Source organism: Boleophthalmus pectinirostris, unplaced genomic scaffold (genome assembly GCF_026225935.1).
Source record: "Boleophthalmus pectinirostris isolate CB_2022bp ecotype Guang Dong unplaced genomic scaffold, ASM2622593v1 HiC_scaffold_14, whole genome shotgun sequence".
NCBI classification, from domain to species: Eukaryota; Metazoa; Chordata; class Actinopteri; order Gobiiformes; family Gobiidae; genus Boleophthalmus; species Boleophthalmus pectinirostris.
In genome coordinates, this window is record NW_026571047.1 from 31285833 (window position 1) to 31357584 (window position 71752).

The following is a 71752-nucleotide window of genomic DNA, read 5'->3' on the forward strand; positions in this document are numbered from 1 at the left end:
CTAGTTTAGACCTAGTTTAGACCTAGTTTTAGCCTGGTTTAGACCTAGTTTTAGACCTGGTTTTAGTCCTGGTTTTAGTCCTGGTTTAGTCCTAGTTTAGTCCTAGTTTAGACCTAGTTTAGACCTGGTTTAGACCTAGTTTTAGACCTAGTTTTAGACCTGGTTTAGACCTGGTTTTAGACCTGGTTTTAGTCCTGGTTTAGTCCTGGTTTTAGTCCTAGTTTAGACCTAGTTTAGACCTAGTTTAGACCTGGTTTAGACCTGGTTTGGACCTGATTTTAGACCAGGTTTTAGATCTGGTTTAGACCTAGTTTAGACCTGGTTTAGACCTAGTTTTAGACCTAGTTTTAGACCTGGTTTTAGTCCTGGTTTTAGACCTGGTTTTAGTCCTGGTTTAGTCCTGGTTTTAGTCCTAGTTTAGACCTAGTTTAGACCTAGTTTAGACCTGGTTTAGACCTGGTTTGGACCTGGTTTTAGACCAGGTTTTAGATCTGGTTTAGACCTAGTTTAGACCTGGTTTAGACCTAGTTTTAGACCTGGTTTTAGTCCTGGTTTTAGACCTGGTTTTAGTCCTGGTTTTAGTCCTAGTTTAGACCTGGTTTAGACCTGGTTTTAGACCGGGTTTTAGATCTGGTTTAGACCTGGTTTGGACCTGCGCTTAGTCCTGCTTTAGTCCTGGTTTAGCCCAAAATGTGAAAACAGGAAAATACCGCCGTGTAATCCATTAATTTCAACAAAGTAACTGTAATCCAATTCCCACTCACTGAAACTGTAACTGTAACTGAATACAGTTACTCATAATTTGTACTCTGATTACATAACTCTGGTACATGTAATCTGTTACTCCCCAACACTGCCTATGGAGGTGTTATTTTTTCCCTTTAATGTTCCACAGTATGCCTTTATACGTGTGTGTTTCCATGGAGACCACCGCGTGACACCACTGGGCTCACGTTTCTCCAATTTAGCTCGAGTTTACAATAAATTAGGGTTGTCTCGATCCGATCACGCCATCGGAAATTGGCGGCGATCACGTGACCGCGAACTCAATCAGGTGTCGGATAAATAATGTACGTATATAACACACAGGACACAACAGTTTTTCTGAGGCGCGGGATTTGCTCAGGGACGTCCAATTAGCTCGACTGTCTGTTCCAGCTCCCGTTGTGCTGGAGACACACTTGTGCTGGGACTTTTGGGCAGCGTCGTGTTTGGGAGCTGTTACCTGTGGTTCTGTGGCCCGTGTTCACACCTGCGCGGCCTGATGGTGTCGTCGCACGGTGCTGTGTGTTTGCATGTTGCCCAGTGGAGTTGGCACTTTTGGCGGGGAGGGTGGGAAAAGCAGCATGAAGCGTCTATTGAGCGGTGGGACCGATGTTGCGGTGTTGCTCCGCTGTGGGTTTGTGGATGTGGTGGCGGCGCGGGGGAGTGGGGACGGCGGGGGAGAGAGGCTGTGGGGCTTCTGTCATCTCGTTTTAATTTGGTAAGATTTTGTATTGGGCGGCAGTAGCTCAGTTGGTAGAGCATTCGCCCACTTATCTAAAGGTTGGCAGGTAGGAAGACAGCGCCAAAACCTGTTTAAATCAGCTGACCAGACACGTTACAGCAACATCACGTGACCACACTGAGGAAGACACTAGTGAGCAGTTGAAACTGTCAGGTATGAAATAACACTCTAGGTCTGAAAAAAAAATAACCTAATAACATAGAATATCGGAAGACCAATTGAATCTCATTGGACTAAAGGTTGGCAGTTCGATTCCAGCTGTCAACGTCAGATCCACTGACCCACAGGTTGGCTGGTGTGATTCCAGCTCCCACAGATGAATGCTGTCGTTGTGTCCTTGGGCAAGACACTTAACCCACCCTGCCCACAGTGTCTGCGTACACTGGTGCGTGAATGGGTGAGTGGTTCCTTGTTGTAAAGCGCTTTGAGTGCCTTGAAGGTGGAAAAGCGCCATAGAAAAATCTGACCATTTATTATTTGGATTTCATAGACGAGCCTAAATATTTCAAATGTAAAACACAGGCTTCCAAATAATAACAAATATACAAACTGTAGATTGTGCAGAGTCTCAGGTCTGATCTGATTCTGGTCTGGTTCCTGTTTTTGTCCAGTTCATTAAGTTTACTAAGTTACACATTCAAAGACCAAACTGTGAAAAATCAAGATTTTCAACAATGATGGTTCATGGTTAGAAAAGTTAAGTTTTGGACATTTGATTTTTCACACTAAGTTCAGTCCGAATACTACACATTGAAATCAGCACAATCTGATCCTCCAAAAATCCTGGATTTCATTCTTTCTTAGTTCATTTCAAAAAAGTCTCCAAAAAGTATATGCTCTGCCGGGAATGTTCCACAGTATGACTTTAAACAGCTCTACTTTACATTTATTAAGTTACAGGTGGTTTTACAGCTCAAAAATACCAAGAAAAACAAACATTCTGACTGTGAGCGGGGTCGCCTCTCCACAGATCTGACCTGTTACTTGGTCTGGTTTGGTCTCCATGACGACAGAGAGGTTTAATGCCACACTGTGAAACACTCCAGACAAAGCAGCAACATCTCCATGAGGAAAAGCGTTTGACGGACCTTTGAGTAAGAGTTTAAGGTAGAGCTGTGGAACATTCCAGGCAGAGCAATGACGTATCCATAGAAACAAGCAGGTGACGGACTCCCCAACCAAAAAGTTCCACAATGTAGCTTTAACTATAACAAGTGCATGGACTAAACTAATTATATTGTGTTTATTTATAGCTCTGTCACTAGTTTTTAAACACATTTTTAACCCCCTGCGGTTTTTCTCACTACACTCGCCTCTTTCTGTTTTGTTTTACTAATATTTCGAGAATAAAAAACAAGATAAAACTCTCCAAAAATCGTCCCCCGAAGCCCGAATATATTCACCGCTCTGTCTCTTTCTTCTCTAATTAGTTGCTTACTTTCCTGATTCTGCCCACTGTCCTCGGAACAAACCAAGCTGCAGTGTTTGATGTTTCACAGTTTCAGAGATGTGAGACTACAACTACAGAGGCCCAAGAGGGACAAAAACAACCAAGATTTACTGATGCAACTTACTGAAACGTGTCCTGTTATTTCTGGAGGCGTGAGACACAGAGGAGACTGTCTTCCTAGACGTGAAAACTCGAGTAAACAGTTGAAAATGTGGAATTTAAAGGTCGTATATTTCACAGATTCGATTCTTTTGAGCTTTAAGTCGTGTCATAATGTTCTGTTACAATTTGTGATGTCATGAAGTGGTAGTTTTCACGTTAACAGCTCCTTTTAGCGTTTGTTCAGTTGAGAAAATTGGTAATTCTAGGGATGAAATGATCCAAATGATTCTAGAGAAGGTGTGCGGAGTTTAAAAACACAGTGGAGCTCTTACTGGATTACCACTTAATGACATCACAAAGTGGGACAGAGTGTTTTCTGTTTGAGAGAAGAGCTCAGCCTAAATATGCAGGGGAACTAAACCTGGACTAAACCAGTTCTAAAACAAGGGCTAAACCAGGACTAAGCCAGGACTAAACCAGGACTAAACCAGGTCTATACCAGGTCTAAATCTGGACTAAACCAGTTCTAAACCAGTTCTAAACAAGGGCTAAACCAGGACTAAGCCACGACTAAAAAAGGACTAAACCAGGACTAAGACAGGTTTAAACCAGGACTAAACCAGGACTAAACCAGGTCTAAACCAGGTCTAAACCTGAACTAAACTAGGACTAAGACAGGTTTAAACCAGGACTAAACCAGGTTTAAACCAGGACTAAACCAGGTCTATACCAGGTCTAAACCTGGACTAAACCAGGTCTAAACAAGATCTAAACCTAGACTAAACCAGGACTAAACCAGGACTAAGCCAGGTTTAAACCAGGACTAAACCTGAACTAAACCAGGACTAAACCAGTTCTAAACAAGGGCTAAACCAGGACTAAACCAGGTCTAAACCAGGTCTATACCAGGATTAAACCATGTCTGAAACAATTTCTAAACCAGGACTAAACCAGAACTTCATCTAAACTGGGACTAAACCAGGACTAAAATGATCCTGTGAGTCAGAGGAGAGAGCTATTAACCCGTGAACCTGAGACTCAATGGATTTGTAGTGTTTGTAGAGTTTGTAGTGTTTGTAGTGTTTGTAGAGTTTGTAGAGTTTGTAGAGTTTGTAGAGTTTGTAGTTTGTAGATGTTTGTAGAGTTTGTAGAGTTTGTAGTGTTTGTAGAGTTTGTAGATTTTGTAGAGTTTGTAGAGTTTGTAGTTTGTAGTGTTTGTAGAGTTTGTAGAGTTTGTAGAGTTTGTAGTTTGTAGTTTGTAGAGTTTGTAGAGTTTGTAGAGTTTGTAGTGTTTGTAGTAGAGTTTGTAGAGTTTGTAGAGTTTGTAGAGTTTGTAGAGTTTGTAGAGTTTGTAGTAGTTTGTAGTGTTTGTAGAGTTTGTAGTGTTTGTAGAGTTTTCGCTTTAACATGAGGCTCTGTGGGGATTTAGCATTAACATGATTCAGGTCGCTCCAAAGTGACTTTGACTTGACTGTTACAGACCGACCTCTCATTTACAACACATTTTACTTTTATTTTATCCTGGTATTTTCAGTAAAGGACTGCAGACTGTATTGTTGGGCTGTGAAAAATATGAAAAGTTATAAGACAGTATCTCATTATATTCATTTCATACTTAATAGTTGATAAAGTGAAAATGGACAATACAAAACCTTTGGTCAGACTTTCAAAAACCTCGGCTAGATTCTTATAGACTGATGTTTTTGCCTCTGTGTCACCCTGATACTGTAAATCCAGACTGTAACATCTGCGCCTGTCCTATATACACTTTTTTTTTCGACCTGAAGTAGTAGGGTTGAGCTTTAATACGGTATTACAATATCCTGAGGTATCAAAAAGTAGCAGTGGTATCAGTTTCATTACCACCATTAAAAAATCTGCAGCGCGTAAGGACCTAATATAATATTATAATTTATTGATACCTACATTTGTTTGTTCAGCACAAATGAATGTGTGGTTGTATTTTCAATTTAATGCATCACGATTTAAAACTAATAGTGTCTGTAATGTTTCTTTTAACTGTGTGGGGAGACGACGTTCGATTAGTTTCGTTCCGCTGTCACATGACGCTCATAAGGGAGAAGAAGACAAGACAACAAGTCCGAGCACAAGCGAGTTGGTCCCAAAAAAAATTCTAGTACTTCTGCAAGTTGCAGCATTTTGGCTTCAGGTGCACATTTGTTTATGTTTTACAGAAACGAAACTTAAAACCACATGGCTCATTTGCATAAACCATAAAAACACTCGCTCCTTGTGCTGCTGATGTGGTTCATCTTCTGTCGGACTACAGGACACGACTCAGTGGAATATGAGTGTTCTTTCTGTGACAGAGGATGTGCTGCTGATGGTGAGTCTGTTCTGTGCTTCTATCACGTTGGAGATAGTTCATGTAAATCTTTTCAGAGATTATAAGTCTGCAGGTCGTACACACAGACAGTACAGCAGTGTGGCTTTGTCGTTTACCAAAGTCGTACATTTTGGTAATACAGTAATACCGAGTACACCAGTAAAATCCTGAGAAGGTTTAACATCTAAGGATAAACGTCACTTCCAGTTAATGGTTTTCTGTGGCAAAATATCTGTGTAAATGTCTTGTGTATTTTCCAGCAGCTTCATAAATCTGCCCCATCACCAAATCTTCAACCAACAAGATTGACAAGGTGAATTACTTATTACTTATGTTTTATTCATGAACATAATGTTAGTTTTGCTCAGTTTCATTCACACATGTTTGAGTAACTCTTTATTATTTGTCTGTCTACATCTCCAAACCTCAAAATGCTCTGTTCCACCTTGTGATGTCATGAAGTGGTAGTTTTCACGTAAACAGCTCCTTTTACCTTTAGTTCAGGAGAGAAAATTGGCAATTCCAGAAATTCCTGAAATGATCCAAATGATTCTAGTGAAGGTGTGTGGAGTTTAAAAACACCATGGAGCACTTCCTGTATTACCACATGACATCACAAGGTGGAACAGAGTGTTTTCCATTTGAGAGAAGAACTTCTAAAGCCTAAATCTGCAGGGTTTGTGTTAAATGTGTGAATGAAACAAAAAAAACACAACTGCAGGTCTGTTTGTGACGAGGAAACAACATTAGAACGTAAAAATCAGTGTTGCGTTTTGAGTCTGTTTTTTGAAATTGTAGTTTTGGTGATAACATCGGTTTATTGACGGAGCTTTGTCGGCCATCTTGTGTTCGATCAATAAAATGTTGAGGACACGAGCTGATAAGACGAGTATAGATCAGCTCCTCGCAGCTCCGGGTCTGTTCAAATGATACGAGTCGCATCTGTGGAACATCTGTGAGGGATGTGCTGATCAATACTCGATCAATGCTCAATATGACAACCAACACTGATTAAACAAGAAAAACAGGCGTAAATAAAGCTAAAGGACAAATTAAGGTATGAACCAGGACTAAAGCAGGACTAAAGCAGGACTAAACCAGGACTAAAGCAGGACTAAACCAGGACTAAACCAGGAGTAAAGCAGGTTGAAACCAAATCCAAACCAGGACAAAACCAATAAGTCTAAATGAGGACGGTTCCAGGACTAAACCAGGACTGAAGCAGCTCCAAACCAGGACTAAGTTAGGATGAAACTAGGACTAAACCAGGTCTAAACCAGGACAAAAGCAGTTCCAAACAAGGACTAAGCCAGGACCAAATTAGGACTAAATCAAGTCTAAACCAGGACTCTTCCAGGTCTAAACAAGGACTAAACTAGGTCTAACCCAAGTCTAAACCAGGTGAACCAGGTCTGAACCAGGTCTAAACCAGGTCTAAACCAAGACTAAACTAGGTCTAACCCAAATCTAAACCAGGTTTAAACCAGGACTAAACCATCAGGTCTAAATCAGATCTAAACTAGGTCCAAATCAGGACCAAGCCAGGACTAGACGAGGTCTAAACCATGACTAAACCAAATCTAAACAAGGACTAAACCTGGTCTAAACCAGGATTAAACCAGGTCTAAAGAAAGGCACCAGGTCTAAACCATCAGGATTAGCACAGGTCCAAACCAGGCCTAAACCAGGACTAAACTATCATGTCTAAACCAGGTCTAAATTAGGACTAAACCAGGACTAAACCAGGTCTAAACAAGGTCTGAACCAGGTCTAAACCAGGACTAAACCAGGTCTAAACCAGGTCTAAATCAGGACTAAACCAGGTCTAAATCAGCTCTAAACAAGGTCTGAACCAGGTCTAAACCAGGACTAAACCAGTATTAAACCAGGTCTAAATCAGGACTAAACCAGGTCTAAATCAGCTCTAAACAAGGTCTGAACCAGGTCTAAACCAGGACTAAACCACGTCTAAACCATCATGTCTAAACCAGGTCTAAACAAGGTCCAAACCAGGACTAAAGCAGGTCTAAAGCAGGTCTAAACCAGGACTAAATAAGGTCTAAATCAGATCTAAACCAGGACTTAACCAGGACTAAAAAAGGACTAAACCAGGACTAAACCAGGTCCAAACCAGAACTAAACCAGGTCTTAACAGGTGCTGTTGGTTCCATTCATCATTTTTGACCTTTATTGTTTATTGTTCTCTGGAGCATCTGTGTGTGCACTTCACCTGCTCTACTAACTCTCTCTCCCTCTCTCTCTCTCTCTCTCCTCTCATCTCTCTCTCTCCTCTCTCTCTCTCTCTCTCTCTCACTCTCACTCTCCTCATCCTCTCATCATCCCTCTCTCCCTCTCTCTCTCCTTTTTCTCATCTCTCCCTCTGTCTCTCTCCTCCTTTTTTTCTACCTTCTTCTTTCTCTCTCTCCTTTCCATCTATTCTTCTTTTTATCTTTCTCTCCCTCTTCTGTTATTTCTTTACTTAAACCCCTCTGTCCACCCCTCTCTTTCTCTCCTCCATCTATCCTTCTTTCTCTCCCCTCACTCTCTTCTCCCTCATTGATCCATCTATTCTACTTTGCCCGCCCTCTCTCTCCCCAATCTATCCTTCTCACTCTTTCTCTCCTCTCTACCCCCTCTCTTTCTCCTCCATCTATCCTTTTCTCTCTTCCCCCCTCTCTCTTCCCTCTCTCCTCTTTTCTCTCTATCCCCCCTCTCCTCTCATTCTCATTCACACTCCCCCTCTCTTTCCTTTTGTCTCTTTTTTCTCTTCCTCTCTCCCCCTCTCCTTTCTCTCCACCCCCTACCCCCTCTCCCCTCCTCTCCTCTCTTCCTCTCTACTCTCTCTCTCTCTCTTCCTTCCTCTCCTCCCTCTCCTCTCCCTCTCTCCTCTCCTCTCTCTCTCTCTTTCCTCCTTCTCACTCTCTCTCTCTCTCCTCTCTCTCTCTCCTCTCTCTCCTCTCCTCCCTCTCTCCTCTCCTCTCCTCCTCTCTCTCCCTCTCTCCTCTTCCTCTCCTCTCCTCCCTCTCTCCTCTTTCCTCTCCTCCCTCTCTTTCCCTCTCTCCTCTCTTCTCTTCCTTCTCTCTCTCCTCTCCTCTCTCTCCTCCTCTCCTTCTCCCTCTCTCCTCTTTCCTCTCCTCTCCTCTCCTCTCCTCTTTCTCTCTCTCCCTCTCTCCTCTTCCTCTCCCTCTCTCCTCTCCTCTCCTCTCTCCTCTCTCTCTCTTCTCCTCTTTCTCCCTCTCTCCTCTTTCCTCTCCTCTCTCCCTCTCTCTCCTCTCTCTCCTCTCCTCTCTCTCTCTCCTCTTCCTCTCTCTCTCTCTCTCTCTCTCTCTCTCTCTCCCTCTCTCCTCTCTCCTCCCTCTCTCCTCTCCCTCTCTTCTCTTCTCCTCTCCTCTCCTCTCCTCTCTCTCCTCTCTCCTCTCCTCTCCTCTCTCCTCTCCTCTCTCCTCTCTCTCCTCTTCCTCTCTCCCTCTCTCCCTCTCTCCTCTCTCTCTCCTCTTCTCTCTCTCCTCTCTCCTCTTTCCTCTCCTCCTCCTCTCTCTCTCTCTCCTCTCCTCTCCTCTCTCCTCGTTCCTCTCCCTCTCTCTCCTCTCCCCTCTCCTCTTTCCTCGCCTATTTCCTCTCCCCTCCTTCTCTCATCTTTCCTTCCTTCTTCCATCCCCCACTCACCTCTTTCTTCTCCCTCTTCTCTCCTCCTTCTCTCTCTTCTCTCTCTCTCTCTTCTCTCTCTTCTTCCCTCCTGAGTCTTGTTCTTTGTTCAGTTCAGTCAGACTTGTGCATATATTTACTCAGAGACAAACACATTTACTTTGGGCGTCAGAACTTCAGAAAAAGATTGATTTTAAAAAGTCTAAACGCAAAATTCAAGCTTAAGAATTAACATTTAATTTAAAATAAACACGGAGACGTCTGGAATGTTCCGCAGTATGGCATTAAACCATCATGGCACAGATGGTTTTACTGCTCAAGAAATACAAACCAGGGTCGCCTCTCCACAGATCTGACCTGTAACTTGGCCTGATGGCGTCACCTGTTTGTCTCCATGGTGATATAAAAGTTAAACGCCACGGAGACGAGCAGGTGGTGGACCCTTTATCAAAATCCAAAATCTGCACAATTCATAATGAGAATAAAACCAGGACTAAACCAGGACTAAAACAGATCTAAACCAGGACTAAACTTGACCAGGACTAAAGCAGGACTAAATTAGGCCAAACCAGGTCTTCACCTGGACTATTTCAGGACTAAACCAAGACTAAAATAGATCTAAACCAGGACTAAACTAGACCAGGACTAAAGCAGGAGCAAACTAAACCAAACTAAGTTGAAACCAGGACTACACCAGGCCAAAACCAGGTCTAAACCAGGACTAACCAGAACTAAATCAGGACTAAACTGGACCAGGACTAAAGCAGGACTAAATTAGACCAAACCAGGTCTTCACCTGGACTAAACCAGGTCTAAACAAAGTCTAAACCACTTCTAAATCAAGTCTAAACCAGGTCGAAATCAGTCTAAATCAGGACTAAACTAGAACTTAACCAGGTCTAAACCAGGTCTAAACCAGGTCTAAACCAGGTCTAAACCAAGTCTAAACCAAGTCTAAACCAGGTCTAAATCAGGACTAAACTAGAACTTAAACCAGGTCTAAACCAGGTCTAAACCAGGACTAAACCAGGACTAAAACCAGGTCTAAACCAGGACTACACCAGGACTAAACACCAGGTCTAAACCAGGTCTAAACCAGGTCTAAACCAGGACTACACCAGGTCTAAACCAGGTCTAAACCAGGACTAAACCAGGACTAAACCAGGTCTAAACCAAGTCTAAACCAGGTCTAAACCAGGTCTAAATCAGGACTAAACTAGAACTTAACCAGGTCTAAACCAGGTCTAAACCAGGTCTAAACCAGGTCTAAACCAGGACTAAACCAGGACTAAACCAGGTCTAAACCAGTCTAAACCAGATCTAAACCAGATCTAAACCAGGTCTAAACCAGGTCTAAACCAGGTCTAAACCAGATCTAAACCAGGTGCAGTCATCTGTATAATTCCTTTTTCCTTTCCCTGATATTTTGATCTAATCACTCTCCACAGGAAGTTTGTTTTTTGGCTCATCTGCAGCTTCGTTTCGTCTCGGCTCAGGCTTCACGTCGTTAGTAACTTTTAATTGGGATCATCTCATTTGCATGTTCCTACAACTGTTTACCCGCCTGATTTTAATTTCACATCATTTTTCAAAACAGTAATTACGGCTGAGGTTTGTGAGGCGCAGACTTGATCAGACCCAGAGTTATAATGATTTAAAACAACAACAAGAGGAGAAAATTAAGTACTGCAGATTTTTTAATTTTGTTTTTAAAATGTCACGAAAATCAATGAAAAGTTCTGATTTGCATTTTGTTTTATTCTTCACTTCCCAGACAGAATCAAAACAAAAACCGCTCTGACGAAACTTTAAAAAGACTGAGTGGGTTTGGAGAGACAAATGCTGGTTTAGTCCTGGTTTAGTCCTGGTCTAGCTTAGTCCTGGTTTAGACTTGGTTTAGTCCTGGTCTAGTTTAGACCTGGTTTAGTCCTGGTTTAGACCTGGTTTAGATATGCATTAGTCTGGTTTTAGTCTGGTTTAGTCCTGGTTTAGATCTGGTTTAGACCTGGTTTAGACCTGGTTTAGATCTGCGTTAGTCCTGCTTTAGACCTGGTTTAGATCTGGTTTAGACCTGGTTTAGATCTGGTTTAGATCTGGTTTAAAAACTGGTTAGGTCCTAGTTTAGACCTGGTTAAGTTCTAGTTTAGTCCTGGTTTAGTCCTGGTTTAGACTTGGTGTAGTTCTGGTTTAGTTCTGGTTAGACCTGGTTTAGTCCTGGTTTAGACCTGGTTTAGTCCTGGTTTAGATCTGGTTTAGTCCTGATTTAGTCCTGGTTTAGTTTTGTTAGACCTGGTTTAGTCCTGGTTTAGTCCTGGATTTAGTCCTGGTTTAGTCCAGGTTTAGACCTAGTTCAGTCCTGGTTTAGTCCTGGTCAAGTTTAGACCTGGTTTAATCCTGGTTTAGTCCTGCTTTAGTCCTGGTCAGGTTTAGACCTGGTTTAGTCCTGGTTTAGTTCTGGTTAGATCTGGTTTAGTCCTGGTTTAGCCCTAGTTTAGACCTTGCTTAAACCTGGTTTAGTCCTGGTCAAGTTAAGTCCTGGTTTAGACCTGGTTTAGTCCTGGTTTAGACCTGGTTTGGTTTCCTGGTTTAGTCCTGGTTTAGTCCTGGTTTAGACCTGGTTTAGTCCTGGTTTAGACCTGGTTTAGTCCTGGTTTAGTCCTGGTTTAGTCCTGGTTTAGACCTGGTTTAGTGTCCTGGTTTTAGACCTGGTTTAGTCCTGGTTTAGACCTGGTTTAGTCCTCGTTTAGTAAAGTTTATTTATTTTTCTTTTATTACTCACTCGATTCATAATTTTACTATTACCAACCACCACAAACCGAGAGAGTCCCAGGTTTTATTTATTTATTTAAGTCTGGTCCTGGTGATCTTCAGAGTTGTTTACGTTTGTTTTCCTCTCGCTCTTGTTACTTTAGATGAGATTAAAAAACACTTGAGCACGTCTTGATCTGCTTCGTAACAGTGGGATAATAAAACCACATTATAAATTATGGAGGAGCATTAATATTCATCGGGGGCAGGACCTCGTTAAAACGCCTCGACGATGTTTCATTATTAAACTTTAAGTGATAAAGTGATCTGTTAGCATGCTACGGCTAATTAGCTTTAATGCTAAAGTCGAGACAAAAGCATTTTAATAATAAAAGTGATTTAGACACATTTATCTGGACTAAACCAGGACTAAACCAGGACTAAACCAGGACTAAACCAGGACTAAACCAGGACTAAACCAGGACTAAACCAGACTAAACCAGGACTAAACCAGGGCTAAACCCAGGACTAAACCAGGACTAAACCTAAAGGACTAAACCAGGACTAAACCAGGACTAAACCAGGACTAAACCAGGACTAAACCAGGACTAAACCAGGACTAAACCAGGACTAAACCAGGACTAAACCAGGACTAGACCAGAACTAAACTAGACCAGGACTAAAGCAGGATGTGTCTCTCAGGACACAGATTGTTTTGCACTCGGCTCATTCATGATGAACATGTGAGTCAGTACAGTCACATTTTCTTTTTGTTTTGGTCATTTTTTAGCAGATTTTCTGTGTTTTACCAAAAACAAATGACAATTTATGCCTCTATTTACTATTGGCAGGGATAAAATTAAAATAGGGACACCTGGCACTTCTTTTTTTGTATAAAAGTGGGACAAATCACTGGTTTTGGATAAATCTGCGGAGAGGAATCAGCTGGAAAGTCCCCTATCAAAGTTATTTAATCTATAGACATTAGGCTGCAATGTCAGAAATTCAACTTGTACCCAATTTTAAAATGTGACAATACCAATTAAAAGAAAATCTGTGGAATATTTGCTCAGTTGAATAAAATCTACTGGGTCCATCAAGTCTCTTAATTTCCATCCATTTCTGCTCTGGCAGAAAAATAAGATTTTCTCAAATAACTTTAAAAATAATAAATTTAGGGCCATGGTGTTGATTAAAGTTGAATAGAAATGTTGCTATTGTGCATCTTTTGGTACCAATTTTATATCTCTATCTTTATAACTTTCTACGATATGACAATTTTGTCAAGATTGTGTGTTTTTTCATAATTATCCAGAATCCACAAAGGCCAAAGATGAAATGAGAGACATAAAGTTTGAGTTTGTTCTTTCTGTAGTGATCATACACTGTGTATAAAAAGAGGAGTAAGTGAGTGTGACGTGACCAGAGCGTCTCAGTGACAGGCACGACTCAGGGTTTGGTAAACTCAAGTTTCCATAAAGGATAAGGATGTTATTAAAGAAAAACTGATTTTTCAGATCAGATTTAAGGCTTCTGCAGGAGCTGAACTTCAGAGGCTCGGTGGAGCCAGTAAACATCAAGAGAATTTCATGAAATTTCTCATGGAACTTTACTTTGGCAAGTGTAAAAAACTGACACAGGTACAGACTGATTTGAAATGTTGAGCAAATGATGCTCCCTAATATACATATAAATAAAAAATGTATTAATTACACACACAAGCTACAATAAATATCAACACATTTTGTTCATAAAAACAAAACATGTAAAAATGATGTGGTCTCAAACCACAAGTGTCCACATCCACACTGCCTCAAAAACTCCTGTGTTCTCAATAAATGTGCCACAACTGTTTCTGACTGTGAGCGGGGTCGCCTCTCCACAGATCTGGCCTGTAACTTGGTCTGGTTTGGTCTCCATGAAGATAGAAAGGTTTAATGACACACTGTGGAACAATACCCACCAGAAAAGTTACACAGTGCAGCTTTAAATTAATATTGTGAATGAGTTTTATGTTCCTGGTCTGGCCGATCGATCGTATTGATCAGTGACATAAAAACAGGCTTTTAAACTAATTGCCTTGTTTTAAATGATTAATATAGAAGAGACTAAATCAGGTCTAAACTGGGACTAAACCAGGTCTAAACTGGGACTAAACCAGGTCTAAACTGGGACTAAACCAGGTCTAAAACTGGGACTAAACCAGGTGGGACTAAACCAAAACTGGGACTAAACCAGGTCTAAACCAGGTCTAAACTGGGACTAAACCAGGTCTAAACTGGGACTAAACCAGGTCTAAACCAGGTCTAAAATGGGACAAAAACAGGTCTAAACTGGGACACAACTGGACTAAGCCAGGTCTGAATCAGGTTTAAACCAAGACTAAACCAGAACTAAACCTTAATTGTCTGGAACTAAACCAGGTCTAAACTGGAACTAAATCAGGCCTAAACTAGGACCCAACCTGATCTAAACCAGAACTAAACCAGGAGAACAAAAACACAGACCTAAACCAGGTTTAAACTGGGACTAAACCAGGCAAACACTGGACTAAATCAGGTCTAAATCAGGTTGACAAAACCTTTGCAAATAAAGTAAAATCCACGACTAAACCATGTCTAAACCATGTCTAAACCAGGTCTAAACCAGGTCTAAACCAGGACTCAACCAGGACTCAACCAGGACTCAACCAGGACTCAACCAGGACTCAAACCAGGAGGTTGTAAAAAACTGAAATAAACCAGGTCTAAACTGACTCTATAATCCGGTTAACAAGAAAAGGATAAACAAGACAAAACCATGGACTGTACCAGGTCTAAACCAGGACTAAACCAGGTCTAAACTTGGTATAAACTAAGACTAAACCAAGACCAAACCAGGAGGATGAAAAAAACTGAAATAAACCAGGTCTAAACTGGGTCTAATCTAGGTCTATAATCAGGTTTACAAGAAAAAGATGAGCAAGATCTAAACTTGGACTAAACCTGGACTAAACCAGTTCTAAACTCGGTCTAAACTAGGACTAAACCTGGACTAAACCAGTTCTAAACTCGGTCTAAACTAGGACTAAACCTGGACTAAACCAGTTCTAAACTCGGTCTAAACTAGGACTAAATCAGGACTAAACCAGGAGGATGAAAAAAAAACTGAAATAGGGTCTAAACTGGGTCTAATCTAGGTCTATAATCAGATTTACAAGAAAAAGATAAGAAAGATCTAAACTTGGACTAAACCAGGACCAAAAACGAGAACTAAACCAGGTCTGGGCTTTATCAAACTGCGGATTTAGACCAGATTTTGTGCCCTGGCATATTGATCAATTAGTCGATTCCGGTTTTAATATCGTATTTCTTCAACACACACACACAGCGGCACGAGCGGCACACGAGCGGAAAAAACACACGAAATCTCAATGGTACCGCGCGGTAAAGGCACGGCGTAATGACACACTTACGTCTCTGAAGCGGTCCCACTGCTTCGGCTTCTTCCCCGCAGACATCCACCGGCCATCCTCCGCGAAATTACCACTTTTGGTTTCGATTTGCAGGGAAAAACCGGCGAGGAGGCAGAAGAGGCAGAGGAGAGAGAAGGTCCGGGCCAGCGCCATGTTTGGACGCGGACTTAGCGAGACTTTTGCGGAATTTTTTCTGGAGAGATTTGCGGAGGGAGATAGCGGCGGTGGTCGTGGTCCTACGTGGATGTTGCAGCGTCTCCGGAGTGAATGAAAAAGAGGAGGATGCAGAGGGAGGAGGGAGGAGGGAGGGAGGATGGAGAGAGAGAGAGAGAGAAGGAGGAGGAGGAGGAGAGGTGGATATAGAGATAACAGCGGTGAATGGAGCTGATGAATGGGAGGAGAAAGCTTTTGGAGAAAAAAAAAATGGTGTACGAGCCTTTCTACGATTAATCAATACGTTGTCTGGGTTACAAGGGACTAAACCAGGTCTAAATCAGGTCTAAAGCAGGACTAAACCAGGTCTAAACCAGGTCTAAACCAGGATTGAACAAGAATGAAACCAGGATGAAAAGGATCAATAAACTGATAAATCAGGTCAACAAAACCTTTGCAAATAAAGTAAAATCCAAGACTAAACCCAAGACTAAACCAGGTCTAAACTTAGTCTGAATTAGTACTAACCCGGGACTAAACCAGGACCTTAAACAAGAACTAAACCAGGTCTAAACTGGGTCTGTAACCAAGGTCTACAAGGTTATCGAGAGAAGATTAAGCAAGACTAAACCAACTTTGAATTAGACCTGGTTTAGTCCCGGTTTAGTTCAAGTCTGGTCTAAACAAGGACTAAACCGGGACTAAACCAGGACTAAACTAGGACTAAACTAGGAAGTCTAAACTGGGTCTAAACAAGGTCTATAATCAGGTTTACAAGAAAAGGATAAACAAGACTAAACCATGGGCTAAACCAGGTCTACACTTGGTCTAAATTAGGACTAAACTAAGACTAAACCAGGACCAAAAACGAGAACTAAACCAGGTCTAAACTAGGTCTCTAACCAAGGTCTATCAGGTTAATGAGAAAAGACTAAACAAGACTAAACCAAGTTTGAATTAAAGGTCTAAACTTGGACTAAACCAAGACAAAACCAGGTCTAAATGAGGACTAAACCAGGACCAAAAATGAGAACTAAACCAGGTCTAAACTGGGTCTCTAACCAAGGTCTGTCAGGTTAATGAGAAAAGGCTAAGCAAGACTAAACCAAGATTGAATTAAATCAAGTCTAAACCAGTACTAAACCAGGGCTAAACCTGGTCTAAACTAGGACTAAACCAGAACTAAAAACGAGATCTAAACCACGTCTAAATTAGATCTCTAACCAGGGTCTATCAGGTTAACGAGAAAAGACTAAACAAGACTAAACCAAGTTTAAATTAAACCTGGTTTAAACTTGGACTAAACCAAGACATAACCAGGTCTAAGTCTGTGGTGAAAAAGGACTAAACGACGACTAAACTGGGACAAACCAGGACTAAACTAGAACTAAACTAGGACTAAACCTGGGACTAAACCAGAGCTAAACCAAGACTAAACCAAGATAAAACAAGGACTAAACTAGAATTAATCCAGGACAAGGAATAAACCATGACTGAACAAAGATTAAACCAAGACTAAAACAGACCAGGACTAAACCAGGACTAGACCAGGTCTAAACCAGGACTAAACCAGGACTAAACTGAACCAAGACTAAACAAGGTAGTCTATGTGCTACATCTGTATCTATAATTACAGATCTACAACCGAACTAAAGCAGCATGAAACCAGGATTAAACCAGGACTAAACTATTAGATCTGTGGCGAGGTAACCTACTACTACTACTACTACTACTACTACTACTACTACTATTACTACTACTACAGGTAATAATTTGTGATGAGAAGAAATAACAAAGGCATAAAAGTAAGTATTAATTTCTGATAATATATATTTGCAGGAGAGAAAGAGGAAATTTACTTGGTGTCGTTAAATATTTTTACAGGTTCAGTTTGGATTTACAACACAGTAAATACAACTCTGCTGCCATCTGGTGGACAAACGAGGCAAGACGAGTTCAGCCTTAATCTTGTATTTACACTCACTGGTTCTACATTTGGAACTAAACCAGGATTAGAACAGATGTAAACAAACTAAGGATTACTCAAACCTTTAATTATATTTAAATAAAAGACTAAAGTTGTGAGTTTCATGAAAAGTTGATTTGTCCGGCTGTGGAGTAGTATCCTGTACAGTCTGAAGAAAATCTCTGGGACAAAAGCACTGAGTTCAGCTCCAGATCTCCAAAATGGTAAGATCCAAAAGTCTGAAACGAAAACAAAAAACAAAATACACATGATTAAAGCTTCAGTATGTAACATTCTGTCTGGTTTGTCGCTGCTCGTCTTCACAGTACGGGACAATAGAGAACGAAACTGACCAAGTATCTCCATGGAAACAAGCAAAATTACAGGTCAGGTCTGTGGAGAGGCGACCTCACTTGAGTACATAATAAAGTAAAACAATTGGCCTAAAAAATATGACCTTTTAATTACTTTTATTATTATTATCTGTGTATTATTTATTATGTATTGTGTATTATTTATTTGTATTTACATTTAATGTTTTTGTTCATGTTATAATTTACAACATTACAGATTTTGAATTTTTTACAGGTCTATTTTAATTTTATTTATTTTTTTGGAAATTGAAAATTACAGGTCAAGTCTGTGAAGAGGAAGATGACATTTTTTTTCAAGGGTGAAGCATGGCAAAAAATGACAAAATAAATGCGAGATACATACGTTTAAAGCCATATTGTGGGACATTCAAAGCAAAGCAATAGCGTCTCCACGGAGACAAGAAAGTGGCAGACTCACATTCAGAATGTGTGTAGTGAAAATTTGCATAATCCAAAAAGTAAAAAAACCAAAAAAAACAAAACAAACAAAAACATTACAATTAATCACATTCGTACAGAAAAGCAACTAGTCTGGAAAATCTAGCCATTGATTTATTTATATTTATATTTATATTTTAGTTTTTTTTTTTTACATTTATATTTTTGTTTTATTTATATTTTTATTTGTATTATTTATTTTATTTATTAAGTTGTTGTTGTTGTCATGGTTGCATTTTGTATTATTTATTTTTATTTAATGTTTTTGTTCACATTACAATTTACAATATCACAGATTTAGAATTTTGTACAGATCTATTTTATCTATTATTGTATCATCAAATTAAAACGATACGATATATTGATATTTTGATATTTTTGAACACCTCTAGTGAATAGTTTGACTGTGTTCAGGACCAGGATGTGTGTGGGTGACAGTGTGAAAGGAAATGGAAATACAGATGTGGGAGTTGCTTTTTTTTAGACACAACTATTTGCATTTTGATTTTATTTCTCACTAGACGTCGACAAAATTTAAAAAAAAATTATAGATTTTTGACTTTTGTTCAGTATTTGCATTATAATTTCATTTGAAGAGACGGTTTTAGAAAGAAATCTCCAGAAATGTTGAACCTGATCAATATTTGTTTGGGATTGTTTTGAATATAAATAAAAATTAAGGTACTTTTTTTTTTACATTGTGTGTCAAAAAAGCTCCAAATGTTTACAACTTTTAACAATACGACTAACTTACAATTTTATGCAGATTGATTTTGCGCTGCAGCTGCTGTAATCAAGGCCATTCACTGACAATTGTGCTCAACAGTCCTTTTATTTTATTCACTACTTTATTTTATTTCTTTTTTTTTTTTTTATAAATTGCAGGTGTTGGAAGAAAAGCGACAACAAAACTATAATTTTCATCAAGACAAAATCAGTTTGAGAAAAGTGTTCGGAAAATCAGGCTCCAATCTCAATCGTGTATGAACTGTAATTACCACATATAGGGATAAAATGGGACATACGTTAGTTTAAAAGGTGCACTGCGTAACTTTTCGGTTCACACGTGCTCGTTTCTATGGATCTATGTCGCTGCTCTGTCTGGAATGTTCCACAGTGTGACTTTAAACAGCTCAACTTTACATTTATTCGATTACAAGTGGTTTTACAGCTCAAAAATACCAAGAAAAACAACATTTTGACTGTGAGTGGCATCGCCTCTCCACAGATCTGACCTGTAACTTGGTCTACATGAAGATAGAAAGCTTTAAAGCCATACTGTGGGACATTCCGGACAAAGTAAGGTCCTGTGTTTGACTCTTGTGAGCTTTAAGTCGTGTTATAATGTTGTTTCCTCGTGTTTTTTGTTTCATTCACACATGTTTAATGCACAAATCCTGCTTTTTTTAGTTCTTCTCTCAAACCGAAAACACTCTGTTCCACCTTGTGATGTCATGTGGTGATACAGGAAGAGCTCCACTGTGTTTTTAAACTCCACGCACCTTCACTAGAATCATTTTGTTCGACTCATTTCAGGCCTGGAACTGCCAATTTTCTCCACTGAACTAAAGTTAAAAGTAGCTGTTAACTTGAAAACTCCCACTTGGAAAAGCATTTTGAGCTTTTTTTTGTTATGACATGAATTACAATCATTGAATGAACTCCCACTCCCCAGCACGAACACAAATCATGCAAAAATTCATCACCTCACACATCTAAGAAACAATTATTATTATTAAGAAACTTTGTGGAAGTAGACTGACCAGAGCATTTACAACTTGGAGATGTAGACAGACTAATAATAAAGAGTTACTCAAACGTGTGTGAATGAAACAAAACACAACTCCAGGTCTGTTTTTGAGGAGGAAACAACATTATAACACGACTTAAAGCCCACAAGAGTCAGAGTTTTCCATTTTGCATCATATAGAGCTTTAAAACTACTTGGACGATTTAAACTTTAAAGTAAACAACTACTATTTCTTCGCCCATGTGTATTTTATAATAAGTTTAATGCCGTACTGTGGAACATTCAAGGCAAAGCACAAACAAGCAGGAAGACTCACAAATTTTCACTGAAAATTTGTATAATCTAATAAGTAAAAATGATAAAATGCACTACTTTGTATTTTATATGGCAAACTGGAAGATTTGTGTTTTTGCATAATGTAAAAAAAAAAGAAATACCGACCTTTAATATATTTCTGGCATCAAAAGCTTCTCTCGCGTTCACGGGTTTTCCTCCTGAAGAGCCTGAACCTTCAGCTGAAAAAGAAAAAAAACACAAAAAAAACATGTATTTCAATATTAAAGGGTGCAGGTGATTTTTTATTTTATTTTTTCCATCAAAAGATAATTTCACATTCCAGCCGAGATTCGTTAAAATGTCTGAGATAAACGTGAAAGGTGAAAAGTAATAATAACAATAATCAGGAAGTGTGTGTTTAGCATGCTAGTTGTTGTTGTTATCATCCAATAATCAGGAAGTTTGTGTTAGCGTGCTAGTTGTATTATTGTCCCATAATCAGGAGGTGTGTGGTCAGCGTGCTAGTTGTTGTTACTGGCCAATAATCAGGAAGTGTGTTATCTTGCTAGTTGTTCTTATTGTCCCGTAATCAGGAAGTGTGTGGTTAGCGTGCTAGTTGTTCTTAAAAATAATCAGGAAGTGTGTGTTAGCCTGCTAGTTGTTGTTATTGTCCAATAATCAGGAAGTGTGCAGTTAGCAAGCTAGTTGTTGTTACTGGCCAATAATCAGGAAGTGTGTAGTTAGCGTGCTAGTTGTTCTTACTGTCCAATAATCAGGAAGTGTGTTATCCTGCTAGCTGTTCTTATTGTCCCGTAATCAGGACGTGTGTGGTTAGCGTGCTAGTTGTTGTTACTGTCCAATAATCAGGAAGTGTGCAGTTAGCAAGCTAGTTGTTGTTACTGGCCAATAATCAGGAAGTGTGTAGTTAGCGTGCTAGTTGTTCTTACTGTCCAATAATCAGGAAGTGTGTGTTAGCTTGCTAGTTGTTGTTGCTGTCCAATAATCAGGAAGTGTGTGTTAGCCTGCTAGTTGTGCTATTGTCCAAAAATCAGGAAGCGTGTGTTAGCCTGCTAGTTGCTGTTATTGTCCCATAATCAGGAAGTGTGTGGTTAGCATGATAGTTGCTGTTACAGTTCCTGATTATGGGACAATATGTTAGCATGCTAGTTGCTGTTACTGTCCCATAATCAGGAGGTGTGTGTTAGCCTGCTGGTTGTGTTATTGTCCAATAATCAGGAAGCGTGTGTTAGCCTGCTACTTGCTGTTATTGTCCCATAATCAGGAACTGTATGTTAGCATTCTAGTTGCTGTTATTGTCCAATAATCAGGAAGTGTGTGTTAGCGTGCTAGTTGCTGTTATTGTCCAATAATCAGGAAGTGTGTGGTTAGTGTGCTAGTTGTTGTTACTTAAAAAGAACTGGCTCCGTTTTTCACCTTTAAGGGCCTGTTTACATGAAAAAAACAACAATATACATATTTTATCGGAAGTGCCTTTCGTTTAGACGGTGACGGCGTTTTTGGGGCTTAAAAACGCAAAAATCTGAAACCACCCTCCAGAGTGTAAAAATTGAATACTCCCCGCAGTAGCATTTCTGTTTACACGGACCAAGACGCAAAACTCTGGTCAGATCTGCTCACGTCGCGTACACGTTTACGTCACATACAAACAGTACACACAAACCTGGCATGCAAACCCAATCGAATTCCACACACTTTCTGCGTCACCGTGTGCACGCAGATTTTCCTCCCGAAAACACTCGTCTAAACGCGGAATAAAAAGTGAAGACGCGACGCCACTTAGCCGCCGTCACATAAACGTAGACTTAAAATGATCCACATGATTCTAGCGAAGGTGTGTGGAGTTTAAAAACACACTGGAGCACTTCCTGCGTTACATCACAAGGTGGAGCGGGGTGTTTTCTGTTTGAGAGAAGAAGTAAATAAGCGTAAATGTGCAGGGTTTGTGTGTTAAACATGCGCGAGTGAAACAAAAACACAGCTCCAGGTCTGTTTGTGACGAGGAAACCGCATTATAACAGAGACGAGCTGAATCTGGGCCTTTAAATCCTCTGGACGCGGTTGATAACAGTGATTGTGTTTTGGCTCTGGAGTCAGCAGTGTCCTGTTCTCTCCTGTTTATTTAAACCACAGACAAAATGAATGGAGCCTTTTGTGACGGAGAGAAAACATGAGAGAGAGAGAGAGAAAGAGAGAGGGAGGAGAGAGGAGAGAGGGGAGAGGAGGTCAACTGAACAGAGAGGAGAGGGGGAGGGAGGAGAGGAGAGGAAGAGAGAGCGAGAAGAGTGCGAGGGAGAGAGCAGAAAGAGAAGAAGAGAGAAGAGGAGAGGTGGCGGGAGTGAGGAGAGAGAGGAGTGAGAGAGAAGAAGAGAGGGAGAGGAGGAGAGAGCGAGAGAGAGAAGAGAGGGGAGAGAGGAGAGAGAGAAGAGGAGAGAAAGAGAGAGGAGAAGGGAGAGAAGAAGAGAGAAAGAGGAGGGGAAGAGAAGAAGAGAGGAGAGGTGAGAAAGAGGAGGGGGAGAAGAAGAGAGGAGGAGAGAGAGAGGAGAGAGAAAAAGAGAGGAGGAGGAGAGGCGGGAGGAGAGAGAGAGAGAGAGGGAGAGAGGAGAGAGGAGAGAAGAGGAGAGAAGAGGCGAGAGAGAGAGAGAGAGAGAGAGAGAGGAGAGAGAGGGGAGAGAGAGGAGAGAGAGAGAGAGGAGAGAGAGAGAGAGGAGAGAAGAGAGAGAGAGAGAGAAGAGAGAGAGAGAGAGAGGAGGAGAGAGAGAGAGAGAGAGAGAGAGAGAGAGGAGAGAGAGAGAGAGAGAGAGGAGAGAGAGAGAGAGGAGAGAGAGAGAGAGAGAGAGAGAGAGAGAGAGAGAGGAGAGAGAGAGAGAGGAGAGGAGGAGAGGAGAGAGAGGAGGGAGAGAGAGAGGAGGAGGAGGAGAGGGAAGAGAGAGGAAAGAGAAAGGAGAGAGGAGAGAAGAAGAGCGGGAGAGAGAGAGAGGAGAGAAAGAAAGAAAGAAAGAAAGAGAGGAGAGGGGAGAGAAGAGCAGAGGAGGAAAGCGACAGAGAGCGGAGAGGAGATAGAGAAAAGGGGAGGGGAGAGAAGAGAAAGACAGAGGAGAGGAGAAGAGAGAGAGAAATAGAGGGGAGGAGGAGAGGTGGAGGGAGGGAGGAGAGAGAGAGGAGGGGGAGAGAAGAAGAGAGGAGGAGAGAGGGGAGGAGGAGAGAGAGGAGAGAAGATGATTGGAGTAGAGAGAGAGGGGAGAGAAGAGAAAGAGAGAGAGGAAAGGAGAACAGAGAGAGAGAGAGAGAGAGAGAGAGGAGAGGGCGAGGGAAGAGAGAGTAAGGGCAGCGGGAGAGAGAAGAGGAGAGAGGGGAGAGAAGAGGAAGAGAAAGAGAGAAGTGGGGGAGGAAGGAGAGAGAGGAGAGGGGAGAGAAGAGAACGAGAGAGGAAAGGAGAAGAGAGAGAGAAAGAGAGGAGAAGGGAGGCGGTAGAGAGGGGAGAAGAGGAGAGAAAGAGAAGAGGGGAGAGAAGAAGAGAGAGAGGAGGAGGAGAGAGAGAGAGAGGAGAGGAGAGAGAGAAAGAGAACAGAGAGAGAGAGAGAGAGAGAGAAGAGAGAGAAGGAGAGAGAGAGAGGATGAGAAAGAGAGGAGAGGGGAGAGAGAAGAGAGAGAGAGAGAGAGAGAGGAGAGAGAGAGAGGATGAGAAAGAGAGGAGAGGGGAGAGAGAGAACGAGAGAGAGAGAGAGAGAGAGGAGAGAGAGGAGAGACAGAGGAGAGAAGGCGAGCAAGAGAGGGAGGAGAGGGGGTGGGAGGAGAGAAAGAGGAGAGGTGTGGAAGGGGGGGAAGAGTGGTGAGGGGAAGAGAAGAGAAGAGAAAGAGAGAGAGTGAGAGAAGGTGACGAGAGGGGGAGAGAGTGAGAAAGGGAGAGAACAGAACAGGGGAGGAAGGAGAGGAGAGAGGGAGACAGGGAGCTGGAAAGCTAGAGAAAGAGGAGGAGAATAAGAGAGAGAGAGATGTTATGCAGAGAGAGAGAGGGAGAGGAGGGAGAGAAGGGAACATCGAGCGATTTTACGTCAGTGTTTTTGGACAGAAAGAGAAGGAGAGAGAAAGAGAGAACGAGAAAGTGGCGTGATGAGAGGGGAGAAAAGTGTGAGTCATATGAGAGAGAGAGAGAGAGGGAGGGAGGGTAAAGACAAAAAAATGGTAGAGAGAGAGAGAGAGAGAGAGACGGGGGGAAAGGAGGAGGAGGAGAGACAGAGAGCGAGTCAGTTGTTTTTAATTGTCAACAGGGAACATAGAGAGGTTTTGCGTCAGTGTTTTTCGGACCAGTCTGAACCAGAACAAAACAACAGAGAGAAACAGGAACAGAGAGAGAAAGAGAGAGAGAGAGAGAGAGACGGGGGATAGAAAGAGGGAGTGTAAAGAGAGGGAGAGAGAAAGAGGAGAGAGAGAGAGAGAAAAAAACCATTGTGAAACAGTAAAGTCATTGGGGGTCAGTGTATTTTTACAGTTGTGGATTTTGGTCACGTCGAAAAAAAAAAAAAACAGTGTGACGTAGAAAAGGTCCAGAAATCAATAATTATTTACTCTTTAACAAATAGTTCAGCTGCTAAAAATCTAGAATAAAGAGTAAAAACAAAAATAAAAAAATGTTAGTCTGGAATGTTCTGCAGTATAACATTAAAAAGATCATTCTATTACAGGTGGTTTTATTGCTCAAAAATACCAAGAAAAACAGGGATTCTGGGTCGCCTCTCCACAGATTTGACCTGTAACTTGGTCCGGTTTGGTCTCAGTGAAGATACAAAGGTTTAATGCCATACTGTGGAACATTTCAGACGACGACGTAACGGAGCTTCCTGGTTCACGGACAATAAACATGTATAATTAGATGCAGAAAGCGCGCAACGGACTTGTTTTGGTTACCTCAAGAGCCGGGGCAGACACATTCGGTTTGGTCTAGTTTAGTCCCGGTTAGTCCCAGTATTCCATCAAAGTACCTTAACAAATCCGGGCTTATCCTTAAATCCTGAGCTTAATCTAGTTCCATCTTTATCTTAAGCCTCGAGTCGTTCCATGACGTAAACTTAATCTGGGTCTGACCAAAGCTAAACTCAGGCCTGTTTCAGCTGTGCTTTGTGCGTGCGCTCGCGGTGACTCCGAGAAGGTCAACGGAGCAATGACATCACGGAAAATGAGCCAAAAATGTGCTGGTTTTTTTTTCACAATCTGACTAAATGAGAGAGGAGCCACGGCGCGCACCCACAAAGTTTGATTTGGGCCACAGAACTTTTCTGGTCGCTCCCCCTCCTCTCCTGTTCACTCGGCGGGTAAACAGGAGGCTGGCTGCAGAGTCTGGTTAATGTTCCCGGGGAATGAAGTTGCCTGACCCCTTCTCTATGTGCGGCAGTACGTGCGGATCTTAAGTTCCTCTGCAACGGACCTCCTGGCAAAAAACGATAAAATCCGCGACAACACGTTTGCAGTTTGACAGGGAGTGAGAGACGAGGGAATGAAGAGAAAGAGACAGACGTGATGAAGGAGCAAACAGACAGAACCAACAGTCATCCTCAGAGTCCAAACCAGCGTCTGTCTGTGTGTAAAAGCTGCACTGCCCCTCACAACAACCACATGTGCAACATCATTTGAACGAAATAATGGTCATAGACTTTTATGTGGTTTGTGCCTTTTTGATGAGTGCAGCGTCCACACACGTGTTTGTCCCGTGCGTAGGAGCATATGGACTGTAAAAATCTCAAATGACACGCGACTATAAATGTCACTTTTTAAACTGTATCACACAGAGACAGGTGTTCTGACACAGGTGTGTGAGTGCTGAAACTTTTGACTAAACTGTTTCTTTAGGCCAGGAGTCTCCAACCTTTTTCCTCAGGTGAGCTACTTTCACACAACGAAAATTCCAGGGAGCTACTAATTTTAGTGGTCACAGGAAATTAAGTATACATAAGAGCCATGACAAGACTTAGATGTGGTACAGTTAGATTAAATATAAAACATAAACCAATTTATGAATGATAGATTTACAATAATAATAGGCATTTAATTAATCAAATTTGAGTTATTCAGAACAATACGTGTAATTCAGAAATCCCTTGGAGAGCTACTTGGAAGGGGGTGGAGAGCTACTTGTAGCTCGAGCTACAGGTTGGACGTTGGATGTTCTTGGAGACAGAGCTAAAATACACTTGACAGTTCGTCTGATCCTGACCAGATTTGTTTCCGGGTGCTTGTTACAACTCAGGTCACCTCTGGTTTGTCACTTTGGTGGAACAGAACTGAGACTTAGATAAGCCTGGACTGGCCAAATAAGACAGGCTTTCGCTTTGGCTCGCTTCATGCACTACTCCCCTCATCTCATACCTGTGGAGTCTTTCCTGAACAGTGTGTTCATGACAGTCCCGTGGAGTTTGACTCTGTCCCATTCTCGAACCATCAGCCCCAAAGAGACAAAGTGCTCCACCAGACGATCGGCCAACACCTGCAGCCTAAAACACACAACACAGATCTTAATATACAAATACAACACACAACACAACACAGATCACAATATATATATACAAATACAACACACAACACAACCACAGACTATATACATACTTAATGTTAAAGCCACAGCTGTTTCCTCTACTATGTTTGTTTGCCTACTATGTTTAATTTATTTAAGTTATTTACCATAAATTCATATTTTATTCTTCCTTAAAACCAATTATAAAAATATTCTTCTTAAACTGATCTAAATGTTAAAATTAAGTATTTTCACATTCCTAAATTAAGTTATTTCAGTCAATTTAGGTCCTTTGTTTATAAAGTAAGAGGGCGGGAAATCTGCAAATAAACGAAGTGAAATGCACTATGGACTACGTGAGTTTTTGTATATTCATTTTGTGTGACACCCTAAAGATGGTTGTTTACATGTCTTGCAGCTAATGTTAAATTACAAGGGATAACAATTACAGACAGACCGATATATAGGTTGGATCGGCCGATATATTGTTTGCTATAATTTGGTGTTTTGGTTCTCAGAAAGCAGAATGAGCCTCACATGATTCTCTCATTTGTGTTGAAATCCAGTCGGCTTAAACCTAAAAAGACTCTAATCTGAATGTTCCCTCAATAAGCCTTGGCAAATAATATAATCTCACTTGTCAGATCCGTCCTTCACGTTGACTTTGGCGTACAGCACGTCCACCATGGCTGGGTCATCGTTCATGTACTCCACCCCTCTGACCTCCAGCTCCAAAGGTCTGCCTCCTGTGATCTCTCTGAACACAATGGCAAGATTAGACTTAAGATTTAACTTTTCCTTTGTTTTAAATTTACCCCTGCCCTTTAAATCATAGCGTGTACTTCTTGTGAACAGTTTGAAAACACATTCAGTGGTGCATTTTGGTGTTTTTCAGATTCTACAAAGAGAGTATGAGTCTTTTTTCCTGTTACATAACACAAACACACCCGAACATGGGAGTTTTTGTACCTGATGACGTCTTGACACAGCTGTAGTTGCTCACAGGCTTTCCTCACCTCCGCCTCGTTTAACAGAGCCAGAGTCCCCAGGGTGAGGTGCAGTTTGGACGGGTTCTGGAAGATACTGGCCTCCACCCCATGGTCCTGAAGTCAACACAAATATATTATAAACACACTAAATTACATAAATGTGGGCAATTATTTTTTCCATTTTCGAAACAGAAAATATTGTGAAGGGCCGAGCCAAAACGCTTAACTGGATTCTGCATAATATAAATTTTATTTCTTTATAAAAAGTAGTGAATATTATTGTTTTGACAAGCTGGTACCGTATTTTCCGGGCTGGATTTTAAGGCGCACTGTCAATGAATGGTCTATTTTTTTACTTTTTTCACAAATAAACCGCACCGGACTTTAAAGGAAACACAACAGTGTGATGGGTGAGTGGTTTTGTTTGTTTGTGTCATTCACGGTGACTCTGGGCTTTGTTCAGTTGTGGCGTGTAGGGAGGTGCTGTCTGGGACCAACGGATTGTCGGCGTGTTCGCAGTGATTCAGTTGTTCAGTCGTGTCTAGAAGTGGCACATTGCGCTCGCTTTTTCGGTTCGTTCCTCTGTTTCCGTTCCTCGTCGGCGTGGAGTGATGAGTGTGTCTGTGGGTGTTTTTCGCTGCGCGGTCGCTGTCTGCTCCGTGTGTGTTTGCGTGTTCTGCGGGTGGTGCGGCTTTGTAGTTTACTGAAGTCGTGCTGGGACACCCGAGTGGATTCGTGTTGAAGCTTGCGGGGCGCATGGTCGTTTTTTGATGGGGTTAGAGGCTTAAGAGTGCGTCTAATAGCCCGGAAAATACGGTAAGAGTTTATGTTATGACTAAGCAATGAAAAAGTGAAGTTGCCTTACAAAAAATGTCATCTCTAAAATAAAAGCAATGCAGCTTTAGTCCATGCATGAGGTAAAATTATAAAATAGGTTTATTTTGTAATTCCAAATGAGCTTAAACAGGCTGGTCGGAGTCAACCAAAGGTCCGTATGTGCCCTGGGAGCTGGACAATGCCCAGGTCTGCTTTATAGTAACTAGAAAATCTTAAATTATAGTTTCCAATAATCATAAATTTCCCTAATGACAAAAATAGTGAAAAAAAAAAAAAAAAAAGATCACATGAATTCAGAATCTGGGAACTACACCGGAAGTTGTCATCGCATGTTTCCCAAACGTCTTCCTGGTTTCTGATGTAAACGTGAATAAAGCCTATTGTATGGGAGATGCATTGTACAAAGCTCTACCACTGAACTGTTACCTGTGAGCATTTCTCCAAAACCTCGTCCTTAAACTTGAGGAAGCCGTCCTGGATCTTGGCGTCGTTCAGAGGGAGGGACAGGAAGTGAGTGAACGGCTGTTTCTTCCTGAAGCTGTCGATGAGAAGCTCCACTCGAGTCAGGGCCGACGAAACAGAAGCTCTGTGGGCTCCGGTGATCACTGAAACAGAAGGAAAACGCAGAAATTAGAACTGTTGCCATAGCGATTAGAAATTCGAAACAAAATATTATAGCTTTTGAATGTGGGCAGACGAGACAGAAGATTTATGAGCTCCGGTGATCACTGAAACTGAAGAAATACACACAAAAAAAGTAATATCCATGCGTCCAATAAAAAAAAAAAATCTATAAATAATAATATCCATGGGTCCAGATTGATGAGAATTTAGAACTGTTGCCATAGCGATTAGAAATTCCAAACAAAATATTGTAACTTTTGAACGTGGGCAGACGAGACAGAAGATTTATGAGCTCCGGTGATCACTGAAACAGAAGAAATACACACAAAATATCCAGAAAAAATCCTAGAATCATGAAAAATTAGGACTGTTGCCATAGCGATTAGAAATTCAAAACAAAATATTATTTCTTTTAGATGTGGGCAGACAAGACAGAAGATTTATGAGTTCCTGTGATCACTGAAACAGAAGGAATATACACAAAAATAGTAATAGCTATGTGTCCAATAAAAAAATTTTAAAAAAGAATAATATCCATGGGTCCAGAATGATGAGAATTTAGAACCGTTGCCATAGCGATTAACAATTCAAAACAAAATATTATAACTTTTTAATGTGGTTCAGATGAGACAGAAGATTTATGGGCTCCAGTGATCGCTGAAACAGAAGGAATACACACAAAAAAGTAACAGTAATGTGTTCAATAAAAATTTAAAAATAAAAAAAAAAAATCTGAATAATGAGAAATTCGAACCGTTGCCATAGCGATTAGAAATTCGAGACAAAATATTATAACTTTTGAACGTGGGCAGACGAGACAGAAGATTTATGAGCTCCTGTGATCACTGAAACAGAAGGAATACACACTAAATATTATCCATGGCGCTAGAATAATGAAAAATGAGGACCGTTGCCATGGCGATTAACAATTCAAAACAAAATATTATGTCTTTTCAATATGGGCCGACGAGACAGAAGATTTATGAGCTTCGGTGATCGCTGAAACAGAAAGAATACACACTAAATATTCAGAAAAAAAATCCTAGAATGATGAAAAATGAGGACCGTTGCCATAGAGATTAACAATTTAAAACAAAATATTAGATTTTCTGAATGGGTAAAAAAGTCGTACCAAAGAATAGAAAATTTCACGTTTGTTAAAGGTGCACTTTGTAACTTTTTTGGCAGTGGGTCTGCAAACTCCTGGTCTCCATGGAGATCGCTTTGTCAGAAATATTCCACTGTAAAATTAAACATAATTCCGATCTTGCGTGTATTCATTTTAGGTGTTGTTATTGCTAAAAAAAAAAAATAAAAAAAAAAAATTGTAAACTATACATCCTTACTGTGAGCTGGGTCGCCTCTCCATAGATCTGATCTGTACCTTTGACTGCATCCCCTGAGATAATTTTAATGTCATACTGTGGAACATTCCAGGGAAAAACATAAGCAACAGGGGACCCTTCTCCAGAAAAGTTACGTAGTGTACCTTTAAACGTTATACTTTTTGAATATGATTTTAAATTAGTAGTAAATATTAAGTCTTTTATTCCTTTTCTTCTCATTATTCTTCTTATTCTTGCTGGGGTAAGAGCTCCTCGTGGATCTACTTACCCAAGCTGCAAAACACACAAGATTAACAGTTCTATTTGTGGTTGCTTTTTGGCCACATTTTGACAGCTTTTTTGTGAACGTTCACTTACTCCACTTCTAAAAATAAAACAGCAACTATGTAAATAATGACTGTTGTACTTCCTCTGACAGATTGTGCATGCATTTTGTCACATACAAGTAAACTATAAAACAGTGCAATGTTCAAAATAACTAAATAACCTTTTAACAGACTTTAAAATCAGCTGGGGAGTGCTTTGTGGATGTGAAGTTGTATAAAATAAAACTTTGTAAGCTAATAGTCCATCCTAAACAGACAGGAAAGTCATCTATATTTTCTATTAAAATAGTGTTGTAGTACTCGAGACCAGTCTTGGTCTTGAGACTGGCCTTGAGATTGCTTTTTTGCGGTCTTGGTCTTGTCTCGGACTCAACCATGCTTGGTTTTGTCTCGGTTTCGAGGTCTGACACAAGTGATAAAATTGAGATAGATTTATAAAAACATTGATATAAATGTGCCAAAATAATTGTAAAATACAAATAAATGTCGAAAATTACAAAGATGGTCTCGACTTGGTCTCGATGGGCCGTGGTCTTGGTCTTCTCTCGATCTCGGGACCCCGTGGTCTTGGTCTAGATTAGTGCGGTCTTGACTACAACACTATATTAAAGCATATATTCTAATTAGATTTCATACAGTTAGACTAACTATGATAAAGTGGAGAAGTACTAAAGACACACACTAGGCATCAAACTGTCACTTGGTATGCCCATTGGTCTCCCATTGCTACGCAAGTTTCAGATGACATCACAACTTTCTCTGTCTAATCGTATTTAATACAGAGCAGCAAGATGTTGTTGTTGTTGTAACAGAGTGAATTCTCAGGTTTAGTGACTAATAGAAATGATCAGGTTCATCATTTGTGAGTTAAACTTTTGGATATTTCATGGCAAAGTGCAATGTTACTAATAAGAAAAACTGACCCTTGCTCCCCATTTGAGACATCATCACATCTAGAATTTTAAAACTACCTATACAAGTCCTAACCAGGCCCAGCCCTGCTCAGCTTCAGAGATCTGATGAGATCAGGCTTTGACAAGCCTGTGTGGCCACGGGAGAAGAGAAGTGTACAATCTTGTGTTCAAATTCTCACCTATTTGTCCCTCCACTCCTTGTTTGGGGATGCTGATGTTAGTTTTCGTATCATACTCCAGTCGTCTGCGAGTTTCTCCCTTTTTTCCAATGATATATCTGAAGAAAAGAAACACAACTTGTTAAAAATACTCCAAATTTAGTCGCGATATTGGACATTTTTGAGAATGGCTTTTAAGAACTGCAAATAATTTTGGGGATATATGAATATACTTCAGTAAGATTTTCTTTCTTTCTGTATTCAAACTAAAAAGTACATTTTTTTATTTACTAGTGAAAAATAAAACTAGGACTAAATCATGGGAAAATGTAGGCTCAGATCACTTTAATTAATAAAATCAGCTTTATTTGCATATTCTTTAAAAAAAAAAAAAAAAAAAAACAGTGCATTTTTGTCAGATAGACAATGTTGGTGTTAATGCAATTGAGTCTGTTGCCATATCAATTCTTGAGTCAGCCAGTACTGCAGTTTTTAATTTTTTGTGACATAAACTTCCTTAACTTTCTTAGTACTCACTTGTAGAGGACACTGGGCACGTCTATGGCACAGCGGAAACCTTTCTCTGTTTGTTCGATGGAGTGAGTGTCACAGCTCTCGTCTTCAGCCAGGTCTTCAGACTCTGTGCATTTAAACAGGCAAAAAACAGAACATTTAATTTAGGTTTTCTTTATACTTTTGGTGAGAGTGGCATAGAATTAATCGGTAAACACATACTGTATCTTTATTTCTTTTTGGCGAGTCTATATACACAATTTAACATCAAGATCCACTTAATGCAAGCATATATTAGTTAGACAAATGGATTTTTATTAAGAAATGTCATCATCCAATAGAAACAAAATATAATTATAACATTTAAAGCTTAAGTAAACAGTGTACCATCACGATACAACAACAAACACACATTAATAGTCAAGTAGTAGTCATTTAGTAAGTAAGTTTTAAACAACAGAAAAATAATACACTGAGAAAAATAATATACTTAAGAATTTCAAACCATAATTTCAAAATAAAAAACTGGGACACTCTCGGTTTGTGGTGGTTGGTAATAATAAAACTGTGAGGAAACGTAAGGAAAATTGTTATGCACTGAGTGAGTCAGTATAGTCACATTTTCTTTTCTTTTTTTTTTTTTGGTCGTTTTAAAGCAGCTTTTCTGTATTTTACTTAAACAGATGACAATTTATGCCTCTTTTTACTCTTGGCAGGGATCAGATTGGTCAAAAATAAGAACACCTGAGACATTTCTTGTATAAAACTGGGACAAATCAATGGTTTTGGGTAAACCTGCTGGGACAGGGGACACAGGGCTCAAAACTGGGACTATCCTGGGTCATCCTAAACTAGAATAGTGATTTTAAATGAATGAGTCAACTATAATATAAATATCACTTTACCCTATTTATTTCTGTTAACAGCCACAATAAAGAAAGCAAAGCCACCAAAGCTACCACCAGACTCATCATATACAATAGTTGGACTCACCTGGTGGTCCCACGTAGGAAAACTCCTCTTCCTCCTCATACTGTTCTTCTTTAATCACATTTCTGCGATATTGTCTGCCATTTATGATTACAAGTTGTGGACGTAAAACCTCCATTATAACAACAAAGTAGCTCAATACAGGTAGACAGGAATGGAATAATAAATTTTAAACAGCAGACAGCTAATATTTAATACCAAAAAATGCTTAGATTAATTAGTTTTTGATTTAGAAAGTTACTTAGCAGCTGCAGCATGGCTTGGTCCTGTAAATGTTGACGTTTATCTCCTGTGAATGTTGCTTTACGATAATTTACAAATCTCCAAATAATCTGGATGACGCGTTTATGTGATTTTACCGTATTCCGTATTACTTGTATATCTTCGAACGTAAATCGTTTTTCTGTCGCAAACCATTCGTCGAACCCAAACAAATAAGTGAAACTACTTCGTGGATAATTGTAGTTTTTTGCATTTTTAGGCTTTGACGGTAAGTTTTATATCTTTGGACTTGTTTTTAAAGCGATATGACATTAGTGGTACTTCTATTTGCGCTTCATCTCTGTCTATAGTTGCCAAATTTGGACTGTTTTGTTGTTAGCTTTCACTGCAGCATCTCGCCATTAACACAGAATGGAGACGCTAACTAGGCTAAAGCTAATGTATTTAACACGCGCGCCCATTTGCGTTAACGTGATTATTTTGGGGCGTAACTCGGACAGTGCCTCTTAAATCTAATTCTGTGTGTTTACATTGTGCTCCAGGGATGGCCGCCTCTTCGTCCTCGTCCTCTGCGGGGGGAGTGAGTGGCAGCTCGGTCACAGTTTCTGGGTTTAGCGCCTCGGATCTGACACCTCCGAGAAAAGTGCTGTTCACGTACCCCAAAGGATCCGGAGAGATGATGGAGGGTAAACAACTTATTATAGACCGATCAATGAGTCATGTCTCTTGTTTTTAAATTAGTACGTCTATCTCAAATTCTTAGATCATTTTGCAAGATTTACTATGCATAAAGAAAGTTTTAGCTGTGATTGCTTTTTCCTGGTTTTATATAACATTTTAACTACAGTTGTCTCTTGAAATTGAGGAGTAGAGGCATTGAAAATGAGGCTGAAAACAATAGCTGCTTGCTTCATTGTTAGGGCTGGGTATCATTAAGAAGTTGCCGATATGATACATACCACGATACAGTGCAGTTTCGATTCAATACGATATATTTCAAATCAATTTGATTCAATTCAATAAAAAATAAAGGCTAAATCATGGCTGTGATACTAAAATTCTTTGTTAAACCACTTCTTGTGCAAAGTTCATATGAAACACAAACATTTTAATAATCAAAACAGTGAAAATGTCAAACGAGTGTCCTTCCTCTAAACAAGGAACAAAACTGTAGCGCTGTAACAAAATACTTTGGTAAAATATTCAAAAAAATACTCCTGGCAATATATTGATACAGCAGTCACTATACTGATATTGTGTCATCACATTAAATGATACAGTATATATCGATATTTCAATATTTTTGCACACCCCCTATTCATTGTCCAGATACGTCTTGAAGGCAGTTTGAAACTGTAGTGGGCAAGAAGCTAAAAATTATTTTCTTGTAGCTTGATTAAGGTAACCATAGGTCCCTATTTACTTAGGACAGTCCCAATTTGGTCCCCTGTCCCAGCAGATTTATCTAAAATCACTGATTTGTCCTAGTTTTATACAAGAAATGTCCCAAGTGTCCCTATTTTGGACGAATCTGATCCCTGTTAACAGTGAAGAGAGACATACATTGTCATATGTTTAAGTAAAATACAGAAAAGCTGCTTAAAAACAGCCAAAACACAAAGAAAATGTGACTGTACTGACTCACATTAGTGCCGAGTGCAGAACAATTTTCCTTAATTACACTCTTGTTTCAGAATTTTATTATTACCAAGCAACCTAAACCAGGTATGTCCCAGTTTTTTATTTTGAAAATCTGGTCACCTTAAGCCTGATGATACTGATTTCATAACAATCACAGTGTGTGCATTATAAAATCTGTTCTAGGACAGGAGTTGTCCTTGAATTGATCATTAAGATTTCTTTTAATAAAACAAATATTCTTTTAAAAACTGCACTGTCTAACCACAGAATGCACCTTTAAGAAGAGCCAAAAAATACATAAAATCCAAAACACACAGCTGATCATTGAGCATTTGAAATGACTGAATTTCAATCTCGAGTAAAATTTGAATAATACTAACATACATGAACATTCACACAGACGGTGGCTCCCTCTTTTCTGCATCACTCAAGGAAAAACCAAAACTAAAACACAAAACTACCCATGCCAGTCCATTTTTCCCATAATCAGGGAATAATTTAGCTCCATAAAATCCTCCAAAATGTGATCTGAACTCTGCTCCAAAGCACACAGCTGATCATTGAGCATTAGAAATGACTGAATTTCAATCTGGATTAAAATTTGTATAAACTCTTCCACCTAATGTCATCACAAGGTGGACCCAAACTCTGTAAAGGGAGATAAACTAAACAATATGCGAAGCTGCATTACTGAACCATGCATTTATGACACAAAACACAACTCCAGATACACTCAAGTAACTTTATAACACTCAGAAAAGACCGTTTCACATAATATAAGAGCTGTAACTAAAGGGTGTGTTTGTACTGTAACACAATCTAACCTTTTGTTTCATGTACAGTGAAAATTACAGCTTTAAGAATCCAGAGCGCATATTTTCACTAAATGTTCTTGGACTTTGTGCAAAAACATCACGCGGCGTCTCTGCTGTTTATTGAGGAAAGTTGGAGCAGATTCTTGTGGAGCAAACAGAATATTTGTCATACCATCTGCTGCTGGACAAGAGAGACGGGGAGAGAGAGAGAGAGAGACGACGAGGGAGGAGAGAGGTGGAAGAAGAGGTGGAGGTGTGGGAGAGAAGAGAGAGAGAAAGAGGAGAGGGGGGAGAAGACGGTATAGGAGAGAAGAGGGAGGAGAGACGGAGGAGGGAGTGAGAAGAGAGAGAGAGGAGAGAGCATAGAGAGAGAAGAAGAGGTAGAAAGGAGAGAACAGGTGGAGAGGAGAGAGAAAGAAGAGAGGGAGGATGTGGGGGAGGGAGGAGAAGAGAAAGAGAGGGAGCAAAATGAAGGAGGAGGAGAGTGAGAAGAGAGAAAAGAGAGAGAGAGGGAGAAGAGTCAGTGAGCGTGAGAAAAGGTGGAGGAGAGGAGAGAGGGAGTAGAGAGAGGGAAGACAGAGAGAGGAGGAAAGTGGGAGAAGAAGCGAGAGAGTGAGAGTGAGGAGAGGTGGAGGAGAAAGGGAGGAGGTGAAACACACTTAAAACTCTGCCAGGACTTCAGAGGGACTTTTCATTTTCTTTTATCAGACAAGACATTATGTGAAGATTTTCTCGTCTTTGCTTCTCTACAGCAAATCAAGTAATCCAAAGTATTCAGATTACGTTACTCACTTTAAGTAATTTAATGGATTACGTTACAAACTACATTTTGGTGTGTGTAATCTGTAATCTGTAGGGGAATACATTTTAAAAGTAAACTTCCCAACACTGTTCATCCAAGAGGCTCCTTCACTTCTGACCGGGTTCTGCTCCGTCACTGCCTTTTAAGTCTGCCTGCAGGGGGCGCTAACTGCACTGAAACGAACACAAGCAAGTTGTTTACTGCAAGAAGTTTCTATAATTAGTGAATTGTTGAAGTCTATTGAAGGTGTGAACTGTCCGTGACTCATATTTTTTCATAATCGTTCTTCGCTCTTTAGTTACGCAAAATAAATATGACTCAGGTGATTTAGAGAAATGACTGCCTTTGTGTTCTGATAATTACAGACGTTTAAATAGCTTTTCAATTGTGATTAATTGTGCAATGTCTAATCATGTGATATAATATTTGTGAAGGGAAAAAAACAATTTGGACGCAATATTTTCAGAAGATCTTGTCCCATGTTACGTAAAATGAACTCTTGTGAGGTTTAAGTCGTGTTATAACGTTGTTTCCTCCTCAAAAATAGACCTGGAGTTGAGTTTTGTTTCATTCACACATGTTATCTACATCTTCAAAGCTCAAAATGCTCTGTTCCACCTTGTGATGTCATGAAGTGGTAGTTTTTCAAGTTAACAGCTTCTTTTTTTAGCTTTAGTTCAGTAGAGAGCGTCAGTTCCAGGGCTGAATTGATTCTAGTGAAGGTGTGTGGAGTCTGAAAACACAATGGAGCACTTACTGTATTACCGCATGACATCACAAGGTGGAACAGAGTGTTTTATGTTTGAAAAAAGCACATTTAGGATTTAGAATTCAAGATTTGTGTGTTAAACATGTGTGAATGAAACAAAAAAATCTTAACTCCAGTATGTTTATGATGAGGAAACAACATTATAACATAGCAAATTGTGTAATATGGGCCCTTTAAACTAAATACAGGATTCCCACGGTCATGGAAGTCCTGAAAAAGTCATGGAAATTTAAAATGTCATTTTCCTGGCCTGGAAAACTCATGGAATTTTAGTATCTATTAGCCCTAAAAGCCCTAAAAGTCAATTCTACACATGTAGGTGCTGTAAGGTTACGGAAAATTCACTTTAGGTCATGAAAAAGTCATGGACAAGTTTTGAAATTTGGTCAGTGAAAAAGAGTGAGAACCCTGTAAATATACTGTAACTTGTGTGCACTTTATGGCTGCAAAACTGAGACAATTTGAAATGTTGTAAAAAATTATCTAAGCACAAATGCTGCTATTTATGTAACTGGTTTAGTCCTGGTGTAGTCCTGGGTTAGACCTGGTTTAGTCCTGTTTTAGTCCCGGTTTAGTCCTAGTTTAGTCCTTGTTTAGACCTGGTTTAGTTCTGGTTTAGTTCTGGCTTAGACCTGGCTTAGACCTTTAGACCTGGTTTAGACCTGGTTTAGTCCTGGTTTAGTCCTGGTTATCCTGGTTAGAGTAGTCCTGGTGTAGTCCTGGTGTAGTCCTGGTGTAGTCCTGGTTTAGTTCTGGTTTAGTTCTGGCTTAGACCTGGCTTTAGACCTGGTTTAGACCTGGTTTAGACCTGGTTTAGTCCTGGTTTAGTCCTGGTTTAGTCCTGGTTTAGTCCTGGTTAGTCCTGTAGTTCTGGTTAGACCTGGTTTAGTCCTGGTTTTAGTCCTGGTTAGTCCTGTCCTGGTTTAGTCCTGTTAGTCCTGGTGTAGTCCTGGTTTAGTTCTGGTTTAGTTCTGGTTTAGTTCTGGCTTAGACCTGGCTTAGACCTGGTTTAGACCTGGTTTAGTCCTGGTGTAGTCCTGGTTTAGTCCTGGTTTAGACCTGGTGTAGTCCTGGTTTAGTCCTGGTGTAGTCCTGGTTTAGTCCTGGTTTAGTCCTGTTTAGTCCTGGTTTAGTCCTGGTTTAGTCCTGGTGTAGTCCTGGTGTAGTCCTGGTGTAGTCCTGGTTTAGTCCTGGTTTAGTCCTGGCTTAGTCCTGGCTTAGTCCTGGTTTAGTCCTGGTTTAGACCTGGCTTAGTCCTGGCTTAGTCCTGGTTTAGTCCTGGTTTAGTCCTAGTTTAGTCCTAGTTTAGTCCTGGTTAGTCCTTTAGTCCTGGTTTAGTCCTAGTTTAGTCCTAGTTTAGTCCTGGTTTAGTCCTGGTTCAGTCCTGGTTTAGTCCTGGTTTAGTCCGCCATCACAGTTTAAGTCACATAAACAGGAAACGGCCATTATCTGTTTTTTTCCATTTTTCATTTAAACACAAATTCGAAAACTGAAAAAACAAATTCATTATCTGTTTTTTTTCATTTTGGTTTTGGAGACAAATAATGAAGAAAATTGTTGCTTTTTTCATTTTCTTTTTTTTAGTTTTATATTGAAAAACAAATGAACGAATGATACACGGATTATTACTGACAGGACGTATTATTTATCCATTATCCGTATGTCCTGTCATTAAATCATATCATCATCTCCATGGAGACGAGCAGCTGAAGGACCCTCCTCTTGAGATGTTACATAGTGCAGCTTTAAATAACAGCCTCCGCAAAACCACAAAAACATCCCGTCTCCGGTGTTGTTGATTACGTCCATCAGAAAAATGAATGAAGACAGTGTTTTAATCTGACCTTTAACGAAAACACATCTCGGCTCTGTCCTTTCACTTCCTGTTTGTGAACGATTTTTTCCCCCACACACTTTGAATCACCCGTTTATTCTACGGTTGGATAATGTCTCTAATAATGTGCCGCTCCTTTTGAATGAAATTTGGTTATGAAACGGTAATGCTATTATTTTATTTCTTCTTTTTCCAGATGGCTCAGATAGATTTCTCTGTGAATCCGTGTTCAGTTATCAAGTGGCCTCGACGTTAAAACAAGTCAAACATGGTAAGACAATATAAAAATAATGGTATACAAAAGGGCTGAACGATACATTGTTTTGGGAGCATTAAAGTTGCGGTTTTTTTTTGTTGTTGTTTTTTTTCAATCAAAAGCTGAGAGTGACTAATTTTATGTGAGAAAGACTCTTCTGCTGCATCAGATCTTCATGGTCAGATTGTACCTCAAATTTCTCTGATTTTAAAACTTATATCATCTTATTTGTCTTGTTTTCAGATTTATTTTCTACTTAAGAGTTTTGAGATGCTTAATTCTAGTCTAGAGGTAGTTTATTTTAAGATAACTTATCACGTAAAATGATTTTGCTGCATGGACAGATAATTTTACTACATTTATCATGTCATTTTCTGATAGATTTAAGTGTTTTTATCTTCAATTTCGGCCAAGGTTTTTTGCAGTGTGTGTCAGAATAAAGCTCAGATTAAAGTTTAATTTGAGTAACAGAGCTTCAGGCAGAGTAGTGCCTCCAGTTAGTGTCATACCCCCCGGGGAAACTTGACGACATCAGCCGCAAAGTAATGCTGTGTTTCAGATCACCACGTTCTATCAAATCACCAAAGTGCCAAAAAATTTTAAAAATTGACCCGTTCATACGTTTTTTAGGTTTAGAAATCAGCTTTTTAGGTTTAGAAATCATGACGTCACGCTAGAAATCATGACATCACACTCGGGAATTCAATAACCGTTACCTAGCAACCACATAGTACACTGGACAAAAACTCCTATCGCATTCATCATATTATTCATCTTGTTTTCAGTTTTATTACGACTTAAAAGTTCTGAGATGCTTAATTCTAGTCTAGAGGTTGTTTATTTTACAGTAACTTGTTACGTAAAATGATTTTGCTGCACGGACAGATAATTTCACTACTTTTAAGTCATTTTCTGTTACATTTAAGTGTTTATATCTTAAATGTTGGCCAAGTTTTTTGCAGTGTGCGTTACGACATCAGCTGCAAAGTCTTAGTAGAATGTAGTGATCTGAAACAGAGCATTAAAGTGGCAAAACATGTTAAAAAAAATTGCCTCGTTTGGCTGTTTTTTACTTTTAGAAATCATGACATCACACTCGGGAATTCAGTAACAGTTACCTAGCAACCATGTAAGTACACTGGACAAAAACTCCTATCACATTCATCATATTATTCATCTTATTTTCAGATTTATGATCTGTTCTGAGATGTTTAATTCTAGTCTAGAGGTCGTTTATTTTACGATAAATTGTCAAGTAAAATGATCTTGCTGCATGGACAGATAATTTTACTATATTTAAGTCGTTTTAAGTGTTTATATCTTTAATTTTGGCCAAGTTTTTTTGCAGTGTGTATTACGGGATCAGCTGCAAAGTGTCAACAGAATCTGCTGATCTGAAACACAGCATTAAAGTGCCAAAAAATGTAAAAAATTGCCCAGTTCGGCAGTTTTTTATGTTTAGAAATCAATTTTTTAGGTTTAGAAATCATGACATCACACTAGAAATCATGACATCACTCTCGGGAATTCAATAACTTTTACCTAGCAACCACGTAGTACACTGGGCAAAAACTCTTCTAATGTACACAGAAATTATTATTTAAACAAATAAATAAATAAAACTGTAAGAAAATAAGTTTATCTTGGTTAAATTATTGTTTACGTATCAGAAAAAATGTGTGGAAAATTACGGCAAATTTTTGGACACAATAGAACTCTCTACTTTCTTTAATTTTTGACGTATTTTTCAGCTTTTCTTCGCAAACCGCTTCTTAAATCAGCGTAAAACTATAATTTATGTTTGCAACAGGTTTTATCCCACCAAATTAAGTGAAAATTTGAGAATCGTAAAAGCCTGTCATACACGCACTTTAAACTAACATTGAATTACTAAATGAAATGGAATTAAATTACAAATACATTTCTTTTTGTTTGTTTTAGATCAGCAGGTGTCGCGGATGGAGAAGCTGGCGAGTTTGGTGGAGGAGCTGGAGGCGGACGAGTGGAGATACAAACCCATAGAACAACTTTTAGGTTTCACGCCTTCATAAATATAAAATAAATAAAACCCAAAGGCAGAAACGAAAACGGGACTTTGAGCCGAAATCTGCCAAAGACACGAGAGGAAAGAAAGATACCTGTAGGTTTTTAACATGTAAAAGGTGCGTTGCGTAACTTTCCTGGTGCTTTTTCCTCCATGGAGATGTTGTTGCTTTGTCTGGAATGTTTCACAGTCTGGTATTAAACCTTTTTGTCGTCCTGGAAACCATACCAGACCAAGTTGCAGGTCAGATCTGTGGAGAGGCGACCCCGCTCACAGTCAGAATCTTTGTTTTTCGAGGTATTTTTGAGCTGTAAAACCACCTGTAATTGAATAAACGTAAAGTAGTAGAGCTGTTTAAAGTCACACTGTGGAACATTCCAGATAGAGCAGTGGCATCTCCATAGCAACAAGCAGGTGGCGGACCCCAAAAAGTTACACAGTGCACCTTTACGTCATGGGGTTAGCTATAATAACATTCATCGGTTTCTACTTCATATCATTTCTTCCTGATTTGAAGAATTTTGTGAAGACCTTTCCTGGCTCGAAAGTTATAATCTTTTGGTCTGAATTGCCTTATTGCCATGACAACGGAGGACGGTTGCCACGGCAGATCCTTCAAACTAAGAACGATCTTTATGTTTACGCCCGAAACCCATGAAATGACCGCCATCTTTGCCCGATGTGGAGCCTTACCCGATTTGGCACCGCGTTTCAAACTGAGCACACCCAGATATTTCGTAAGTTGCTATGGTAACCGATAGGGGTGTAACAATAACCAAAACATCGTGATATCGTATCGTCAAAGTTCACACAATAATATCGTGGGCCTTCACAATATAACAAATCATATGTTTCTTTGGTAAATTAAGAGTTATGGTGCAGCAATAGCTAAAAAAACATAAGGAACTACATAGACCATGATCCTTTGCTCTGTTTTGGTGCAGACTACAAGAAGAAATAACAGTTCTAAGCACTTTTAAGTCTTAATTCTTTGGATTAAGTTAAGACATTTTAAGAGATATCGCAATAAATATCGTACCGTGGGATTTGGATATTGTTACATCCCTGGTAACCGACCGTATTTTGGACAAACCTCATTTCTGAGATTCGTTTTCGTTCGATCAAATTTACTCTTAGGATATAAACTTCTTAAAGGTGCACTGCGTAACTTTTCTGGTCTGATCTGCCGCCTGTTTGTTCCCCTGATGTTATTGCTTTGTCTGGAATGTTCCGTAGTATGACTTTAAACATATCCATCTAGCGTTTAGTCATTACAGGTGTTTCTGTGGCTCAAAAATACAATAAATCCTACTGTGAATAAGGGCGACTCCACGGATCTGAGCCATAACCTGCTTGGGACGGATGAGTTTAATCTACACTGTGGAACATTCTAGACAAATAAGCAATAACGTTTCCATGGAGACAAGCAGGCAGGTGGGACACGCTCTACTAGAAATGTTACGCAGTGCTTCTTTAACTGGTAAAAACTTGATGAAAGTCCGTGAAGTTTTGGCATAATGTATGTAAACTGTTAATAAACGTTACAAAACAGATAACTTTGATGATTGTGGTTAAATATAATAATTTTAGATTCTGTTTCAAGAATAAACTGTGAAATTGACGAACCTGCTTGTTTCTATGGATACGTCATTGGTCTGTCTGGAATGTTCCACAACTCTACTTTACATTTATCCAATTACAAGTCAATTTATAGCTCAAAAATACCTCGAAAAACAACATTCTGACTGTGAGCAGGGTCGCCTCTCCACTAGGGCTGAACGATCTATCGTTTTGGACCGAAAATCACGATTTCAGACAATTTTGGGAGTGTCATAGCCGCGTTTTTTTGCAGCACTCTTAAAGCCCAATTTACTGTCCAGTGTCAAGTTTCTGTGATGTTTCCAAAATCGCAGTATTTGCCAGAAAAATCGCAATTCAGTTTTGTCTTAAAATCGTTCAGCCCTACTCTCCACAGATCTGACTTGTAACTCTGTCTGGTCTGGTCTGGTCTGGTCTCCATAAAAACAGAAAGATTTAATAAAACACGGTGGAACATTCCAGACAAAACAATAACATCTCCATAGATAAAAGCGTTTGATGGACCCTCCACCACAAAAGTTACACAATGCACCTTTAATAAACATTCGTAAAAAACTGCAACTTAGATGATCATGGTGTTTTTGTTTCTATTTTTAAGAATAAACTGTGAAATTGTCAAAGTTTGATATGAATTTATTTAAACTTATCCATACGTGTGGATACATCAGAGAAAAAAAAAAAAAGCATTATATTTAAAAGAATTGAATTAAAAAGGTGCCAAATCAGCCTCTGACCGCTCCTACTTTCTGTTTTTCCTTTTGGGTCAAACAAACGAGACTAATCCACCTTCACGTTAGGAGATATATTTGTCTTATTTTTTGTTTTAACTACGAACTTTCAGATCTTGTGAGTTTAATTAAAGTGTTAAGTTTGGGAACATGATCTCAAACTTGCTGCTAACTTAAAAAGGTAAAGGTGCACTACTGTGTGTAACTTTTTTGTTTAGGGGTCCGTCACCTTCTTGTTTCTATGGATACGTCATTACTCTGCCCGGAATGTTCCACAGCGTGACTTTAAGCAGCTCTGCCTTACATTTATTCAATTACAGGTGGTTTTATAGCTCAAAAATACCAACAAAAACAACATTCTGAGCTGTAACTTGGTCTGGTTTGGTGTCCATGAAGATAAAAATGTTTAATGCCATACTGTGGAACATTCCAGACAAAGCAATAACATCTACTTGGAGAAAAGTGTTTGACAGACCCTCCACTAGAATAGTTACACGATGCACCTTTAAGGGAGCCAGAACAACAAAGCATACTTTAAACATGAAAATAAAACTTGTTGGTTGATAATTTTTTTGTATCGTCTTAATATAAATTAAAATTTTTTAACTATTTTTTGTTAGATTAAAGGGCCCATATTTCACTATTTTCTGATGTGATTATGTTGTTATGTTGTTTCCTCGTCACAAACAGACCTGGAGTTGTGTTTTGTTTTGTTTCATTCACCTGTTTAACCCGCAAAGTTCTTCTCTCAAACTGAAAACACTCTGTTCCACCTTGTGATGTCATGTGGTGATACAGGAAGTGCTTCAGTGTGTTTTTTAAACTCCGAACATCTTCACGAGAATCACTTGGATGATTTCAGCTCTGGAACTGACAATCTTTATGCAACAAAAGGTAAAAAGGAGCAGCTGACTCAAAAACTACCGCTGCGTGACATCACGAGGTGGAACGGAGCATTTTGAGCGTTGGAGACTAACAATAAAGAGTTACTCAAACGTGTGAATGAAACAAAACGCAACTCCAGGTCTGTTTGTGACGAAGAAACGACATTATAACGCGACTTAAAGCTCACAAGAGTCAATTTTATCGTAACATACAACCTTTAAGTTACATTTTGTTATTTCTCTGTTTACATTTCTACTGTTTTCGAAGTTAACCCCTTAAAATCTGTCCTTAAATTGTTACTTAAACTTGTAAATAAAGCTCACGTGGACATGTATGGATGCTGCTTGTTTTCTGATCCAGTTTTTACATAACTTCACTGACTCATGCGTTGTCTTTGATGTAAAATGAAGTGAACAAATTGTGAGTGACTGAATGAGATAATCCGACTCAGATTACAGTTGTTTACAGTGAGAAACCTCCGACACTTAAAGGCGCAGTGCACGTTTTAAATGAGGTCAAGATCGTTTAGTTACTCAACACTCGGCTCAAACCGGGACACACAATCGATTATTGTTTAGTAATGTTCTCAGATCTCGGGTATTTTTGGATTATTATCAAATTACAGCACAAAGTAGAGCCAGATTAAAAAAACAAATTACACTATTTTCTGATTTATGTTATAATCCTTCCTCATCACAAACAAACCCGAATGCTCAAATTAATAAAAAAAAAAAAAAAAAGATTCCTAAATAATTAAAACAATGTTAGATGCTATTCTTAGTTATATATATTTTTTTATTTTGAGATGCAATTATCTGAATTTCTGCACATTAGATTAGTTATTTTAATTGTTTTAATTAAATATTACATTTTATTTTTTACATAACTGTAATTCAAGATTTTCTGTGTGATACTTTTTTTTTTAAACATTAATTAAAAAAAGACTATAAATTTAACTTAACTATAATTTTGAATTTTGCGATGCATCTGAAATTCTGCACATTAAATTCAATATTTTAATAGTTTTTAACCTAAATGTTTTAATTATTACATTTTTTTTTATTTTTTTTTTAATGTAACTGTAATTAAAGATTTTGTGTGATACTTATAATTTTTTTATTTACATTAATTAAAAACAAAAGACTATAAACTTAATTATAATTTAGAATTTTGAGATACAGTTTTGTGAACCTCTGCACATTAAATTAGGTATTTTAATTGTTGTTAACCTAAATGTTTTAATTAATTTTTTTTTTGTACTTAACTGTAATTCAAGATTTTCTGTGATACTTACTCATTTTTTTTTTTTTAATTTACATTATTTAAAAACAATAAGACTATAAACTTAAAAAAAAAAAAAAAAAAAGTTAGGCATCCATTAACCTCAATTTTAAAATTACTACTTAATTGTTCAGTTTACAGTGTGGAGTTGTGTTTTGTTTTATTCACACGTTTAACACACAAACCCCCCAAAAAAATCTTTTAAACTTGGCTCCACTGTGTTTTTTAAAACTCCACACACTTTCTCACTAAACATTTGCATAATTTCAGACCTGGAATTGCCAATTTTCTGTACTGAACTAAAGGTAAATGGTGAAAAATGTTTACTTGAAAACTACCGCTTCATGACATCACAAGGTGGAGCAGAGCATTTTGAGCTTTGGAGATGTAGATAAACTAATAATAAATGATTACTCCAACACGTGTGAATGAAACAAAACAACTCCAGGTCTGTTTTTGATGAGATAACAACTTTATAACATGGTTTAAAGCTCACAGGAATTCACTTTGCATGATACAGGACCTTTAAACCAGGACTAAACTTGGTCCGGGTATTAACTAGAATTTAAATACAGGCAATAAAGAAATAAAACATCAAAATAAAAAACCAAAACACATCTTAAGTAATCTGTTTGCTTTAGTTCTGTGTTTCTCAGGCTTTTCACGCAATTCCCACCAAAAAAAAAAAATTTGTTTTGTCCAAGTGCCACCAGATCTACACCAGGACTATTCCGGGTCTAATCTAGGGCTAAACCAGGTCAGGTCTTATCTCAGTTTATAATAGAACAAGAGGAGTGTACGAATTGTAACTGAATGAATGATATAACAGTTTTTAGATTACGCTTGTTTACAAAAGGAAACTTCCACCACTTAAAGGCACAGGCTGAATACTGTTAGTACTAAAGGTGCACTGTGTAACTTTTCAGGTGGAAGGCCTGTCAAATGCTTTTCTCCATGGAGATGTTATTTATTGTTTTGAATGTTTCACAGTATGGCATTAGCCCCCTGCCTCAAGTGGAGGAGTTCAAGTATCTCGGGGTCTTGTTCATGAGTGAGGGGAGGACGGAGCGTGAGATTGACAGGTGGATCGGTGCAGCGTCGGCAGTGATGCGGTCGCTGTATCAGACCGTTGTGGCAAAGAGGGAGCTGAGCTGAAAGGCAAAGCTGTACGTTCCTCCCCTCACCTCTGGTCATGAACTTTAGGTAATGACCGAAAGGACGAGATCGCGGATACAAGCGGTCGAAATGAGTTTCCTGCGCAGGGTGTCTGGGCGCTCCCTTAGAGATAAGGTTAGGAGCTCAGAGTAGAGACGCTTCTCCTCCACGTCCAGAGGAGTCAGCTGAGGTGGCTCGGGCACAGTTGCAATCCTACACTCATTCGAGACCCCCCTCCTTGCCCGCGGTTTTAAAAAAAGTGAGGACTGGGGGGGTGTGGGGGGCCTAGGAACACCCTTAGGACTGCCCCATCTGTTCTGGATGCCTCCTGGACGCCTCCCTCGGGAGATGTTCTGGGCATGTTCCACTGGGAGGAGGTCCCGTTGAAGACCCAGCTGGAGGGACTGTCTCTGGCCTGGGAACACCTTGGGGTCTACCTGGAGAAGCTGGAGGAAGTGTCCGGGGTGAAGGAAGTCTGGGAGTCCCTGCTTTGACCCGGCTCCAAATAAGCGGAAGAAAATGGATGGATGGCATTAAACCTTTATGTCTTCATGGAGACCAAACAAGACCAAGTTACAGGTCAGATCTGTGGATTTTTGAGCTATAAAACCACCTGTAATTAAATAATGTAAAGGTAGTGCTGTTTTAATGTCACACTGTGGAATATTCCGGGCAGAGCAATGACATCCATAGAAACAAGCAGGTGATGAACCTCCAACCAAAAAGCTACACAATGCACCTTTAACCTCCTAGGACCTGATCTCTTGCACGACTTTATTGATTTCTCTTTGTTATTTGGGCTGACTGGGACCTGACAAATGCAAAAACTAAGAATAATCTTTTTACACGATGTAGCTTCTGAGAAAAATTATGTCCCCACATTATATATGAAACATTTGTATTTTTATTGTATTTCATCATTTTGATGGAACATAGTAAAGTCACAATTGAATAATGAAGTGCAAAAACTTAAATTATTAACTTTTTTATTATTAAGTGTCTGAACAACTCAAAACGTGATGTCAGGTCCTTGGAGGCTGCGTAAATTATTATTCTGGACTTTTCCTCCTCGTATCTCTCTTTAAACGTGACTGTGTAAACTCCTCTGTCCTTTGTAGCTCATTCTCTCCTCCATCTCTTCTACCTTTCTTCTATCGTTCTTCTGTCTCTCTCTCCTCTGTAACTCTTCTTTCTCGCTCTCTCCTCTGTCGCTCCCTCTCTCCTTTGTAGCTCATTCTCTCTTCCCTCTCTTCTCTTTCTCCTCTGTCACTCCCTCTCTCCTCCCTCCTCTCTCCTCTTCTCTCTCTCCTCTGTAGCTCATTTTCTCCTCCCTCTCTTCTCTCTCTCTTCTCTCTTGTCTCTCTCTCTTCTCTCTCTTTTCTCTCTGTCTCTCCTCTCTCTTCTCTCTGTCTCTCTCTCTCTCCTCTGTCGCTCCCTCTCTCCTTTGTAGCTCATTCTCTTTTCCCTCTCTTCTCTTTCTCCTCTGTCACTCCCTCTCTCCTCCCTCCTCTCTCCTCTCTCTCTCTCTCCTCTGTCGCTCTCTCTCTTCTCTCTCTCTCTCTCTCTCTCTCTTCTCTCTCTCTCTCTCTCTCTCTCTCTTCTCTCTCTCTCCTCTGTAGCTCTCCCTCTCTTCTGTCCTCTCTCTCTTCTCTCCTCTCTCCTCCCTCTTCTCTCTCTTCTCTCTCTCCTCTGTCGCTCTCTCTCTCTGTAGCTCATTCTCTCCTCCCTCTCTTCTCTCTCCTCCCTCAACTCCCTCTCTTCTCTCTTCTCTCTCTTCTCTCTCTGGCCTGCTCGTCTGTTTTGGTTTGTAAATGATGTTTTTCTTGTGGTGGGCGTGCGTGAACAGAATGTCCTGTCCTGACTTCAGGAGGAGGACACGCCTCCGTCCGCAGAGTCAAAAGTTTAACCTGAAATCGAGGAATGGGATGAGCCCGAGTTACAGTACGGGACGGGCTTCACTGTACAGGACACACATGGAAAAGTACTGGACACTTTTGGGTTTATTCCACGATTTAATAAAAAAAAAAAAAAACAGACCGCAGCGATGACTTACTGTACATCTCTGACTACACATTTGGCAACATATTCACAGTTAATATATGTCTGTTTTGTTACGTCATATGCAAAATTTTGTTTGTTTTTGCAATGAACAGTGTATTAGTTTAGTGATTTTATCCTGCTTTGAGATGTTATTACTCTGAATGTTCCTCAATATGGCATTAAACTACATCATTTAACAGCTCTGTGTAAAAATTGGCAAAATATTCACAATTAATATTTCTGTTTTGTTACATCATATGCAAAATTTTGAGGACTTATTAAAAAGACTGATTATTTAGTTTCGAATATTTTTTGTTTCATCTTTTGGGAATACTGTACAGTGAGTTTATCTCTTGCTTTCAGATGTTATTACTTTGAATGTTCCTCAATATGGCATTAAACTACATTATTTAACAACTCTGTGTGTAAATTGGCAAAATATTCACATTTAATATGTCTGTTTTGTTACGTCATATGCAAAAAATTGGGGACTTTGAGGACAAAAACAACTGATTATTTAGTTTTGAATGTTTTTTGTTTTGTCTTTTTGGAATAGTGTATGGTTAGTTTAACTCCTGCTTTCAGATGTTATTACTTTGAATGTTCCTCAGTGTGGCATTAAACTACATTATCTTACAACTCTGCCTATAGTTTGGCAACATATTCACATTTAATATGTCTGTTTTGTTACGTTATATGTAAAATTTTGAGGACTTAAAAAGTAAAAAGACTTAATATTTAGTTTTGAATGTTTTTTTGTTTTGATATGTTATTGAATATTTGCTTGGAATGTTCCTCAATATGGCATTAAACTACATTATTTAACAACTCTGCGTACAGTTTGGCAACATATTCACAACTAATATGTCTGTTTTGTTACGTCATATGCAAAAATTTGAGGACTTTTATGTGATTATTTACTTCTGAACGCTTTTTGTTTGGTCTTTTTGAAATGAATAGTGTATAGTGAGTTTATCTTCTGCTTTCAGATTGCCTGGAATGTTCCTTAGTATGGCATTAAACTACATTATATAACAACTCTGCCTATTTCGAGGACTGTTTTATCAGAAAGCCTGAATATTTAGTTTTGAATGTTTTTTGTTTAGTCTTTTTGCGATGAATAGTGTAGAGTGAGTTTGTCTCCTGCTTTGAGGACGTTATTATTGATTTTTTGCATGGAATGTTCCTCAGTATGGCATTAAACTATTATCTTACAACTCTGCCTAGAGTTTGGCAAGATATTCACAATTAATATTTGCCTATTTTGAGGACTATTTTATTAAAAAGACTGAATATTTAGTTTTGAATGTTTTTTTTTTTTTTTGTCTTTTTGGAATAATGTAGAGTAAATGTGTCTCCTGTTTTGAGATGTTATTACTTTGAATGTTCATTAAATTACATTATTCTCACTGACAACAAGATATTCACAATTAATATTTCTGTTTTGTTATGTCATATGCAAAATACTGAGGACTTTTATCAAAAAAAAACCCTGAATATTTACTTTTGAATGTTTTTTGTTTTGTCTTTTTGGAATGAATAGTTTAAAGTTAGTTTATCTCCTGCTTTGAGATGTCATGACTTTGTCTGGAATGTTCCTCAGTGTGGCATTAAACATCATATCCCTGGAAACAAGCCGGTGGCACAACACGCAAATAGTGGGCTATACTGAGTCTGAAGAGTGACTGAAATGAGCATTTTAAAGCTGTTTATATCGCGCATAAATGTCTCTGATGACACTTTGCAGTCTGTGTCATTAATATTCCCTGAAGGTGTGATGCTAACTGGAGGCACTGCTCTGTCTGAAGCTCTGTTACTCAAACTAGACGTTAATCTGAGTTTTGTTTTAACACAATCTGAACAAAAAGTCCCTCTCAAAAAACATTACACTACAGTTTTGATCACAGTTTCTTGTCATTTTTTTCCCCCTCAGTTTTCATTTTCAGCAGTGTTTGTAGCTGCTAAACATTTTACCATACACATACATGTAAAACACCCCCATTGTGGTGTCACTGTAAAGTATCAATAAGCTCTGTGCTGCAATAATATCAGTTTTTGTTTGCACATTAAATGCTTTTATGTTCCAGATAAGAGTCGGGTTTGTGGAGATGCGAGCTCGCCGCAAACGTGTATTTATTGTAATCAGAAAAAGTTCCATACTGTGGCTTTGTTGTTGTCGTTGTTGTTGGTTTAGTCTCTTTACTTTCATGTGTCTCTTTATAGTTGCACACTTGCACAGTACTTTTCCTTCAGTCAGCCTTTCATTTCCTGTCCACCCCTCCCTTCTGCTCTCTCGCTCTCTCTTCTCTTCTCTCTCTATTTCTATTTCTGTTTCTCTCTCTCTCCTCTCTCTCTGTTCTCTCTCTCGCTCTCTCCCTTCTCTCTCTCTTGTTGTCTCTCCCTTATCTCTTTCTAACACTTCTCTCTTTTTTCTGTCTTTCTCCCTTCACTCTCCCCCATCTCTCTCTCCCTTCTCTCGCTCTCTCTCTCTCCCTATTTCTCTCTGTCTCTTTCTCTCCCTTCTCTCTCTCCCTTCTCTCTTTCTTTCTCTCTCCCTTCTCTCTCGTATTCCCTTCTCTGTCTTCTCTCTCTCCCTATCCCTTCTCTCTCTCTCTCTATTCCTTCTCTCTCTCTCCTTTCTCTCTCTCTCTCTTCTCTCTCTTTCTCTCTCTCTCTCCTCTCTCTCTCTCTCTCTCTCTCTCTCGCTTCTCTCTCCTGTTTCTCTCTCTCTCTCTCTCTCCCTTCTCTCTCTCCTTTCTCTCTCTCTCTCTCTCTCCTCTCTCTCTTTCTCTCTTCTCGCTCCCTTCTCTCTCTCTCTCCTCATCTCTCTCTCTCCCTTCTTCTCTCCTCACTCTCTCTCTTTGTCTCTCCCTTCTCTCTCTCTTTCTAACCTTCTAACCTTTCTCTCTCTTTTACCCTTCTCTCCCTCTTTCTCTCTCTGTCTCTTTCTTTCGTTCTCTCTTTCTTTACCACTTCCCCCCTCCCGTCTCTCTCTCTCTCTGTTTCTCTCTCTCTCTGTCTGTGTGTGTGCGTCTCCTTCCTTCCTCCGTTATCCTGCGGTACACTCTGTCCCGCACGTGTTTACAGACTTAAGCCCCGCCCCCCTCTCGTTCTGTTCTACAGTACGAGGCTCCTCCCCCTCACGTGTTCACAGAGGCTCGACTCTGGCTCTGCTCCAAATATCTGCCCCGGGACTCCAGAGAAGAACAGATGCAAAACAGAGAGAGAGAAGAGAAAAACAACTCGAGATGTGCACAGTTAAAGACGCCGTGTCCCATGTTTTTACCGTCTTAAAAACGCAAAGAAATTAATAAAAATAAAAATAAAAAGTTTACAGCCGTCCAAAGTTCTTCCTCATTTACTTTACGCATCAAAACACGGTAATCATTCACTACAATGACTTTATAAACACTTTTTACAACTTTCAGAGGCCGGAGCGGAGTTTTACGTCAAGGTTAAGGCAACAACTAGCATGCTAACAGCGCACTTCCTGCTTCACACTCGCTTATTTTGACGTTTCGCTCAAATACGTGGGGGAAAAAAATCGAGTACGGAGCCTCTATTAACGCGTTTCACTGTAATACGGGATGAGAATATTCCGCAGTGTGGCATTAAAAACTACGCAGTCGTCATGGAGACAAGGCGGTGGTGGAGAACGCAAAGGTTTACGGGTCAGATCTGTGGAGAGGCGATGCCGCTCACAGTAAGAAAGCGTGTTTTTTGAGATACTTTTGAACAATAAAACACAAATAGTTAAATAAATGCTACAGATGTGTTTAATGATGCCAAACTGTGGAACATTCACGTGAAGCAAGATCACTATGGATACAAGCAGGTCGTGTAAAATGTTACAGGTCAGATCTGTGGAGAGGAGACCCCGCTCACAGCAACTTATTTTGAACAATAAAAACAGCAATAACACAAAAAAAAAGAGAAAGAATACACCTGATGTGTTTAATAATGCTATACTGTGGAACATTCACACAAAGCAAGATCACCATGGAGACGAGCAGGTGGTGCAACACTCAAAAGTTACGAATCAGATCTGAGGAGAGGCGAGGGGAGGAGAATGAATGTTTTTCAAGGTACTTTTAGCAATAAAAACAGCAACATTACAAGAAATGCTACAGATATGTTTAATAATGCCAAACTGCGGAACATTCACGCAAAGCAAATCGCCATGGAGACAAGCTGGTGGTGCGCGACATGCAAAAGTTACGGGTGAGATCCGTGGAGAGGCGTACAGTAAGAATGCCTGTTTTTTGAGACACTTTTGAACAATAAAAACAGCAGGTAAAAAGTTTAATCGTTAAATTAAAGCTACAGATTTGTCTAATAATGCTGTACTGTGGAACATTCCTGCAAAACAACATCCTCATGGATACAAGCTGGTGGTGCAACATACAAAAGTTACGAGTCAGATCCGTGGAGGGGAGTACAGTAAGAATGCTTGTTTTTTGAGGTACTTTTGAACAATAAAACATAAGTAAAATAGTTAAATAAATGCTACATATGCGTTTAATAATGCTTTACTGTGGAACATTCACGCATAGCAGGGTCACTATGGAGACAAGCAAGTGGTGCAACACTCAAAACGTACGAATCAGATCTGTGGAGAGGAAACCCCGCTCAGAGTAAGAATGTTTTTAGCAATAAAAACATCTGTAATCAAATAAATTCTACAGATGTGTCTAATAATGCCAAACTGTGGAATATTCAAGCAAAACAAGATCACCATGGAGACTAGCCAGTGGTGCAACATGCAAAAAACATGCAAAAAACATGCAAAAAGGTCAGATCTGTGGAGAGGAGACTCCGCTCACAGTAAGAATGCATGTTTTTTGAGGTACATTTGAACAATAAAAACAGCAGGGAAAGAGTTAAATCGTTAAATAAATGCTACAGATTTGTCTAATAATGCTGTACTGTGGAACATTCATGCATAGTGAGATCACCATGGAGACGAGCGGGTGGTGTGGAACATGCAAAAGTTATGAATCAGATCGCTGGAGAGGAGTACAATAAGAAAGCATGTTTTTCAAGGTACTTCTGAACATCAATGCTATACAGACGTCTCTAATAATGCCGTACTGTGGAACATTCGCGCAAAACAACATCCCCATGGAGACGAGCTGCTGTTGTGGAACATACAAAAGTTACAGGTCAGATCCGTGGAGAGGAGTACAGTAAGAATGCCTCTTTTTTGAGATACTTTTGAACCATAAAACACGAGTTAAATAGTTAAATAAAAGCTACTGATGTGTTTAAAGATGCACTGAGTAACATTTCTGCTTGTCTCTACGGAGATGTTATTGCTTTGGGTGTAAATGTTCCACAGTACGGCATTTAGAGGGAAAAACAGGCCAGTTTTCACATACAGCAGGTCAGATCTGTGGAAAGGCAAACCTGCTCACAGTAAGTTTAATACATGTTTTCAATGTATTTTTGAACAATAAAACTCCTTTAATTGAAGATATACGATTAATGCCGCACTCTGAAACATTCCAGAAATATAAAAAATAGCGTCTTCACGGTGCAGCTTTAAATTATGAATCGTTTATGTATTAAAATGTTGGATAAAAACATAAAAATGTCATCGTTTTGTGTGAACTAAATAGAAAATTGAATTGAAAAGCGATCGTGTTTTTGTCTTTTTTTTTTTTTAAACAGCTGACAGTTTTCTCAGGGTCAGCTTATATAATTGTCGCTCTGTCTTAAAAAATGTGACAAAAGTATCGGAAACGTGACACTGTGAGTAACCCGTTCTTTTTTGTGACTTCTGCTTTTTTCTGCGGATGTGAGAGATCCATATTTATAAATCGAGAGACGCAGCGATTTGCACGATGAGACAAACTCACACACGCTGCAAAAAACGTAAAGACGCACTATGTAACTTTTCTGGCAGTGGGTCCGACGTCTGCTGGTCTCCATGGTGATGTTGTTTCGCGTGAATGTTCCACGGTTTGGCATTTTTAAACACATCTCTTGCATTTTTATTTGTGTTATTGCTGTTTTTATTGTTCAAAAGTACCTTGAAAAACAGCCATTCTTATTGTACGCCTCTCCACGGATCTGACCCGTAACTTTTGCATGTTCCTCACCAGCTTGTCTCCATGGTGATGTTATTTTGCATGAGTGTCCCACAGTAAAGCATTATTAAAAGCATCTGCAGCATTTATTTGATTACAGGCATTTTTATTGCTAAAAACATTCTTACTGTGAGCGGGCTTTCCTCTCCACAGATCTGATTCGTAACTTTTGTGTGTCGCACTGCCATCTTGTATCCATGGTGATCTTGCTACGCGTGAATGTTCCACAGTACAGCATTATTAGACACATCAGTAGCATTTATTTTGTATTATTACTGTTTTTATTGTTTAAAAGTATCTCAAAAAAACAAGCATTCTTACTGTACGCCTCTCCACAGATCTGACCCGTAACTTTTGCATGTTCCGCACTACCAGCTTGTCTCCATGGGGATGCTGTTTTGCATGAATGTTCCACAGTTTGGCATTATTAAACGCATCTGTTGCATTTTTTAATTTTTTTTTTTTTTTTTGTATTATTGCTGTTTTTATTGTTCAAAAGTAACTTGAAAAACATGAATTCTTACTGTTTGCGGGGTCTCCTCTCCACAGATCTGCTTCATAACATTTGGCTATTGTTATTATTGTTAGTACAACATCATTAGAGACGTCTGTAGCATTTATTTAATGATTTAAATTGTGTTTTTATTGTTCAGAAGTACCTTGAAAAACATGCTTTCTTATTATTCTCCTCTCCAGCGATCCGATTCATAACTTTTGCATGTTCCACACCACCAGCTCGTCTCCATGGTGATCTCACTATGCATGAATGTTCCGCAGTACGGCATTATTAGACACATCTGTAGCATTTATTTAACGATTTAACTTTTTACCTGCTGTTTTTATTGTTCAAATGTACCTCAAAAAACATGAATTCTTACTGTGAGCGTTGACTCCTCTCCACAGATCTGACCTTTTTGTATGTTTTTTGCATGTTGCATCACCAGCTTGTCTCCATGGTGATCTTGCTATGTGTGAATGTTCCATAATAGAGCATTATTAGACACATCTGTAGCATTTATTTGATTACAGGCGTTTTTATTGCTAAAAACATTCTTACTGTGAGCGGGGTTTCCTCTCCACAGATCTGATTCGTAACTTTTGTGTGTCGCACCGCCATCTTGTATCCATGGTGATCTTGCTACGCGTGAATGTACTATGTGTGAATGAAACAAAACACAACTCAACACGCCAAAAAACAAAATCTAATCAAGTTAAGGCGACTTGAATTAAGAAAGTTTTATCACGATTTGAGTAAATTTCACTTGACGAGTAAAATTAAAGACTTTTTGTTCTTAAAATATGAAAATACATCTTAATCTACACTTAAAATAAGAAAAACAACAACTTATTTTCAGTTAAAATAAGAAACAAAATCGAATGTTGCTTGAATTAAGAAAAACACACTTATTCTATTGGTAGATCATTTGACTTTTCAAGTTGAATCGACTCAAATAAAGTCAAATATTCATAATTTAAGTCATTTAAACTTATCTAGATGTTGTTTTTTTCCAGCGCAGGTTTGGATTTTGAGGAGGTAACAACATTTTAACACGTCTTAAAGCTCACAAGAGTCAATTTCACGCAATATAGGAGCTTTTAAAACCACTTTTCAGCACGAAAACGATCTCAGGAATCGTTGCCAACACAGAATGTATGTCTCTTCGCTGATTGGCTGGTGCCCAAACTCGCACTTCCGGGTTTTTGCGAACCGTCTAGTGGATTCTGATTCCTGACCTAGTCGCTGGTCGGTTGGAGAGAAATTAAATTGATCTCTACTGAAATAAAGGTAAAAAGTAGCTGGCAACTTGAAAACTCCCACTTCATGACATCACAAAGTGGAACAGAGCAGTTTGAGCTTTGGAAACGTAAACAAACTAATAATAAAGTGTTACTCAAACATGTGTGAATGAAACAAAACACAACTCCACACGGCAAAAAAACAAAAACTAGTCAAGTTAAGACGACTTGAATTAAGAAAGTTTTATCACGATTTGAGTAAATTTCACTTGACAAGTAAAATTTAAGACTTTTTGTTCTTAAAATATGAAAATACATCTTATCTACACTTAAAATAAGAAAAACAACTTATTTTCAGTTAAAATAAGAAACAAAATCGAATGTTGCTTGAATTAAGAAAAACACACTTACTCCACTGGTCGATAATTTTACTTTTCAAGTTGAATCGACTCAAATAAAGTAAAATATTCATAATTGAAGTCATTTAAACTTATCTAGATGTTGTTTTTTTCCAGCGCAGGTTTGTTTTTGAGGAGGTAACAACATTTTAACACATCTTAAAGCTCACAAGGGTCAATTTCACGCTTTTAAACCCACTTTACAGCACGACTTTCGACAACTAACAAAGGCGCGTATTGTTTTGCAGCGCACCTGACGTTGAGCAAGAGAAAAGAATGAACGCGTGAGATGTTTTGGTGCGTGAATAACGGGAGAAGAATCCAGTGAAGTAAACATCTCGACGGTGCAGACGCTGGTGTGTGTGGTGTGTGTGTGTTTTGTGTGTTCTGTGTGTGCAAATGTAAAGAGACTGTTTCAATGTCAGACTGTGGAAAACAACTCCTACACACGTTCATACACAGGCCCACTCAACCGAAGCTGCGGTTTCGTGCTCTCTCTTGTAGAAACAAAAGTACAAATTGTGGTTTAAATTAGAAAAACTCTGCAGCAACTAAAATCTAGACAAGTTAATATGACTTAAATGAAGAATATTTGACTTTATTTGAGTAGATTCAGCTTGACAAGTCAAATTATCTACCAATTTAAGAAGACTTTTTGCATTTAAAGGTACATTGTGTAACTTTTCTGCATCTCTCACCTGCTTGTTGCTATGGAGATGTCATTTCTTAACCTGGAATGTTCCGCAGCGTGACATTAAACACCTCTATTTTACATTTATTGAATCGCAAGTGGGTTTAGAGCTCGAAAACACTCACATAAACAGGCGTTTTGACTGTGAGCGGGGTCGCCTCTCCACAGATCTGACCTGTGACTCGGTCTGGTTTGGTTTCTATGGAGACAGAAAGGTTTCATGCCACACTGCGAAACATTCCAGACAAAGCAATAACATGTCCGTGGAGAAAAGCGTTTGACAGAACATGAAAATACATCAGCTGGACTTAAGAAAAACAACAACTTTTTGCACTTATAATAAGAAACTAAATCTGATATTGCTTAAATAAAAAATAAAAGAAGCCTCAAAATGATCAAAATTGGTATAAGTCTGATCTTTAGTATTGAAATCAAGTTGGAAATTTTAGTGTCATGACAACAACACTACTTTTTTTACATGCAACTGTTTTATAATACGTGCAATGTACAAAATGTGGCTAGAATTCCAGTTTTTTACTCTTGTTTATTAATTTATTTATATATGTATTTATTTTTGCGCTTGTTTGCGTGGCTGTACGTGCCTCCAGCTGAATTATTCTGATGTAATGCTGCTTGGCTCGGTACAAAACAGGTGACGTAACCCTCACTGTCTGCAACGCCGTTAAAAAAATTAAATAAATAAAAAAGTAATACGACTGTAATCTCTTATTTAATGCACGTTCAAACATTACTAAACCGCCTGTGCATGCGTCGTTGTGAGAACCGTTTAATCGCGACGTGTGATATAAGATAAACAAGTCCAGGCAGGTCTTAGTACATTTCCATCGCTCTGAGTTCTGCTATTCATCAGCGCTATGATCCAGGCTGCGCTTAGAAAACACTAGAGGGAAAGGAATGACGTCTACCCCCCCCTCCTGTGGCCGCCATGTTGGAAAGGTCGGCTCAACTCAACAAACTGGAGCAACACTTTAGTTATTGCCATTTTATTGATATTTGTTTATTTTTTTTAAGTATGTTTAATTGACCACGAAAATCCTTATGATCTTGCTTCCAAATTAGTTTATAATGTCAAAACTAGACCTACTATTTGGTGTTAAAAATTTTATTATCATGGCATTCATATAACAGGTTATTATTATTATTATTATTATTATTATTATTATTATTATTTTATTACAGAAACACAACAACATGACAAAACAGCTAATGTAGATACACTATAAATTGCAGATGGGATTGTTACGCATCAACGCAAAGTCGTCATGGTTTTCTTCTATGAAAGTCTTTTTTTTTTTGTCCTATCGCAGAAAACATAGCAACAATCCAAAACATCAAAGGTATATACATTATAAAGTGCAGATGGAATTGCTGTTGCATCAATGAATAACAGGTTATTATGCCATGCTAAGATAATGTTATTGGTGTAAAGAATCAATAAGGCCACATTACGGCATAAAATAGCGTATCTAAGACTATCCAAATAATAGAATGATAAAAACTAAGGACAGTTGTCATAAAAAAACATATATAAAACTAAATATATATTATTTGAAGGAGGAAAAGTCCTCAAAAGTGTAGTTCCGTCACAATTTTGAAGCACAGTATAATGGTACAGAAAAATATAATGATAAACGATAATGTAGAAACTGACTTTATGCCTCTGACGCAATAAAAATAAAGTAGTTTATTCTTAACAAACCATTTTTAACACAGTCAGTATCAATAAAAGTTGAGCTGTAACATCAAAATTACAGAATTAAGCAATAATTAGCCATTAAAGTTACTTATTCCACACTCTACAGCTCAAATTTTATCGTATTACAACAAAAATCTCTGTTTTTGTGCAACGAAAATGTACACGAGTCCAAAAACACATTGTTCCAGCTTTCATGTATCGAGCAATAAATCGATATAGTAATTATAATGACAGTTTATTTAAAATCTATTATTATGACTTTGAAACTACTTCTGTATTTTGATTTAAGACATTTATTCAACAATTCACAGTCCTAATACACTCCCAACATAGCCGATATAGCGTCCTTTAATCCCTAAAATTTATTAATTTTAGCTGCCACCATTTAACCCAGCAATTTTACTTTTATTAAACAATTTATTTACGACTATTTTATTACTGCTGCTAATACTTGATCTGACTTGAAACGCTATAGTCTTTTTAGCTTAATTTATTTATCTATGGTTAGGTAGTGGTTAGAAATTATGTTATTTGTTGTGTCTGTGCACATAGGACAATAATTTCGTGAATGAATTTCGTACTTGTGAAGAAATTTACAATAAAACTAACTTTGAACTTTGATTTTACAGTTCCGTTACACTCCCAAAATGGCGGCTGCACTCGTCACGTAGGCCGTAACGCGTCACTCTAGCGTCCTCTAAAGCCGCCTGTCCCTGTGCTTTTCTCTCGCTTGTTGTTTGTCTCCTCCGCTGGCGTGTTACCAGGCAGAACCCTGCGCAGATGGCGAGCCTCTCTTTCTGATTGGCCGAGAGCGCGGGGCGGGGGCGGGGCTTCCAATGCCAGTATAAAAGCATTGTTGCCGAGGCTCAAACCGCAGTCTTCAGCTGACACGTCCAGAGAATGTCCCAGAAGGATTTGCAACTTTTCTTTGCACTTTTTTAGACAATAAACTTCCAAGACAACCCCGCAAAACATCTATGAAGAAATTAAAGATATCGCTCTACTAAAAAAGCACGTGAGTATTGATTTATTACACTTTTTACGCGTTTTTCTGAGCTTAAATGGCAACTTAAAGCGCAAGGAGCTTTTCATTCATTGTCTGATTTTCATATGCAAACTTGTAATTGACAATCCAGCTGTAATTATCACTATTTAGGCCTAGAAATGTTGAAATACACCAGAAATTACTGCAGTTATTGTCATTTGTGGGTAGTTCTTTGTGCTGTGAGTTGCAATGGAAGCTATAGAAAAAGCTCAGCACACAAACAGCTTTGCAAAAACAACGCATCTGCGACGTAACACCGCAAAACAACACTGAAAATGGTCAAAATGCTACTTTAAATGAGCAAAAATGCATGTAAAAGCTAAAAATTTTACTTAATTCTAGAAAAAAATAAGATAGAAAAGGACAATGGATCTGTTGAACAATGAACTTTGTCTAATGCAATGACAACTAGAGATTAAATTGTGCAAAAATGACATTACAGTTCATTATTATGTAACTAAAATGTAATAAATTACACAAAAAGCATGAATATTTGTGATTTTTTTTTTTGCACAGTTTAATCCTTGCATATAGGAAGTCCATTGTTACAGTATCTAGAGCCTACAGTTCACCTACGCGTTTCTATTGTCAAGTTTTTTATGCTTATCTTTGCACAATTTATCGATATTTGACTAAACAATTTCATATTATGTTATCAAAACCACAAATATTTTAATTTTCAACACATTTAGTTTGCATTGAGGTCTATTTTTTTCACCCAGAACTGTCAAAACTTTGTTAAATTATCGTAATTAATGGATAGCAATTAGTTACCATGGAAATATCTTAAAAACTGTAATTTATATCTTAATTGCCAAACTGTGGATTTCCAAGTCTTGACAATTAGTGAGCGCTGAGCTGTGAAAACATATATTAAAATTAAAATAAGAGTTTAATAATGTGTTTTGCAAATGTACAATAAGTATGGACAAACTGTGACTAAAGTTGGAATTAAACCAGTACAACAGGACTAGAGTAGCACTAAACCAGGACTACAAAAGAACTAAACTAAAAACTAGAGCAAGACTAAACCAGGACTACAACAGAACTAAAGTAAGACTAAACCAGGACTAGAAAAGAACTAAACCAAAAACTAGAGCAGGACTAAACCAGGACTACAAAAGAACTAAACCAAAAAAGAACAGGACTAAACCAAGACTAGAACTGGACTAGAGCAGGACTAAACCAGGACTAGAGGCAGGACTAAACCAGGACTAGAACTGGACTAGAGCAGGACTAGAACAGGATTACAACCGGACTAGAGAAGAACTACAACAGAACTAGCGCAAGACTAAACCAGGACTAAACTAGGCCTAAACCAGGACTAAACTAGGCCTAAACCAGGACTAAACCAGGACTAAACCAGAACAACCTAACACATATTACACAGGGCTATACTATCTCCTTTGTCATCCTACACTGCTCTTTTGTGCTTTGTCTTTTCTCTAACCTTTTCTTCGTCTTGACCCACAGTTGTCGCAGACTTGGAGAATTTGGAAACCGGAGCCAGCAGAAGCCATGCCCACCCTCTCCACTAACAGTGACCTGGTCGTGGGCAGTGCCCCCACCTCTCCCCTGGACGGCACCAGCCCTCGGAGACTCTCCTGGGGCAAACTGGTCCAGAGACTTGCAGACTTCAGCGGCAGCATGGAGTCCAACAGCGGGAGCAGGAGCGACCTCTCAGACTCAGGTAAAGACAAGAATAACTTTTAAACACATATTTAGGGAGATTTAAGGCTATTTTTGCATCGTCCAAGTTTTTAAAGTCTGTTGTTGTTGGTAAATAAGTAAAAAATTCAGATATTAGACGTTTGTAACATAAAACCAAGTCGTATTAGAGCAGCAAGAAGTGGCAATTTCTTTATGCAAACTTTGAGATACCAACTTTTTTGCATACTCTTTTAATCACTGATCCACAACGGAAATTATTTGGACACAGTAGCTCATAATAATCCAATCAATTTTATTTATAAAGCACATTTTATAATTATAATAGTTTATAAAGTGCTGAACAGACAAATTAAAACAATAAAAAACAGTAAATAAATAAAAAGTTTTAAAATGCTTAAAGTTAAAAAATGATTACAAAAATTTATAAAATAAATAAAATGAAATAAAAGACAGAGAGGACCACACAAATGGGTTTTAAGAGAATAACAAAGAGTAAAAAATATAAATTGTAGTAATAAAAGTAGCAAAAAAGAAATGTATGTCAAAATAAAATAGAAAAATAAATAATGAAAAATCAAAACATGACCTGGTTAGGTAACATCAGCAAGATATAACAAAGAAATAATTACTGAAACTGATATAAACAGTTTTTAGTTTAAAATCATTAAGAAGTATTAGTTAAATTAGTAAAAATTTTATAAATGGGTTAAGTAAAAAAAAGTTTAATTCAGAAAAGCAAATGGCCTAAGCAAGTCATGAAAAATTAAAACAGTTTATGATCATTTTTCTGTGGTGTAAATTCCGAAAAATGAACTTGAAATAGCCAATAACATTAGAAAATTTGACAATATTTGGATTCTAAAACTAAATTTGAATGTTATTTTCTCTTTTCCAGGTTCGGACACTTCTGGCGATTTGAGCCCGAGCGACGATCTGTTTTTCGACCCGATGGAAGAGCACTTACTGAAGGAAGTCGTGGACCTCATCGCCTCCAGTTTACGCGACGCTAAAGACTCCGACAGTGCCTTAAAATGCAGCAAACTTCTCATCCCCGAAAAACTCTTACAGCACATAGGTCAGGAACTGCTCCATTTGGCTGCCAGCGAACCCTGCGGCCTCCGGGGGGCGCTGATCGACCTGTGCATCGAGCAAGGCGAGGGCTACGAAAGCGTCACGCAGTTGTCTGTAGATCCTTACCTCGTACCCACGTTCCAACTGACTCTTGTGCTGCGGCTGGAGACGAGCGGGATTTGGCCGAAAATCCAAGGACTTTTTAGCCCCAAATCGCCGCTCGCTCCCGTAATACGGCAAGAAGTGAAGCTAAGCACTGGTTTTAGGGTGATAAAAAAGAAACTGTACTGCTCCGAAGGACTGCTGATTGAAGAATGTTAGAAAACAATTCGAGAAGTAGCCATCTTGGACCAATGTTCTCACGCATTCTCCATTATAAGATCGTTCAACGGCAATGGCCTTATTTTGACCCGTTTAAACCCAAAATTATAACTAAATTCAATGGGAAATATTTGAAACTTGTCAGATCTTTTTTTTTTTTTTTTTTTTTTTTTTTTTTTACTTCAATACTGCAGACATTCTTACAAATATTGGAATTTCAGCAGAAGTTCAATGTGATAAAAATGTTAAATTTATTTATTAACAAATATATTTATTGATATGAAATACATTTCTAAAATAAATAAATAAATAAATAAATGTATTAACTATTCGAAAAGTAGCCATCATGGAGCAATGTTCTCACGCATTCTCCATTATAAGTTAATTCAACGGCAGTGGACTTACTTTTTTACCAATTTAAGCCCAAAAGTATAATGAAATTCAATGGGAAATATTTGAAACTTAGTCATTTAAAAAAAAATTTCAGTAGAGGTCCAATGTGATAAAAATGTCAAATTTATTTATTAACGAATATACTTATTGTCACCCATTTAAGCCTAAATTTATAATGAAATTTTATGGGAAATATTTGAAATGTACTAGTTTTTTTTTGTTTTTTTTACTTAAATACTGCAAGCATTCTTACAAATATTGGAATTTTAGTAGAAGTCCAATGTGATAAAAATGTCAAATTTATTTATTAACAAATTTATTTATAAAATTATATTAAGTTAAATATTCCCTATAAAATATTTAAACAAATTCATGTTATAAAAGGGAAATTAGTTAAGATAATTTTAATTTTTTTAAACTTACTGTTACATTCCTAAAATTTTTTGGAAAATTATTAAATATTATTCTGGTTAAATTTAAATTTTTCAGATAAAAAATTTACTAAAATTTCATTCTAAATTTTAAATGGAATTCACAAGTCATTTTCTGAAATGTTATAATACATTTGATATTTGATTTGATTTTATGTTTTAAGAAATGCAAAATTGTTTGAAATTTTGAACGACATTAACCAAAAAAACACCTTTTGTACCAGTTTCATACCAGAAAATCCAATATTTTTCCCAGTTAACTAGAATTTCATCAAAAATTTCATAAACTATTTAGAAATTTGGGTTTAAACGGGTCTGATCTTCATTATTATTGTTGCCTTTTGTAAGACGGTACAAAGATCACATTGATTTGCATTAAAGACATTACTGTGTTAAAGGCAGCTAAAGCTACGTCGCTAACAAGTGCATTTCTATTGTTTTGCTGAAATCGTACGCCACATTGTACAAAAAAAACTTGAGTTCACGCATTTAAGCTGAAAATATCTGGACTCGAAGCCGAAGTCGAAGTGAAGTTGTACATTTTCTTGAAGGCGAAAACGATTTTAAAAAGACAATTCAAGGAGCGAAACTACAGCTTGAGTATTTGTGCAAGCTCTTTCTTCACCCATGTGTTTTTCACGTATTTATTTGACATTCAAATACTCATTACCATTGCACTGTTTTTGTATTTTCATGACGCAAATAAATTATTTTTTTAATCAAAGAACAATCTGTGTGTTGTGTGTTTTTCAGTGTTCAGTGAGTAAGTGTGAAATACTGAGTCATGACTAGTAAACTGTACGTGTTATAGTAAAATTAATGTATTACTAAGCCCCGCCCACACATGAAATGAGCCAATCACATCACAGAAAACTAATATGTAGATAGAAATACTTATAAATTAAAATAAAAATGAGACTGCTGTACATTGTTGTGAGTTTAGAAGATTAAAACGTTGCCATAATTATCAATGCAGTTCTGGTACTACTTGTATTACTACTACTACAACTACTTCAACAAGTAATACTACAACAACTACTACAACAGCTACTACAGCTACTGCAACAACTACTACTACAACAGCTACTACAACAACTACTGCAACAACTACTACAACAACTACTACAACAGCTACTACAAATACAACAACTACTACTGCTACAACAACTACTATAACAACAACTACAGCAACTACGACAACTACTGCAATAACAGCTACTACTACAACAACTACTACAACGGCTACTACAAATATAACAACAACAACTAACAACTACTACTACTACTACTACAACAGCTACTACTACTACTTCTACTATAACAACGACTTCTACAACTACTACAACAACTACTAATACTACTATTCATGCTACTACTACTACAACAACTACTACTACTACAACTACTACTACTACTACTACAAAGACTGCAACAACTACTACAACAGCTACTACAAATACAACAACAACTACTACTACTACTACTACAACTACTACTATAACAACAACTACAACTACTACTACAACTATTACAACTACTACTACAACAATCAAAGGTTATAAATAAAGTTTGATTGATTGACTGAACAACAACAACAACTACTACTACTACTACTACTACTACTACTACTACAAGGAATTTAATGAATTAACTTTTTGTATAAGAAATAAACTGTGTTATTAGAGCTGTATTCGACCAAATAAATTCTTAAATCTCTCAAATATCTCTCTTTAAACATATACAAATATACAGATATATAGAGTAAAGGAGCATTGTGTAAATTTTCTAGTGGAGGGTCCATCAAATCCTTGTCTCCATGGCGATGTTATTGCTTTGTCTGGAAAGTTCCACAGTATGGCATTAAACAGTTCTATCTTCACAGAGCCCAAACCAGACCAAGTTACAGGTCAGATCTGCGGAGAGGCGACCCCGCTCACAGTCAGAATGTTTGAATTTGTAGAATAGGTGTTTTTGAGCTCTTAAAACCACCTGTAATTGAATAAATGTAAAGCAGAGCTGTTTAATGCCATACTGTGGAACATTCCAGGCAGAGCAATAATGTACTGTATCTATAGAAACAAGCAGGTGACGGACCCACCACCAAAAAGTTCTGCACTTTTAAACCAGTGGATCGTGACTCTAATGTGTCATTTTAAGTATAAATACATAAAAATACCAAATCTTCAGCTAAATCACTAAATTCTCCTGACAATCTAAATACAATCATTAGTCAGCAAATAAAAATTTTGACAGATTAATCGACTAAATAACAAGATGTGTTTTATCTGATTATGTGCAGTTTACAAAAGTTCCTTTAAAGAGTCTTCAGCTGTGACTTTTTGCCCTGTTGCCCAATTGTTCATTCTGGAGCATTTACGTAAGAGCACAGAGAGACGAGAGGACAGGAGGTCAAACACACGTCTGAAAGTGACTGAATGTGACTGTGCGGACGTCACCAGCTGTTTACACCGAGGTCAAGAGGAAATACTACTGTTACTACTATTTTTACTACTACTACTATTACTACTACTGCTAATACTACTGCTGACAGTACTATTACTACTCCTACGACTACACAAGTCTGAATGTGACCAGTGTGGACGTCACCAGCTGTTTATACCGAGGCCAAGAGGAACTACTACTGTTACTACTATTTTTACTACTACTACCACTACTACTGGTACTGCTACTACCGCTGCTGACAATACTACTACTGCTACTACTACACACTTCTGAATGTGACCAGTGTGGATGTCAGCTGTTTACATAGAGGCCAAGAGGAACTACTACTGCTACTGCTGCCGTTACTACTACTGCTACTAGTACTACTACTGCTACTACTACTGTTACTAGTACTACTACTGCTACTCCTACTAGTACTACTACTCCTAGTAGTCTGCTACTGCTACTACTGCTACTGCTACTGCTACTACTGCTGCTACTCCTACTAGTACTACTACTGCTACTCCTACTGCTACTCCTACTGTTACTAGTACTACTACTGCTTGTAGTACTGCTACTGCTACTACTGCTGCTGCTGCTGCTGCTACTACTGATACTGCTGCTACTACTACATTTACTAGTACAGCTACTGCTACTCTTACTAGTAATACTACTGCTTCTGCTACTACTACTGCTACTGCTTCTACTACTGCTACTGCTACTATTACTGCTACTGTGTTACGGCCCCAGGCCTTAGGTTTAATTTGCTGTGTGATTTTTGCGAAGTTCTCCTAATTCCTGCTGCAGGAGTCCTGGTCCGTGATTGGTGGGGCAAGTCGACGCCCACCTCACCTGCAGCCACCTCCCCCTATTTAAGGAGATTGCCAGCACCTGTTCGGGGCTGCTGGCCTTGGTGGCCAGTCTGCCATTTTGTTGTGTGTGTGTAGTTTAGTCTAGTTCTGTTTTGTGCCTTTTTTGATTTGGTCACTCGATTCTGTTTGTGGGTTTATGTGGTTTAATTTGGGGAACTTGTGTTTTAGTTTAGTGTGTGTCCCTAAGTTTTACCACTCGTTTTTGTGTAAGCCTGCGTGACCCCTTTTCTGGCACAAAACTCTGTTTATTCTGTTGTTCTGTTTCTTAGTTTAGGTTGTTTTCTGTATATTTTTAGGGTTTTGTTAATTTACCTTTACATTCCTGTTAATTAAACATTACTTAATTTATTCCATTTTACATCTTGGTTTTATTTTTGTTACTTCCCTCACCCCAAACGAGCTGGGTCGTAACATACTGTTACTACTGCTTCTGCTACTACTGCTACTGTTACTACTAACAATTCTACTGCTACTACTACTAGTACTACTGCTGCTGCTACTAGTACTCTTAGATTGCCCATAGATATTTTCCATATATTTATATTGCCCATATATTGTAACTTCTCCAAAGTAGTTGCAGTTTTAGTCATATTTTTGTACCACAAACGCCTCATGACTTCAGCCTCTTTGGTCACGTTGAACTCACACAGTTATGTAATATAAAAAATACAAATATTTTGCCCTTTGCCCGAATGTTTTATCACATTTTAATTCTTGTGAGACACTTCTGTAAATTAGAATAATTCAGAAATACTTTCAAAGTTCAAAAGTTCAAAAAAGTTTATTGTAAATTCTTCATATGAAAAACATATAAAGAATGGAAATTGTGTTTCTCACTCCCATGAAAATAAATAAATCATAATAAATGTAAAAAGTGCAAAAGGCAGATAGAGTAAGTGTGTTTGTTATTAGTACAACTTTTTACTCCATTCTAAATCTGTTATAGTGTTAGTAGTTGCAGTAGAAACTGTACATTACTATACAAAAATTACTACTACTACTACTACTACTGCTACTACTATTACAATTTAATCTCTAACAGCAGCAGTATTAGTTGTAGTAGTAGTAGTAGTTGTTGTAGTGGTAGTAGCAGTATAGTAGTAGTCGTAGAAGTAGCAGTAGTAGTTGTAGTAGTAGTAGCAGCAGTGTTAGCAGTAGTAGTAGTTATGGTAGTAGTAGTATAAAAGTAGTAGTAGCAGTAGCAACAGCAGTGTTAGTAGTAGTAGTATAGAAGTAGTAGCAGTAGCAGTTGTAGTAGTAGTTGCAGTAGTAGTAGTAGCAGTAGTAGTAATAGTATTAGTAGTAGTAGTAGTAGTAGTAGCAGTAGTAGTAGTAGTAGTAGTAGTAATAGTGTAGTAGTAGTAGCAGTAGTAGTAGTAGTAGTAGTAGTAGTAGTAGTAGTAGTAGTAGTAGTAGTAGTAGTAGTAGTAGTAGTAGTAGTAGTAGTAGCAGTAGTAGTAGTAGTAGTAGTAATAGTGTAGTAGTAGTAGCAGTAGTAGTAGTAGTAGTAGTAGTAGTAGTAGTAGTAGCAGTAGTAGCAGTAGTAGCAGTAGTAGTAGAAGTAGTAGTAGTAGTAGTAATAGTGTAGTAGTAGTAGTAGTAGTAGTAGTAGTAGTAGTAGTAGTAGTAGTAGTAGTAGTAGTAGTAGCAGTAGTAGTAGTAGTAGTAGTAGTAGTAGTAATAGTGTTAGTAGTATTAGCAGTAGTAGTAGTAGTAGTAATAGTGTTAGTAGTATTAGCAGTAGTAGTAGTAGTAGCAGTAGTAGTAGTAGTAGTAGTAGTAGTAGTAGTAGTAGTAGTAGTAGTAGTAGTAGTAGTAGTAATAGTGTTAGTAGTATTAGCAGTAGTAGTAGTAGTAGTAGTAGTAGTAATAGTGTTAGTAGTATTAGCAGTAGTAGTAGTAGTAGTAGTAGTAGTAGTAGTAGTAGTACAAGTATCATAAGTTGTTTACATGATTCTGTGTTTGAGAAAAACATGGGTCACATGATGTTTTGTTCCTGTGCCTGAAGTGGAGCGTGTGAAGTATCAGGAAGTACTAGAACTACAAATACTACAAACCTGTACTACATACTTCAGAGGGACTGAACAGCTGAAAGGTCACGAGAACTAAACACGGATCATAACATCAGAGTAAACAGAAGACGAGAGGAGAGAGGGAACGAGGGAGGAGAGAGGGAGCAGGAGAGGAAGGAGAGAGAGGAGGGAGGAGGAGGAAAGAAGGGAGAGAGGAAGGAGAGAGAGTGGAGAGAGGGAGGAGACAGAGGGGAGAGATGGAGGAGAGAGAGAGGGGAGAGAGAGGAGGAGGAGAGGAGGGAGAGGAGGGAGAGGAGGAGAGAGGAGGAGAGAGAGAGAGAGAGGAGAGAGGGAGAGAGAGAGAGAGGAGGAGGAAAGGAGAGGAGAGAGAGGAGAGAGGAGAGAGAGGAGGAGAGAGAGGGGAGAGAGAGGAGAGAGAGAGAGAGGAGGAGGAAAGGAGGGAGAGAGTGGAGAGAGGGAGGAGGAAAGAAGGGAGAGAGAGGAGAGAGAGAGAGAGAGGAGAGAGGAGAGGAGGGAGAGAGGGAGGAGAGAGAGAGAGAGGGGGGAGAGAGAGAGGAGGAGGAAGAGAAGGGAGAGAGGGAGGAGAGAGGGGAGAGAGAGAGGGAGGAGGAGAGAGAGAAGAGAGGGGATAGAGGAAGGAGAGGAGGGAACGAGGGAGGAGGAGAAGAAGGAGAGGGGGAAAGAAGGAGGGAGAGAGAGGAGAGGGAGGAGAGAGGGAGGGGGGCTAAAGGAAGGTGAGATAAACTGAGGGAAAAAAGAGGGGGGCAGAGGGGAGAAGATGAGAGGACGGAGAGAGAGATAGCAAGAAGAGAGAGAGAGGGAGCAGAAGAGAGGGGTGAGAGAAGAGGAGAGGGGGAGAAATAGGGAGGACAGGGGGTAGAAGATGGAAGAAGAAAGGGAGGGAGCAGAGGATAAAGAGGGAGAGGAGAGGAGTGAGTTTGGGCTAGAGGGAGGGAAGAGAGGGGGTGAGGAAAAGAGGAGGAGGAGGAGAGGAGAGGGAGACAGAGTGCAAGAAAGAGGGAGAAGAAGGAAAGGAGAGATAGAGGGAGGAGAAGAGAGGGAGGAGGAAAGGGGACGGGGAAGATGGGGAAAGAAATTGAGAGGGAGGAGGGGAAGAGATGGGAGAAATAGGGAGAAGAAGAGGAAAACAGAGAAGGGGAGTAGAGGAGGCAGGAGGAGAGGAGGGAGAAAAATGTAGCAGAGAGAGAGGGAGGAAAAGAGGAGAAGGAATGAGAGAAATCGAGAAGAGAGGGGGATAGGGGTAAGAGTAGAGGGGGCTGTGGTGGTCAGTGACAGGAAACATTTGGGTCGACTAAATATAAAACGGTCTCACTTTA

The 71752-nt window shown here is 38.8% G+C and overlaps 3 protein-coding genes across 3 annotated transcripts; 2 read left to right on the forward strand and 1 right to left on the reverse strand.

The window, feature by feature from the left end:
- Positions 1-17218: 17218 nt before the first annotated feature.
- On the reverse strand, positions 17219-33748 carry ascc1 (activating signal cointegrator 1 complex subunit 1). Its single transcript, XM_020923268.2, has 9 exons — positions 33437-33748; positions 32468-32570; positions 31952-32049; positions 28989-29167; positions 27706-27839; positions 27374-27493; positions 26592-26716; positions 20376-20449; positions 17219-17611 (listed from the first exon to the last, which is right to left on the reverse strand). Exons 1-9 carry the CDS (start codon positions 33549-33551, stop codon positions 17495-17497), a joined length of 1065 nt encoding a protein of 354 aa, XP_020778927.1. The 5' UTR covers positions 33552-33748; the 3' UTR covers positions 17219-17494.
- A 72-nt stretch (positions 33749-33820) lies between these two features.
- On the forward strand, positions 33821-43441 carry anapc16 (anaphase promoting complex subunit 16). Its single transcript, XM_020923269.2, has 4 exons — positions 33821-33923; positions 34198-34341; positions 39713-39787; positions 41714-43441. Exons 2-4 carry the CDS (start codon positions 34200-34202, stop codon positions 41821-41823), a joined length of 327 nt encoding a protein of 108 aa, XP_020778928.1. The 5' UTR covers positions 33821-33923; positions 34198-34199; the 3' UTR covers positions 41824-43441.
- A 17509-nt stretch (positions 43442-60950) lies between these two features.
- Positions 60951-65798, forward strand: ddit4 (DNA-damage-inducible transcript 4). The gene is made up of 3 exons (XM_020923270.2): positions 60951-61151; positions 62655-62871; positions 63748-65798. Exons 2-3 carry the CDS (start codon positions 62700-62702, stop codon positions 64242-64244), a joined length of 669 nt encoding a protein of 222 aa, XP_020778929.1. The 5' UTR covers positions 60951-61151; positions 62655-62699; the 3' UTR covers positions 64245-65798.
- Positions 65799-71752: the final 5954 nt, after the last annotated feature.

Coding starts and splice junctions, on each gene's coding strand:
- ascc1 (XM_020923268.2), bottom strand. CDS start 33,551: ATGGAGGTTTTACGTCCACAACTTGTAATCATAAATGGCAGACAATAT. Junction 26,717..27,373: donor GTGAAGGACGGATCTGACAA/GTGAGATTATAT, acceptor TGTGTGTTTTAG/GCTGCAGGTGTTGGCCGATC. Junction 17,612..20,375: donor ATGCCAGAAATATATTAAAG/GTCGGTATTTCT, acceptor TTTTCGTTTCAG/ACTTTTGGATCTTACCATTT.
- anapc16 (XM_020923269.2), top strand. CDS start 34,200: ATGGCCGCCTCTTCGTCCTCGTCCTCTGCGGGGGGAGTGAGTGGCAGC. Junction 34,342..39,712: donor ATCCGGAGAGATGATGGAGG/GTAAACAACTTA, acceptor TTCTTTTTCCAG/ATGGCTCAGATAGATTTCTC. Junction 39,788..41,713: donor GTTAAAACAAGTCAAACATG/GTAAGACAATAT, acceptor TGTTTGTTTTAG/ATCAGCAGGTGTCGCGGATG.
- ddit4 (XM_020923270.2), top strand. CDS start 62,700: ATGCCCACCCTCTCCACTAACAGTGACCTGGTCGTGGGCAGTGCCCCC. Junction 62,872..63,747: donor GAGCGACCTCTCAGACTCAG/GTAAAGACAAGA, acceptor TCTCTTTTCCAG/GTTCGGACACTTCTGGCGAT.